Raw genomic sequence first — 72089 nt, 5'->3', positions numbered from 1 at the left:
TGGCCAGCGCAAGGAACGTTTGATGATGCACCTTCCCCACCACCCCCCCACTCCAACCTTGACATGACCGACTGCTACGAGGTTGCTTTGGCCAGACGCTGTGATCCTCAATGACTGCCCTGTTATTCTACACTCTTCCTGATGCCCATGAGGTCTAATATTCATTGAGGAGCGGTGATTATTTGGGGGTGGTGGGGGAGGAGGTGCTGAGACTTCTCATCTGTGAGCCTGCCAGCGCCAAGGCCCTGAGCTTCTGCATTAAAGATGCATCTGCAGCTTGTCCAGTCTCCAAAATGCTCTAGACCTTGTTATCACTGTGGGAAATTGTTACACTTGGAACAAGGGGTTAAAGCAAAAAGTTCCATTAGTGCCATGATTCGTCATTAATCTGGCAGGAATGTGCTTCGTTACTTCATTCTCCTGATTCCCTGCATTATCATTGAAAGGCTCCTAACATGTCTCAGGTGTCCATCCCTCCTCATTTGGGAATGTACAGTTCAGTTGGGTGCCCCTTTAATGTCCTCCCCCACCAGTGCAGTGCGCCACTCCTCCAAACGGCCCTCACCAGCCGATCTATTCCTCAGTTTAATTTTGTGCCGCACAACCGGTTCACGTTGCAAGATGATGGTGCCAAGGCCTCACTATCAGACCAGCTTGGACCCTACCCCGTGTGAGTGCCATCATCCTGGAGGTGCTTAATGTTCAAGTTTCCCTTCCTCCAATAACTCTCAACCCTTCCCCTCCAAGGCTTTATGGCATTTTGATAGTGGAGGGTATCCCTGTGTGACCCTCTGAAGGGGTTGAGGTAGATGTGCCTATGCCCCATTTTCAGATTACCCCTCCCCATTTTGAGGCCTATGGCACAGTGAGATATTGAGCCCATCCCACCCTCCCATGAACCCCGTCAAATGGTTTTACACTACCTTTCCCCCATCTACAGCCTAACCTGACTGTGAAAGCACCATTCATGGCCCATTATTGAGGTAGAAACCCCAACCCCCTTCTCTGCAAGGACTGAGGCTCCTGTTATACTGACTAAGTCCATGTGCACAACATGTTGGGCACAAATGACACTTGACTGACACACCCTCCCCCTCCCTGATCTAGGGCAAGGACAGTCTTTGCAGGCTAGCAATGTAAACTGAAGCACCCCTTCATCTTCCCAATCCGGCCCCAAATCAACATGTCCCCTCGAAGATACTCGTCCCCATTCCGGCCCTGAGGATGCTTCCAATCCGCACCCCCTCCTGCCTTCCCAGTCGGGAAACCTTCGCCACTCTTCCTCTCCCCCAGTGGAGGCCTTGCCCTGCAGCCCCTTGCATACCACCCCTGCCTTACCTCTGGTCTGGCAGGTATGGCCTTGCCTGTGAAAGGCGCCTGAGAGTGATGTGGTGCTGCCTGTGAAGCGCGGCGCAGAGTGTGAGGTGCCGCGTGTGCTGTGTGATGTAAGGCAGGCAGACAAACCTCAAGGTCATGACTGAAGGTGCACATCACCTATATCCAGATGTGAAAGAGGTCGGTCTAATTAGACGCCAACGTGTCCTGATGATGCAGCATTGGGTTGTGGGGGGTGGGGGGTGGGGGTTGATTCTGGCGAGCAGCCGTTACGAGTATACATGACATTCAAACGTATTTAAAATGAGGCTCCCGGCAGGAAACACAGGCCACCATTGAAGTCAGGCGCGGACGATCGCAACCTTTTGTCCCGCCGACGTAAAACCCATGTTCTCGCTCTCGCGGTGTTTTCCACTCCTGCCCGCCGTGATGCCCGCCGGGAATGGGGGCGGAAAATCCCGGCCAATGTGGGGCTGAGCAAAACCAGAGACCATCAATGTAGGGATGGTCACCAGGAAATCCAATAGGGAATTCAGAAGGAACTCCTTCACCCAGAGAGTGGTGAGCCACCACGTGGGGATAGTTGAGGCCAATAGAATAGATTCATTTAAGGGGGAGCTGGAGAGGTATATGAGGGAGAAAGGAAGGGAGAGTTACATTGACCGAGTTGGATGAGCAAGAACAGGAAGAGGACGTGGTCAGAGCATAAACCCCACTCTGGCCTAGCAAGCCACTCAGTTCTCAAGGGCAATTAGGGATGGGCAATAAATGCTGGCCCAGCCAGTGAAGCCCAGATTTAATAACTAAAAAAAAAAACACTGACATGGACTAATTGTGTTGTATGTCCTGTTTCTGTGCTGTAATTCTATGCAATTCTATACAAACCTTTCTGTAATTTGGATCCACCAGAGTCTGTCAAGCTGAATAATTCTCCATCGACTATACAGGCCAGACTTATTCCACCAGTACTGCAACGAGAGGAACAATGGAACAACACAGTGAACGGTTAGGACCTGGAATACGCTGTCTGAGAATGTGTTGGAGGCAGGTTCAATGGGTGATTTTGAAAAGGAAATTAGGAACATTACGTGAAAAGGAAATATTTGCAGGGTCACGTGGAAAAGGTAGGGGAGTGGGACTAGCTGAATTGCTCTTGGAGAGAGCCAGCACAGACACACGGGCTGAATGGCCTCCTCCTGTGCTGTAACCATTCGATGATTCTGCAATAATTTTTATTATATGGAAGTTTTGGTGCTGAAACTATCCCTAGGTACTTGGCAGAGAGAGGAAAGAGAGGAAAACAAATGAATACAGAAAAGGACACTGCGATAGTTGGGTGGGTGTGGGTGGGGGCTGGGGGTGGGGGCGGGGGGGGTGGGAATGGGAGTGGAGGTGCGGGTGGGGGCGGGGGTTGGGGTGGGGGTGTCGTTGGGATGGTGGCTGGGTGGGGGTGGTGGCGTAGTGGTAAATCACCGGACTAGCAGTCCAGAGGCCCTGGCCTGGGGCTCAGGCCTCACCATGGCAACTGGTGGAATTTAAATTCAATCAATAAATCTGGAATTACAAAGCTAGTCTCAGTAACGGTGACCATGACAACCATCATTGATTGTTTTAAAATCCCATCTGGTTCACTAATGTCCTTTAGGGAAGGAAATCTGCCATCCTTACCTGGTCTGGCCTACATGTGACTCCAGACCCACAGAAATATGGTTGACTCTTAACTGCCCCTCTGAAATGGCAGAGCAAACCACTCAGTCCGAGGGCAATTAGGATGGGCAACAAATGGTGGCCTTGCCAGAGGCACCTCAATCCCATGAAAGAATAAAGATTGCCATGGTGACCAAAAGCTTCATCAAAAAGATGGGTTTTGAGATGATTTTTAAAGGTGAGCTGGATAGCCGGAAGGATCCAAGGAGGGTGTGTTAAAGGCATTATGAGTGGGCACAGGCAGGGGGGGACATGAAGTCACAGGAGGTCCAGGACGGGATGTAAAAGGAAGCTGTAGGATGAGGCGAGGTGAGCCCATGGGGGGATTTGAAGAGGAGGACAAGGATTTTTAATTCAACGTCCAGGGGGAAAGGGAACCAGAGTAGGCCAGAGAGAGCAGGAATGGCCAAGCAGGACTTAGTGCTGACAGGATGCGGGTGGCTGATTATTTTTCAGCAAGAGCAGTGCTGAGTCACACACATTCTGTTAAAAAAAAATGACTATATCTGATTAGAATTTCCTGTGAGACAGCCTAGCACAGCTGAGTGACTGCCCCTCTTCCTTAGAGACGAGGGGGAGTTAAACATTACTGAATGATTCAAACACAGGCAATGTGGAAGTTTCAGCTTTTATTCACCGCAATTGACTGTCAATAAGTGGAGAACTCTTTAAACTCATAATCTTATTAAGGCCAGCAACAAAGTCACTTTGTCCTGTTTAACATGTGCAAACCACAGGTCTTGTAATGAGCTTCAAAAGAATCAAAACTATTCTAAAATACATTAATGAAGGTCAATGATCTGAGGTTCACAGTTTCAGGCACACTGTAGTCTAGGAGATGAGCAACAGGGTTTGACTATATGCTCCCATTCCTAAAGAATGCAGATGCTTGCCCATATAGACAACATCCCTATACACAATCCTGTCCATCTTGTTATTGACTTCTTCAAAAAAATCAACTAGATTAATCAGACATGGTGCACTCTTTAAACATCCATGCTAAATCTATTTGGTTAGATTATACCTGTTCAAACGTTCAGTCGCTGTATCCCTGTTGTTTGATGATTGTCATTTTTCCACTGTTCCTGCATAAGGATTTGTCATTGCCTTGTGCAAGTATCTCTGCCATAATCTACAAAGAGTTCCTTCTATTGTTTGGAGACTGTAGATACCGTGGAGGTGGGTTGAGCAGATAAAGTTCAGAGGAGCAAAGTCAAATTTCAGCCCCTGACCTTTCAGCCCCAGAATTGCTCTTAGGTTGGTGGGTAGACAGCCGTGAGGAAGCACACTTCATCCAAGTCTGGAAACTTGAAGTGCCAAAGCTTCCAATGCTCAGCACCTTCTGCTCTGATTAGTTCTGACAGGATGTTAGGATTTAGTTACTGTTAAAAAAGCAATCCATGGAAGCAAGGAGCAGAAGTTCCTGACCTTAACCATGGACCACAATATGCTTGGACACAGCACATCACAGCACATTCAAGCTTGAGTAACTATGAGTCCTCATGGAAAACAATAAAGAGTCAGCTCATAATTTTCTTCAAATTAGGGGAAGTGACTGGAACCCATCAACAGGGGCAGAGTGAATGAATGTTTGAACAGTTATAAAATGGCCAGATAGGGTAAGCATGGATGTGTTTAGAGGAGGTCACAGATGATTTATCTAGATGAATTTATTGGAGGAAGTCACTAACAAGGAGTACAGGAAATGTCTAGGGATCTTGTGGGGGTTAGATGATGGCATAGTGTTAATGTCACTGGACTTATAATCCAGGGGCCTAGGCCAATGTTCTGAGGGACAAGTGTTCAAATCCTACCATGGCAGCTGGTGGAATTTAAGTTCAGTATCTGGAATTGAAAAGCTAGTCTCTGTAGTGGTGACAATGAAGCCATTGTCAATTATACTAAAAACCCATCTGCTTCACTAATATCCTTTAGGGAAGGAAATCTGCCATTCTTACCTGGTCTGGCCAGGTGACTCCAGACCCACAGCAATGTGGTTGACTCTTAACTGCCCTATGAAATGGTGTGGCAAGCCACTCAGTTCATAGGCAACAAAAACTGGCCTTGCCAGTGACGCCCACATCCCATGAAATAATAAATTAAATAGGCATTTGACAAGATTACACACTGGTGTCTAACAAATGTGAGACACATGGAATTGCATGTAATCTTGAGACATGGATTGGTAATTGGTTGGGAGTTTGAAGTCAGAGATAAAGGAAACATACACTGATTAGTGATAAGTGTTGTTCCCCAGGGATCTATAATGAGGCCTCAGCTTTTCCCCAGATATATCGTTGACTTGGGTGAAAGAATAGGTATATCCAGGTTTGCAAAATACACTAAATTAGGAGGCACAGTAAATTGTGCAGTTGGGAGTAATAAAGAGATAGAGGCAGATTGAGTGAGTGGCAGATGGAGTTCAACATCGGGAAGTGTGAGGCTTTGGATCCAAGAAAGATGAATCAGGGTATTTTCTGAGTGATGAGAGACTGGAAACTAGAGGAGCAAAAGGATGTGTGTATCCATGTACACAAATCATTCAAAGCTATAGTACAAATGCAAAAAGTAATCAAAAAGACTAAAGGCGATTAGAACATGAATGGGTGGAAAGTATGCTTAGTTGTAAGGACCTTAGCCAGACTGCACCAATAGTACTGCATTCAGCTGAGTGAGATGAGGTGAGAGTGACTGTCCCTGTCATCAAAGCAGCATTTGATTGAGTGTGGCATCAAGGAGCCCTAGCAAAACAGGAGTCAGTGGGAATCAAGGGAAAACTATCCACTAGTTGGAGTCATACCTAGCTCAAAGGAAGATGGTTCTGGTCGTTGGAAGTCAATTGTCTCAGTTCCAGGACATCACTGCAGGAGTTCCACAGGGTAGTGTCCTAGGCCCAACTATCTTCAGCTTCTTCATTAATGACCTTCCTTCCATCATAAGGTCAAAAGTGGGGATGTTCGCTGATGATTGCACAATGTTCAGTGACATTCACGACACCTCAGATACTGAAGCCGTCCATATCCAAATGCAGGACAATATCCAGGCTTGGGATGACAAAGGGCAAGTAACATTCTCATGGCTCAAGTGCCAAGGAATGACCATCTCTAACAGAAGAGAATTTAACCATTGCCCTTTGACATTCAGTGTCATTACCATTGCTGAATCCCCCACTAACAACATCTTGCATGTTGCCATTGACCAAAAACTGAACTAGACTAGCCATATAAGTACAGTGGCTTCAAGAGCAGGTCAGAGACTAGAAATCTTGTGGTGAGTAACTCCCTTCCTGACTCCCCAAAGTCTGTCTGCCCTAACAACACTGTGGGTGTATCTACACCACATGGATTGCAGCAGTTCAAGAAAGAAGCTCACCACCACCTTCTCAAGTGCAATCAGGGATGAGCATGAAATGCTGGCCTTGCCAGTAGCACCCACATACCATGAATGAATTAAAACATTTTGGGGGTTTTTGAGGAGAAGCACCCCAGATTCACCAGAATGGTTCTGAGACTTAAAGGGTTAACCTATGAGCCAATTTGCATAAACATGGGTTGTATCCCCTTGAGTTTAGAAGGTTGAAGATCACCAAATTGAGGAGCTTAAAATGATGAAAGGATTCAATAGGGCAGATATAGAGAAACTACTTTGTCAAGGTAAGTCTAGTACAAGGGGGCAGGATTTTGAAACAAGTGAAGTGGGAACTCGATAGAACAGATAACTCTGCCACACTTTGTTAACTTAATGTTATTACAATTACAGCTCTTCTTTGAGGCTTTTCCTTATCTGGTTGATGCTCTGTAACTATAAAGCTGGAAAAAAACACCTTTTTATTAAGAGCTTGAATCTCATTGAGGGGGCCTCAGGGTCAATCCATATCCAATAATCTGCATCTTTGCATCCTGAATCAGTCCATCCTTGGGCCTGTGTACCACGTTTCATTGAAATCCCTCCATTCGTTTTTGAGATATACTGTTTAAAAACAGACTAACAAGCAGGGGCGTAGACATTACTTATACCCATCTTCAGTGGTATAGGTAATTAGAGCTAGGCATTCAGGAGTGAAATAAGGAAGCATTTTTTCACTCAAAAAGGCAATGGAGCTTGGAACTCACTCTGCGAACATCAGTAAATGCTGGAACTATTGAAATTTTCAAATCTGAGTTTTATTAAATAAGGTTATCAAGTTATATGGATCAAAGGTGAATAAATGGAGGTGAGGTACAGATGAGCCAAGATCTAATTCGAGTTGGAAGAGGCTTCAGGGGTTGAATGGTCTACCCTGTTGCTGTGTTCCTATGTACAAAACCTACGGGCCCAAACATGAAATATGGGGTCACCCAGACTGATGCACTGGATTAAGCTGCCTTTGTCAATGTAGCTAGGTTTCTCTTTCCGCCCATTTTTTTCAATAAAGGCTTCTAAAATCAGAAACAACTTTGGATAAATTAAAACTAAACTGTAAGACTCGAAACAGTATCTTTTAAAAAAAAAAGTTCTCCCCTTTCTTCTCGAGTTCTGACCCATGCTGTAGAACAGTTCCACAGAGGCCAGACAAATTTGACAATGGGGAAGGATCATTCCAACGGAGTCCTCTTCATGTGTTCACTCAACATCCACAACCTCCACCGGACAGCAGCTGGGCAGGGATCCTAGCTGCTAATGTCACTGTTTAAAAATAAGGGGTCGCCCATTTAAAGCAGAGATGAGGTGAAATTTTTTTCTCTCAGAGGGTGGTGAGTCTTTGGAACTCTCTTCTTGAAAAGGCGGTGGAAGCAGAGTCTTTGAATATATTGAATATAAGGCGGAGGTGGATAGATTCTGGGTAAGCCAGGGGGGTGATAGGTTATCAGGGGTAGGCGGGATGCAGATTTGAGGTTACTATCAGATCAGCCGTGATCTTATTAAGCGGAGGAGCAGGCTTGAGGGGCCAAATGGCCTAGGCCTGCTCCTTGTCCGTATGTTCATATGTCCCCCTTGTAGACCAATTGTGCTGAGGTCGAACATTGAATCAACTCATGAGATCAACCAAATTAGCACAGGCTGACAATCGAACGTAGGGGGCTGAATTCTCTGGCTGACATGTGGGTGGTGGAGCCCGTGTTTCAGCGCTTAAAATGTCGTGCGAGCGTCCCGCCATTAATTAAAGGTCTTGTTAAGGCCATTAAGTCACCAATCGTTGACGATTTTGAGGGGCCCGTGCGAACTTCCGGTCAGCTCACTGGCCCAACAGGCAGGCGGGTGAGTGATTTTTTTAACAAAACTCATCCACAGGCGGGATGAGGTTTGATTTCGGATTTAAAAAAGTTTAATAAAGCTTTTGTGCACTTCATTCACATGTCCCATCTCATGTGACCTTTTCACACGAGGGGGACACGGCAACGATTTTTAAATTTTTCTAGTTTTCCCCTTCCAGCAATCTCCCTGAGGCCCCACTTAGCCTCAGGGAGATGCGCACCCTTTCACGTGCATGCGAGAAAGAGCTCACTCTGGCAGATGGGGAATCCCCCCCCCCACCTCCAACCGCCCGCATAGCATTTCCCGGAGGACGTCAAGCTGGGCGGGGCCTTAATTGGCCCGCCCACTTAAAATGGCGGCAGGGCCCGTTTCGGTGGCGATCAACTGCCCACCCACCGCCTGGTCAGTCAGGCCCGCCTGCCCATCCAGGGCAAAATTCAGCCCAGGATCCTAAAACTCGATTGGTATTCTGCCAAGTCCACGTATTCACTGAGTTAGAAAGGACCTGGAGGAAGTCTGATTTTTATTTTTTAATATCCAATTAGAACTGAAGAGGTTTCTGACCCAGCCAGTGAATAAGCGTTGAGAGTTAAAAATAATGAGCTACAAAAAACAAAATCAGTAATTCACCCTGAAGACAAATCGAGGAAAAATAACAAGAAAATGAAAGGAATGTTAAGATCAATTGGGAAAAGATTTTAAAAATGAGGAACTCAAGTAAGAAAATAGCCTGTTCTCTGCTATGACGTTAGGAGTTAACAAGCTTGAGGTTTTTGAGTTAGCAGGCTATAATAATAAGTCTCAATAAAAGAACTGGACATATAATATGCTTCAAACTGAGTGGTCATGGGCTGAATCACTAAGAGCTGCAATGACTATTGCTAAACCACAGTTAAAATAGTTATTTTCAACAATGCATTACAAATGAAGAGAAGGGCCAAATAAAGCACAGAGAACCCTTTGATAGACTAAGGGACTGTCTCCAAATCACCTCCACAGCATGAAACAGAAGGGGAACTAAATACACTGGGCTAACATCCAGCTTCAGCAGAAGTGTAAAATGGGGCTTCGTTAATTTGGCCACTCGTTGTACGCTCCACCCAATTTGCTTTCGGGCGAATACGGTGGATGAGAGTGGTTTACAACAGATGATGATCTGCTTCCACCTGCTTCACACATCTACTGATGAAGAAGGTTTACCCATTGTAAGAAGCATGTGTATAATTTTAACAAATAATTGCTCTTTTTTCTCTTTGGGTTGTCCTCAGTATTTTCCTGTTTGGAAGACAACCTCGCTCATTGGGAGTGGACGGCAAATACATTCCTGGATCTAACTATAGAAGGACCCAAAGGAGGCAACTGGGTGGCATGGATTCAATTGCCCTGCATGGCATGACTGCACAGATGTGAAGAACAACTTACCCCATTAGGAGGGACTATGCACTGGATGTAATCCAGATCTGATTCTGCTATGCACCCTCTAAAGTGCTCATTCATGTGATTGCAGCATCAGACCAAACCTCAGTGTGAGCAGAAATGTCACACTTAACCTGACTTGCAAACTAGCAAGTTAGAAATAACAGACTCCGATTGGAAAAACAACCTATGTTGGATAGATGGAATAACCTTCTAGAATTAAGAGACCGTCCAGAACATAATGCAAGATCTTCATTCTGAACCAGCAGAAATGCTCCCACTTGACCTCACAAGAATAGTTAGAAGAAATTACCCAGAGTAGTTTTTACCAGCAGTCCTTGAAGGGCTTAGGTAGGAAAGTAAGTTGTGAAGAGAACATGAGGAGGCTACAAAAGGACATAGATAGGTTAAGTGAGTGGGCAAAGATTTGGCAAATGGAGTATAATGTGGGAAAATGTGAAATGTCCATTTTGGCTGGAAGAATAAAAAGGAAGCATATTATCTAAATGGTGAGAGATTGAAGAGCTGTGAGGTGCAGAGGGATTTGGATGTCCTTGTGCATGAATCACAAAAGGCAGAGAAAATAATTAGGAAAGCTAATAGAATGTTAACATTTAATGAGAGGGGAACTGTATACAAAAGTAGGGAGGTTATGCTTCAGTTGTATAGGTCATTGGTGAGACCCACATCTGGAGTACTGTGTACAGTATTGGTTTCCCTATTTAAGGAGGGATGTAAATGTGTTGGAGTTCAGAGGTTTACTAGAATAATACCTAGAAAGGGTGGATGGTCTTATGAGGATCTGCTGGAGTTTAGAAGAATAAGAGGTGACTTGATTGAAACATATAAGATCCTGAGGGAAGTTGACAGAGTGGTTGCGGAGAGGATGTTTCCTATTGTGGGAGAATCTAGAACTAGGGGTTATTGTTTAAAAATAAGGGGTCACTCATTTAAGACAGAGATGAGGAGAAATTATTTCTCTGAGGGTCGTGCATCTTTGGGACTCTTTCTCAAAAAGAGGTGGAAGCAGAGTCTTTGAATGTTTTTAAGGCATTGGCTGATAGATTTTTGATAAACAAGGGGGTGAAAGTTATTGGGGTAGCTAGGAATGTGGATTTCAGGTGACAATCAGATCAGCCTTGATCTCATTGAATAGTGGAGCAGGCTCGAGGGACTGAGTGGCCTACTCCTGCTCCTAATTTGTATATAAGTGATTTCACTTTGAGCTTGCACATCCATTGGTCTTCAGAAACCCCACTGGCGTGTGCAGCATAGGACTCTAATTGGTATTTATTAATGAGACTCCCACAGGAGTGATGACCATCTAAATCGTGGACTAGTGTAAACCGGATCAGGTGAGTTTTAAGCTCCATTTCAGCACTGACCTTTTAGTTTCTAATTGTGTCTTGCTACCCGCCCCATTTACATGGAGGAAAAAATTATATTAAGATGAAAATCACTCTCAAACTCTTTTACGAATCTCTTCAAGAGGGGTAGTTTGAGATATTTATTATATATCACTTTTTGAGTGGTAGAATTTCTTCTATATTCTTCTTATATCCCACCAAAGGACTTACATTTATATAGCACCTTTCACAGCCTCAGGACATCCCAAAGTTTGTCACTGTCAATAGAGTACAGTTGAAGTGTTGTATTGTATGAAACGTAGCAGTTTCTATGCACTAAACAAGGTCCCACAAGCCGCAAAGAGATCATCTTCATTTAGTGATTGACGTTGGTTGGGATATTGGCCAAGACTTAAGGGAGACTACAGCACCATCCCCATCCCGTCCACCATTACAACCCTCTTTTCTTCAAAACAGTGCTGTGGGATCTTTTACATACATGTGAGGGAACTCCTCTGAAAGACAGCACTTCCTACAGGGCAGTACTCTCTCAGAGTGTCAGCCTAGGCTTTATGCTCAAGTGCCTGGTGTGGAACTCGAATCCACAACTCAGCGATGACACTGCTATCAACTGAGCCACAGCTGACATTTGATTTTCAATGGAAGGCTAGCGGAGGCCTCGCAAGAATATGTCGACAGCTGTCTGTGCTGTTGCTCTGCAGGTTCCACTCATCTGCTGCTGAAGCCAGAGCAGACATCAGGAAAGTCCCTGCAGAATTTACAGAGTTCCCTTTCTTTCCTATGATCTTTTCTGATAACGGATGTGAGCTGAGTCTAATTTATCATTTTATTGATAAGGTATCTTAGTCATGCGGCTCTCTTCTGATTACTCAACTCAATAAACAGATCAAGCCACGTAACTGATAAACTTTTGCCAGTTGTTGATAGCTTTTTCATAACTGAAAGCTGAGGTCAAAATAATTGGCTTATAAATCTTTTCATTCGATAAATCATACCGTTCAGTCTGAGTTGACTTGGTATCTCCCCTCGAGATTACAGTTCGAAAGACAGTTCGAACTGATCTTGCAAGATTTTATCAAAGTCAGCTTGATACAGTGATCTGAACTGAAGTTGGAGTTATTTTTAGACTTTATGTGCAAGTGGCTGGTTATAGGCTGACAGCCACTAAGAAAAAATGCATAATTTTTGACACGATTTGTTCATTTGACGTGAGGAGGAAGCTTGAGTGGCTTCCTAACAATTTGAGCAAATTTCAGTCTTCAATGGGGTGAATTTTAAGGCCATTTTATCCATTGATAGGAATTCACATAGATTGTCAGTCAGTCACGCTTAGCTACACACTCAAAATTCTGATAACCATTCCTGTCACCTGAACCTCCACAAGACAGCACTAAGCAGCTCCAATAACACTCGAGAAGCTCGACATCATCCAGGACAAAGCAGCCCGCTAGATTGGCTCCCCTTCCACAAACGTTCACTCCCACCACCACCGACGCACAGTAGCCGCAGTGTGTGTACCATCTACAAGATGCACTGCAGGAACTCACCAAGGCTCTTTAGACAGCACCTTCCAAACCCACAACCACTACCATCTAGAAGGACAAAGGCTGCAGATATATGAGAAAGCCACCACCTAGAATTTCTTCTCTAAGCCACTCACCACCCTGACTTGGAAAAATATCGGCCGTTCCTTCACTGTCGCTGGGTCAAAATCCAGGAACTCCCTCCCTAACGGCGCTGTGGGTGTACCCACACCACATGGACTGCAGCAGTTCAAGGCGGCAGCTCCACCACCACCTTCTCATGGGCAATTAGGGATGGACAATAAATGCTGGCCCAGCCAGCAAAGCCCACATGCATTGAATGAATTTAAAAAAAAACACTAGATAGGGCAATAGTAATCTAAATGGAGTACACTGCAGTCACAGATTCACAGAAATGTTATGGTGCAGAAGCAGGCCATTCAGCTCGTGCCTGCACTGACTCTCCAAATGAGCGACTCACCTCGTTCCATTCTCCCCATAACCCTACACGTTCTTTCTTTTCAAATAACTATCTAATTCCCACTTGAACACTTCAATTGAAGCTGCCTCCAGCACAGTCTCAGGCAGTGCATTCCAGACCCTAACCACTCACTGCGTGAAGAAGCTTTTCCTCATATCACTATTGCTTTTCTCACTAATTACTTTAAATCTGTGCCCTCTCGTTCTCGATCCTCTCACGAGCGGGAACAGTTTCTCCCCATCTACACTGTCCGGACCCCTCATGTTTTTAAATACCTCGATCAAATCTCTTCTCAGCCTTCTTTTCTCTAAGGGAAACAGTCCTAACTTCTCCAATCTATCTTCAAAACTGAAGTTCCTCATCCCAGGAACCAATCTTGTCCTTTTGAGTCAGGTCTGCGGAGTCAGTGGGATGCTCCGGGTGTCTGCAGGAGCTTGTGGAGTGCTTTGTTTTTAATCAGACCAGCTAGCCTTTACATAACGAAATCAGAAAATGCTGGACATACTCAGCAGGTCTGGCAGCATCTGCTGGAGAGAGGGACAGAGTTGATTTTTCAGCTGTGACCTCTCAAAACGTACTGCCAGACCTGCTGAGTCTTCCCAGGATATTTGGTTTTTATTTCCGATTTCCAGTATTGACAGAACTTTGCTTTAACCTCTATGGTCTATTTACTAATATGTTGCACAATCATGTCTTAGGGGTCAGAGTATTAGTTGGATCTCGAGTTTTATCTCTATACTAAATGCTATAATATTCCCAAGACAAGGTGCGGTATACATTTTGTTACTGTGGGAAGCTTTTGCAGTCTAACTACACAACTGTTAAAGGAGAGCTTAGGAGCTGGCAAAATGGCAAGAAGAAAGACAAGTCACATGGTAATTGGTACGTTTAATTTGCAAGTTTGCTACACTCCGTGCCTTGAATAGGATAAAAAAAACAGAAGCAGGAACAACCCTCAACACAAGGCCAGCTCATGTCACGTCACATCATGAGGTGAAGCAAACACTATCAAGGTGGTCACGCTTTACTGGTAAAACATCCAACTTGTCAAAACACATCACGTTTCACATGGAGCAAAACATCTGTGACACCAGTGTGTCACATTTCCAGTAAACCTGTTATACATTATCCCCTGGCTGGCCGACGGAACTTAAATGATCTTGCACATAAATGTGGCCTATTAAGAAAACGTCTGTAAGTCCCAGTGAAGTGCTTCCTATGTCACCGCATGCTGCAGCTGATGACCACATCAAAGATACACAAAGTTCTCTTCTTTTAAAAAAATACACAGCAGTCCTTTGTTGAACATGTTGCAAAGCAAATAGACCTTCAGGAAACATCCTTCGCATTGGGAATCCATCTCAGCAGGAAGCGCAATTAATGAACTGGCTTATATTCCAAGTCTTCTTTCTGGGTCATATAGCAAGGGAGACTCAGTGGAGAAAGTTGTCTCTGTGCACTTTGTGGAACAAAATACAGAGGCCATTTAAAAATGGGTGTATGATTTTGGTTACATGCAGTGCGCAGAGAAAAGCTGGCTTACAGTTTGCCAGCTCTCCAGGATTGTCCAGGCATTGCCAGGAATTAAAGATTAATCTCCAGGATGACCAGGGAGAAAATCATCAGCACATTGCGAAATTTATTTTTTTTAACATTTTCTTTGAACACTTTTCTTCGTTAGTTATAAAACTTGAGTATTACTGAAAAAAGAAACACGTCAAAGCTTTTCATCTTGCACTCATCAGAACACTTTGCAAGAATACCAATATAAGGAGAAAACAACAGTTTGTACTGTGTGAGAAGAGAGTGCTAATTGGCTGGCAAGTGGATTCTCTTCTTATACAGTATAAAATGTTGTTTTCCTATTTTTTTGGCATTCTTGCAAAGCGTCCAAATGAGCTCAAGACAGAAAGATTTGACATGTCTCCTTTTTCAGCAGAACTCAAGTTATAAAGCTGTTGGAGATGGAAAAGAAATGGCTGTTTGTCTGGCCAGGTGGTCAGGTGGTCAGAGGCTAGGTGGCATCTGAATGAAACCTCCAGGGATATGTCAATCCAGAGCTGACAACTGTATCTTCAGCCCAGCTCACATTTTCATACCCCATTGGTGTCAAATATATTCTATTCCAATGTTTTATGTCAGCATCAACATAAGAAAGTGTCACTGCCTCACTACTTCCTTTTCAAATCTGTACAACCCTCAGGTCAGTACCATTTGTCCCATTTTTAGTTCAGTCTTTATTCTATCATATGCTATAAAAATGTTGAAACAGAACCATTTAAAATGTTAAAGAAATACTAAACCAATGGGAATGAAATGGAAGCTAACTCAAGGTAATTGATGGTTTTGCATGAAGACAAGTAGACATCGACATTCAAAGTCTAACGGACAGATGCCAAAGGAAGTTTGCTAGATTGGAAATCTATGTTTGGCTTCATTACTATTTCACAAATTACACTCTTGAATCCTATGGCACTTTCTGATGCCTTCCATGATTGCTTTTTGGTCATGACCCACCACTTTAGGTTTGAGAATCCTGCTGACAACAACTTTCAATGGTTATAGTGCTCTGCGTGCATGGAGACATGTCTCAAAATGCAATGCAGGGTAGAGGAAGATAGTAACTGAAAGCAGGAGGAAAAAGGAGAAAACAGAAATTGGGAAGGGGACTGAAAGCAAAGTTGAAGAGCGGTCATATTGACCGATCTTGTAAATGAAGGTGGTAAACTGTAGAGAGATCAAGAAAATTAGGTTTTAAGCAACTCCATATCCTCTCCATCACTAAGACTGCCTACTTCCATCCCCATAACATCACCCACTTCCTCTCTGCCTCAACTCACCTGCTGCTGAAAGCCTCGTCCATGTCCTGGTTACCTCCAGACGTGACAATTCAAATGCTCTCCTGGCAGGTCTCCAGTCTTATACCCTCTGTAAAATTGATCCAAAACCCTGCTGCCCATACCTGACTTCCATCAAGTCCCGTCCACCAAGTCCCCTTTGCTTGCCAACCTATGATGGCTCCTGGTTTGGTAACACTTGATTTATGGCCTCGCCCGTCCATATCCCTGAAACCTCCTCCAGTTTAGCAACCCTCTGAGATATCTGCACTCCTTCGATTCTGGCCCATTGTGCATCTGCAACTTTCTTTGCTTTATTGGTACCTGTTGTTTCAGATACCTAGATCCTAAGCTCTGAAATTCCCTCCCCAAGTATTTCTCTCTTTAAAGACACTCCCTAAAACCTACCTCCAAGACAAAACTTGAAGCACCTCTTCTAATATTTCCTCATGTAGTTTGATGTCAAATTTAGTCTGATAATTGCTCCTGTGAAGCGCCTTAGAATGTTTTACTATGTTAAAGGCACTATAGAAATGCAATTTGTTTTTATTGTTTTAGCACTTGTGGAGCAGAAGGAACAAAGAGCAGAATGGTACCAGAGAAGCTGATTGTGCATCCTGAGACCTGGCTGCAGGGTATCAGGGGTGTTGGATGTTAGAAGTAGGAGGTAAAGCCATGAACTGAAGGCACAGACTACTGAATGGCAGAACAGGCTCGAAGGGCTGAATGGCCTACTCCTGCTCCTATTTCTTATATTCTTATGACAGAGACCACAGATTTCATAGCCCGTGGCAACTTGTAGAAGTTGGAGGCAAGTGGCACAATAGTGGGGAGAGGCTGCTTTGGAGAGTGAGCTTTGATATGATAAAGGATTAGGATTTTGGCCTTATGATGTGGTGGCAGTGGACAATATTACAGAATTTGAAAAAAAAAGCAATCTGCAATGAAGCAAAACATATGTCATCCTGAAAAAGGATAAAATAAGATGAAAGAAAAATAATGTACAAAATATGGAACAATTATTAATAAAAAGTGCGTTGAAAAATTGGCAGTGCATATGTACATCAATCCTCAGATGAAGTTGGTGAAAATGCTATGATATTACATGAACAGAGATTGTAGTCCTTATAATTTCTCTATGTCAATATCTTCACATTCCATTTTCTGGGATGTTTTATAAAAACATATATGTTCTCCTCTTTGTGCATTTGGCAACAGGGCATCATCCGACTGGCCTCCAGCCTTTCCTTAAAATTACTTATTCAGGATATAAGGTTTATGATGATATGGGTTTATAATGGTGATCTTTTGTACAGCTGCTAAGTTTGATATTTACATTTCACAAATGTGAAAGGCTTCAAAGTTCCATGGAACATTGGCAGAATCCTCAGGAAAATTGCAGAGACTCGGTTTCCACTAAATCACCTCGGTTTCCAGAAGATCACAGGAGGAAACCTTGATTTGGCCCTTACAAGGCAAATGGTAACCAGGGGTTGGGAACACCGTAAACAGGGAATTCCGTCTCCTCAGACTCCAGTGGAACTGACCTATTAGTGGAGGTTGGTGTGCCCATTGAGTGAGGGGGGGCATTGGGGGATGGTTACTGATCTTCGCAAGGGCATACATAAGCCTCTATCAGTAATTCTCTGGATCCCAGCGACCTTCCTGCATAGTTCCATTCCCTTATTCAGGGGACTGATGGGACCATGGATAGGGCCAAGGATGGATATGGGCAATCTCCCATCCCAGGGGGTCTGGTGCTAGTGTTTCTTATAGTCAAGGGCACACGGGCACTGAAGATTCACCCAAACTGGGCTCACTTGACCCAGGCAAATAAATTGTGCTCCCACAAATCTCCTAAATTCAGGTCACAGTCAGTGCTGAAGGGCATCAGTTTTTCAATTCAAGGATTTTCAAAATGAAAGTCTTTTGCCTATTTTGTATTAATTGTCAAGATGAGTTAAGCATTTCCTGTTGTATTTTCTGTCACTTGGATTCATTTAACTTCAGCACATAAGCTCTGATGGGGGAAGGTTCTGAGATGCTGAAGGTGGGGGGAAGGAGGATGTCAAAATCATGCAATCAGTTAGAACTCTTCCTTATACCTGTGAGCTGACTATAGTTACTAATATTTGGTATCAATTGATCCACTTCATTAATCAAGTTCTTTTATATGTTGAGCATGGGATTAAGTAAGTAAGTCACACAAGCATAGACTCCTAGGAAAAAATTATACCCCCCCCCCGGCACCCAGTCTCAATAGGCTGTTGACAGGTTGGCAAGTAGGCAGCTGACTTGGCTGCACCCCTGCCAAACTGAAAATGGAAATGACCCAAGTGATGTCAGGAGTTCCACCCGATGCCATCCCATGTCATTTTACGTGTCGGCAAGCGGGCCCTGCCCCCGCTCACCGACCAGAAGATCCTGCCCCTAATGATATAACGTTGACTAGATAGATCACTCCTCCTTATTGGCATTAGCCTGCTATTGTTGCAGACCTTCTCGTCCTTTGGGTATAATCCCTTCAGTATGGGTGATTCCTCCCCACTCCTTATGCAATTTGTACATACTTTAGTCAAAATAGTTTGGTGACATTATACCAAAGTAATTTTAAAGAAGTTGTTCTGAAATCACATTTTCCATGTATTGGTGGAAATGCCTTTGAAAATCTCAAATCTCCAACATTGTCAATGATATCAAGAACCAACTGAAGGTGAGAAAGATCAAAAATAATCTCCTTTATCAAGATAATTCTTGTAGCTGAAAGAAATTGTAACAGAGGTGAAGCAGAATTCAATTTTCAGACTGTAGGCGAATAACTTGACGTCTTTGTGGTATTGAGTTGGTAGTGCCATGGTAGCCCAGTGTTCTAAGTTGACAACTCAATGGTGATTCCATTGGATTAGCAGCTCTACAATGACTAGATGTTAGAGGATTAGTAAATCAACAGTGGCATTTCATTAATGTGACTCAGTGATGACGTAGTGACTGTAGATTGTTAACTTGATGGTGACTTGCTGATGTCAGGCTGTTAGCTCGATGATTATTGAGTTGGTAACTTATGATAACTGTCACTGGTAACTCTTGTTTTGGCTATTAGTTTAACTATCCTACACTTTATGCAGTTTCTCTTCCGTGAATATAAAAATAATTTCTCATTCAGAGGCAATTTCTTTGCTGAAACAGTCTCTAATGATTGATGTAGTCCAGACTCCCATTGATTAATCTGTAGCAACGGAAGCAGAGAGTTACGGGGGGTCAAGTTGGGTGAAGCTTTTCAGCTCATCATCCTTGTCTGCTTCGAAACACAAACTTCGCCGATGTGTTGCCCAGTTACTGATCTTGAATAATAAAAAGCCTCTTTGTGTGCAGCAGGCATCTTACATTCTCTGTTTGTTTTTCACCACTGCCAGTTCGAGTGCTGTAATTGCTTGGGTCAAAGCCATCTTTGTTCCAGTCAGTAGCCAGTACGATGGTCACAAGCTGTTCAGGCATCAATCTACACTTTGGGGAAATTCAGGGGGATTTCCAGCTCCATTAATAACATGGGAAGAAAAGCAAACGTTGGCTGCTTCACGGAAGCTAGGTACCAACGAGGGTCATAAAACCTGTAACAAAATTGTTAAAAGTTAGTTCCAAGAGGGAATAAAGCATTAAAACTAAAACAAAAACAAAAATACCTGGAAAAACTCAGCAGGTCTGGCAGCATCTGCGGAGAAGAACACAGTTAACATTTCGAGTCCGAATGACCCTTCAACAGAATTAAGTAAAAATAGAAGAGGTGAAATATAAGCTGGTTTAAGTGGGGCGGGGGGGGGGGACAAGTAGAGCTGGATAGAGGGCCAGTGATAGGTGGAGATAACCAAAAGATGTCATAGACAAAAGGACAAAGAGGTGTTGAAGGTGGTGATATTATCTAAGGAATGTGCTAATTAAGGGTAGAAAGCAGGACAAGCAAGGTACAGATAGCCCTAGTGGGGGTGGGGTGAAGGAATCGAAAAAGGCTAAAAGGTAGAGATAAAACAATGGATGGAAATACATTTAAAAATAATGGAAATAGGTGGGAAAAGAAAAATCTATACAAATTATTGGAAAATAAAGTGGGGGTGGGATTCGGAAAGGGGGTGGGGATGGAGGAGAGAGTTCATGATCTAAAATTGTTGAACCCAATATTCGGTCTGGAAGGCTGTAAAGTGCCTAGTCGGCTTCTGTTATGCCCCCTTTTTTTCCAATAATTTATATAGATTTTTCTTTTCCCACCTATTTTCATTATTTTTAAATATATTTCCATCCATTGTTTTATCTCTACCTTTTAGCCTTTTTTGATCCCTTCACCCCACCCCACCCCCACTAGAGCTATCTGTACCTTGCTTGTCCTGCTTTCTACCCTTAATTAGCACAATCCTTTAGACAATATCACCACCTTCAACACCTCTTTGTCCTTTTGTCCAAGACATCTTTTGGTTATCTCCACCTATCACTGGCCCTCTATCCAGCTCTACCTGTCCCACCCCCACCTTAAACCAGCTTATATTTCACTCTCTTCTATTTTTACTTAGTTCTGTTGAAGAGTCACACAGACTCGAAACGTTAACTGTATTCCTCTCCGCAGATGCTGCCAGACCTGCTGAGTTTTTCCAGGTATTTTTGCTTTTGTTTTGGATTTCCAGCATCCGCAGTTTTTTGCTTTTATCTAAGCATTAAAACTAAATTAGCTGTGGCTTCATTGTTGGTTCTTCTCGACAAACTTTGAGGTAGTGCCACTGATTAAATTCTACTTTGTTAGGGAAATGGAGCTAAGCTAGATAAGTGAGGAGATGGTGGCACAGTGGTAATGTCACTAGGCTAGTAATCCAGAGGTTGAGGCTATTGATTTGGGGGCATGGATTCAAGTCCCAGCATAGCAGCTGGTGGAATGTAAAAAATCAATTAATAAATTTGGGCTATAAAGCTAGTCTTAAGGATAACCATGAAGCTATCATTGATTGATGTAAACCCATCTGCTTTGCTAATGCCCTTTCGGGAAGGAAATCTGCCATCCTCGCTCTGAACTGACTTCCAAGCCAATCAATTAAATTCAAGATATGGGTAACAAACCTACTAGGTAAAGATTGTCATAGGGTTGAAACCAGATGCAGAGGCTTCCAACACTGAGAGTTTGCACTCCACTATCTCAGTCAGGTCCTAGCATAAGAGGGACAGTGAAAGGAGATTTAATGCTAACTTTCTAAGAGAATTGAATATAAATTTGAAAAGGAAATAAAAATTGCAGGGCCTTGGGAAAGTGGGACTAATTTGTAGCTCTTTCCAAGAGCACTGTGGGTGTACCTATTACACAGGTACAGGGATTGCAGCGGTTCAAGAAGGCAGCTCATCACCACCTTCTCAAGAGCAACTAGGGATGGGCAATGATGCTGGCCCAGCCAGTGAAGCCCACTTCCTGTGAATGAATTAAAAAAGAACATGGCTTCCTTCTGTGCTGGAAGATTCTATAAGATCATATGCCACACTAAAAGGTATATTTATCCACTAAATAATTGGAAAAAAAGTGGGCTGCTTAGTACTTGAATAAGTCATTGATGGCAAGGTTGCTGTTGTAATGTAGGAAACCCAGTAACCAATCTGTGCACAACAAGCTCCCCCAAACAGCTATGCATTACTGATCAGGTAATCTGCATTGTGATGTTGGTCGAGGGATAAGTATTGGCCAGGATGTACCACAAGCTATTTTCGCTTCTTTGTAACAGTACCATGGCATCTTTTACATTCACCTGGGAGGGCAAACAGGGCCTTGATTTAAAATATCATCTAAAAGACGGTATTACATTACCAGAGCTCCTATTTCTGTTTTGTTACTGTCCGATATCACTACCACGTTAACACAGGTGCAGCACTGGTGAGAATGTGGAATACAACACTGCTGGGTTAAACAGTGTGATGGTGTGTAACAGAATGTGGATTTGTGCATGTGTAACCAACTGGGCTATTACATTAGTTGGGAAATGCTTTTTAGACTCACCGCTCTTCCACTCCGTTACAGTCCGTTAGACTTCTGTTAGCAGGAACTTTCCCTGTAATGAGAAAGTTACAGGAGATTGGTGAACAGCCTGAGCAATAAGTCAGATCAGCTGAGTGACAATTCCTAATCAATCCTAGCACATTCACTATGTGGTAACTTGCTGGGCCTCGCCCAGTGAATGTCAATCATTTACTAAACATGCTTGAGAAAGCCCAAGTGCTTAAAGTGGTAATATTAATGCTTGTGGTGTAACTGCAGAACATTCTAATTCAAAATAAACAGGTTTTTGCTTACAAACATGAGATATTGTTTATACAGGAGGATAATTGTTACTCGCTGTATATAGTCACTATTTAGATAGCAGAAAAAGTGTTACTGGCTGTGTAACTAAATGAATCATTAGTTATTCAGCAGCTGAAAACTCGTTTAGGGGATTGGTTAGCTCAGTTAGCTTGATGGCTAGCATGTTGCACAGAATGATGCCAGCAGCATGGGTTCAATCCATGTACCAGCTGTGGGAGTTCATGGACAGCAGCCTCCTTGCCTTGCCCTATGCTTGACAGAGTGGCACCCTTCAAGCTATATAAATGTTGTCTCTCTCTATCTCTCTATCTATCTAACAGGATCATGGACCATGGCTAATTACCTTACAAAATTACTTAATATGTAATTACACATAATCATTGTTTAATTATGAAGATTACTCCATAAGACTATAAGACATAGGAGCAGTGTAGGCCATTTGGCCCATCGAGTCTGCTCTGCCATTCAATGAGATCTGATAATCCTCAACTCCACTTTCCTGCCTTTTCCCCATAACCCTTGATTCCCTTACTGATTAAAAACCTGTCTATCTCAGCCTTGAATATACTTAATTATCCAGCCTCTACAGCCCTCTGTGGTAAAGAATTCCACAGATTCACTACCTGCTGAGAGCAGAAATTCCTCTTCATCTCTGTCTTAAACGGGTGACCCCTTACTCTGAGATTATGCCCTCTGGTCCTAGACTCTCCCACAAAGGGAAACAACCTCTCAGCATCTATGCTGTCAAGCCGCCTAAGAACCTTATATGTTTCAATAAGGTCGCTTTTCAGTCTTCTAAACTCCAATGAGTACAGGCCCAACCTACTGAACCTCTCCTCATAAGAAAATCTCTCCATACCTGGAATCAACCTAGTGAACCTTCTCTGGAGTGTCTCCAATGCCAGTACATCTTTTCTTAGATAAGGGGACCAAAACTGTTCACAGTATTCTAGGTGTGGTCTAACTAGTGCCTTGTATAGTTTTAGCAAGGCTTCCCTATTTTTATACTCTATTCCCTTTGAAATAAAAACCAACATTCCATTTGCCTTCCCTATTACCCTTTGAACTTGTATGTTAGCTTTTAGGGATTCATGCATGAGGACTCCCAAATCCCTCTGTGCTGCAGCTTTCTGCAGTCTTTCACCATTTAAATAATATTCAGCTCCTCTATTCTTCCTGCCAAAGTGCGTAACCTCACATTTTCCAGCATTATATTCCATCTGCCAAGTTTTTGCCGACTCACTTAACCTGTCTATGTCCCTTTGTAGACTCTTTGTATCGGCCTCACCACTTACCTTCCTATCTACTTTTGTGTCATCCGCAAACTTGGCAATAGTACATTCATTCCCTTATCTAAGTCATTAGTATATATTGTAAATTATTGTGGCCCTAGCACTGATCCCTGTGGCACTCCACTAGTTACAGGTTACCATCTTGAAAATGCTCCCCTTATGCCAACTCTCTGTCTCCTATTAGTTAGCCAATCCTCTATCCATGTTAATATACTACCCAACACCAAGGGCTCTTATCTTTTTAAGTAGCCTTATGTGTGGTACCTTATCGAATGCCTTTTGGAAATCCAAATATATTACATCTACTGGTTCCCCTTTATCTATCCTGCTTGTTGCCTCCTCAAAGAATTCTAATAAATTTGTCAGGCATGATTTCCCCTTCAAGAAGCCATGCTGACTCTGCTTGATTATATTATGCATTTTTAAATGCTCTGCTATTACATCCTTTATAATAGACGCTAATATTTTCCCAATGATGGATGTTAAGCTAACTGGTCTATAGTTAATTTTGTCCCCCTCCCTTTTTGAATAAGGGTTACATATACAGTTTTCCAATCCTCCGGGACTTTTCCAGAATCTGTGGACTCTTGGAAGATTACTACCAGTGCATCCTCTATCTCTGCAGCTATTTCCTTTAAATCCTAGGATGCAACCCATCAGGTCCAGGGGACTTATTGGCCTTTAGCCTCATTATTTTCCCTAGTACTTTTTCTCTAGTGATAGTTATTGTATTTATTTCCTCCCCCACTTTTACCCCTTGATTATTTAGTATTTTTGGAATGCTATTAGCGTCTTCTACCGTGAAGACTGATGCAAAGTATTTATTCAACTCCTCTGCCATTTCCTGATTCCCCATTATTATTTCCCCAGCCTCATTCTTTTAATGGTCTATGTTCACATTGGCCTTTCTTTTCCTTTTAACATATTTAACGAAGCTCTTACTGTCCATTTTTATATTACTTGCTCATTTACCCTCAAAATTTACTTTCTTTTTTTTTGATCAACTTATGTTGGTTTATAAAACCATTCCAATCCTCTGGCTTACCACTAATCTTTGCCACATTGTATGTTTTTTCTTTCAATTTGACACTATCCTTAACTTCCTTGGTTAACCATAGTTGGCTTATCCCCTTCCTAGAATCCTTCTTCCTCACTGGGATATATCTTTGTTGTGAGTCATGAATTACTTTCTTAAATGTCTGCCACTGTTCATCAACCACCTTTCTGCTAAACAACTCCTTTCCCAGTCCACTCCAGCCAACTCTACCCTCATTAATTTGTAATTACCCTTATTTAAGTTTAGCACAGTTGTTTCTGACCCAAGTTTCTCCCTCTAAAACTGAATGCTAAATTCTACCATGTTTTAGTCACTGTTTTCTAGGGGATCTTTTACTCTGAGATCATTTATTAAACCTGCCTCATTAAACATTACCAGATCCAAAATAGCCTGATCCCTGGTGGATCCAAAACATATCATTTTAGGAAACTGTCCCAAATACACTCTATGAATTCTTGCTTGTAGCTACCTCTGCTAATTTGATTTTCCTAATCTCTATGAAGATTCAAGTCACCCACGATCAATGTACTGGCTTTTTTACATGCCCTCATTATCTCCTGATTTATTCTCTGTCCTATAGTGTAGCTATTGTTAGGGGGCCTATAGACTACTCCCACCAGTGTCTTCTTCCCCTTGTTATTTTTTACCTCCACACATATGGATTCTACATCCTCCGATCCAAGATCATTTCTTGCTATCGCACTTATTGCATCTCGTACTAACAAAGCTACCCCACCGCCCTTTCCTTCCTCCTTGTCCTTTCAAAAAGTCACATACCCCTGAATATTTAGCTCCCAGCTTTGATCTCCTTGTAACTATGTCTCCGTAATGGCTGTAAGATCATACCCATTAACCTTTATTTGTGCCGTTAATTCATTTACTTTGTTCTGAATGCTGTGTACATTTAAGTAAAGACCCATTAATTTTTCCTTTTTATCAATTTTTTCAAAACTCTTTGACCCTATTTGCTGCTTTTTTAAATGTTTGTACACTCTGTCCCTTCCTGTCACACTCTGGATATCATTACCTAAATAGCTGCCCTGCAATGCTGCCATATCCTTTTAATTTGTAAACTTACATACCCCCCCCCTCCAGAACCCTGCCTGCACCGCCAACCCCCCCCCCCCCCCCCCCCCCCCCCCCCCCCATTTAGTTTAAAACCCTCTGTACAGTCCTAGTTATTCAATTCGCCAGGACACTGGTCCCGGCATGGTTCAAGTGAGGCCAGTCCCACCGGAACAGCTCCTTTCTACCCCAGTACTGGTGCCAGTGCCCCATGAACTGAAACCCATTCCCCCCACACCAATCTTTGAGCCATGCATTTAACTCCTTGGCTTTATTTACCCAATGCCAGTTTGCCCCTATGTAACTGTATTGGGTTAGTATTTATTTAGAAGGCATCTGTACTGAGGTCTTCTCCGTTCACTTTTACATGTGGATGGTTCAACTTCAAGAGGTTTGGCCCCTTCAGTAATAATTGTTTGCTAATTAATGAATCTAGAGAGCCTATAAGGAACAGATTCCTGATGTTCTCTGTTTAGGCTCCGTTTTTTTTATTGTTTTATGGGGTGTGAAGGCTTGGCCTGTACTTGTTGACCATCTCTAATTGCCCTTGAGAAGGTGGTGGTGAGCTGCCTTCTTGAACCACAGCGGTCCATGTGGTGTAGGTATATCCAGTGCTGTTAGGAAGGGAGCTCCAGGACTTTGACCCAGTAGCTGTGAAGGAACAGTGATATAGTTCCAAGTCAGGATGGTGTGTGGCTTGGAAGGGAGCTTGCAGGTGATGATGTTCCCATGTATCTGCTGCCCTTGTCTTTCTAGGTGGTAGAGGTTGAAGGTTTAGGAGGTGCTGTTGAAGGAGGCTTAGTGAGTTGCTGCAGTACATTTTTTTGATGATAGACACTGCCATGTGCTGATGGTGGAGGGAGTGAATGTTGAATGTGGTGGATGTGGTGCCAAACAAGCAGGTTGCTTTGTCCTGGGTGGTATTGAGCTTTTTGAGTGTTGTTGGAGCTACTCTCATCCAGGCAAGTGAAGAGTATTCCATCACACTCCTGATTTGAGCCTTGTAGATGGTGGACAGGCTCTGAGGAAGTCAGGATGTGAGTTACTCGCTGCAGGATTCCTAGCCTCTGACCTGTTCTTGTAGTCACAATATTTATATGGCTGATGCAATTCAGTTTCTGGTCAATGGTAACCCCCAGGATGTTGATATGAATTGGTGAGGCAGATGAGGACATTGGTTCTGTGCATCATTCCCAAGGATGGCTTGGTGTCTTCAGAAGGGGCAAGAAGAGTATATGGGAAACTTAGACTGTAACTTCCAGCTAGGTCTTGTTCATATTTTGCATAACTTTTCAATCATTTTTGCTCAGACAGCTGTTAAGTAAGAAAATGGCCTTCAGGTTGTCTAATGGGTTAGACTGGAGTCACTATCTCTAAGGTGAGCAGTGGAGAGAAATGGTGTCATGGCAGTAATGTCACTGAACTAGTAATCTAGAGGCCAAGCCTATTGCTCTCGGTTATGGGTTCAAATCCATGGTATGGGTTCAAATCTATGGTAGCAGCTGGTGGAATTTAAATTCAATTAATAAATCTGGAATTGAAAGCCAGTCTCAGTAATGGTGACCATGACAACTATCATTAATTGTTATAAAAACTCATCTGGTTTGCTAATGTCCTCCAGGGAAGGAAATCTGTCCTTACCCCAGTCTGGTCTACAGATCCACAGCACTGTGGTTGACTCTTATCTGCCCTCTGACATGGTCTTGCAAGACACTCAATTCAAGGGCAATTAGGGATGGGCAATAAATGCTGGCTTGTCACTGATGTTCACATCTCATGAAAGAATAAAAAGAACAGCTGCATATTGGATGAGACAGGATGACTTTTGTATCTTTCAAGGTTTACAAGGGAATCTCATGTCACAGCTTGATATTCATTTTACCTTTAAGATACATTGCATTGATTCAAATTCAATCTATTGGGCCATATGGCCTATTTCTGAACTGTAACATTCCATGTAGTACCAAATATAGCACCTGCAAACTATACATATGGAGTTGCTGCAGCGATGAAGTGTTGAAAAGCTACAGGGCTACCTACTGAAGAGTGAAGGAGTTGTTGAAGTAAAGAGAGATTACCGAAGAGCAGCATTGACACAGAAAAGTGGCAGGGTTAGTGAAGAGTGCTGTTACTGAATGGTTTTCCATTCATTGAAGAGTAGCAGTGTTACTGAAAGACAAATTGCTGAGGAGTGGTCCATTTGCTGAAGGATAGCATTGTTACTTAAAAGCACAGGGTCTATTGTAGGGTGCAGGGGTGGAATTACTACAGTCCAGATGAGTTATCATAGGGCTGAGTGGTTAAAAAAATAGCGACACTGAGAAAGTTAAAGTGGAGATGTGCTGTATATTCGATATAGTACCCAGGATAGGCACATAGGCATTCTGTTTTCCTGCAGCTTCTTTTCATTAAAACCTCTTCCCTCTCTCTATTTTATCAATGGTACTGCTGTTGTTCCTTAAAACTTGTTTGGTGTTCCTTCTATGCTTCATGTGCACCATCTCACACATTCTCCTTCCTCCCTGTGTCACAAATTACCCTCGGAACTCTTATCTGAATCATACTCTTCTGGACTTCTCTCAGACTTTACACCCTTCCACAATCTACAGGCCTTTAGAATCCAATTACTTCTGACATTTGCCTAAACAGTTAACTCTTTTCAATACCAGTGTATCTTGTGCCATGGCCTTTGACCTTTCACCTCGGTTTCTCACTAACCAGAGAACTGTTACAACTTCCGGAGAGTTTCTCCCTCGCGCACAACCCTTACACTTGATGCAGCTTCACTTCCCACATGTGGATACAATTGTCAGGCCTCAGACAGGTAGAAAACAAAAAAATGCTACCGCTTTCAATCAGGGGCTCACCAAATAAAAAAAAAACCTGATTTCACAGCTTTCCTGAAAACCCATTGACCACAACTCACTGGAGGTAATTTATAGCAAATATAATTCTTAAAAAACTTATTGATTTGACCTGTCAGAAATATCACCCTGAGCAACAATGGTCTGTCCTAGTTTACTCAGGGAGACCAAGTTGTTGTGGCAACACACACTATTTACATGCATGTTGCAAGACTCCAACATTCATCCCATCACATGACTGACCGGGGTTCTCTCCCACTCTTAATGCCTGCCATTGGCACCTATTGGAAGGACTTGTACATTAATACTCAACTGGTTTGGCTGCGTTACGAACACACCTTCCTTGACCATCAAGTCCTGGAGTGGGATTTGAACCCAGAGTTGTCTGGCTCAACAGCAGGGAGGCTACCCCATACACCACAAGACCTCCCAACACCTTAATCGTGGTGCCTTAAAATGTGGTTGCCATGGAAAGTTACAGAGTGTGGAAAATCCTCCTGCTCTCTTTAGATATGAATAGCAATAACAGGAGGGTTCAGCTGGAGATGGCTGTGCCAAAGGTGGTTGACTCATGAATTTGACTGTAGTTATTGCTGAGGGGACAGTGCCAAGGAGAGGAGCCACACCATGGATTAAAAGATGGTGCCAATGGGGAGAGGGAATAATTCCTGGACCCTATGGGCTGCCAATAGAAGGGAAAGGCAACCAGCTTACCTTTTTGTAAGCAGGAGGAGAAGGAGGCATTTGATATACTTTAAGGAAACTACAGAGGATAAACGTTTGGTAAAATTTTACCTGGTATTTTCATCATGGTCTTGCATTTCTGCTCTTCCATACCCTTGCTGCAGTCTCTGGAACAACAAACACCAGATCAGATTAAGACTAGAAATGGCATGAGTTAATTTTTTCCTGGCTTTTTCTGTCATTATTTCTCACTTTCATAATGCCATTCTAGCCAGCTGAATTCTACATATGACATGGCACTATTCTAGTTTAAGTACAGTATTCCATAAATCACCTGGTCATCAGGACCTATAGATGACTTTTATAATCACCAATCCTGTCACTAATGTCCATTCAGGTACTTTTTAAAGGTGATAATTAATGGAGCATTCACTATTTTTGATGGCGTCTATAGACATCTATACTACAGACCTACTATTGTGTGGGGGACACACTTGGGGCTGTATCTTCTCAGCCCCATCATAGTGGACTTGGAGGTGGGGAGACGAGCGATGTGGGTGGTAGGTTGGGTGGGGGCGGGGTGGGTGGTGGTTGGGCTGGGACAGGCAAAATAGGGGTAAGCTTTGTCGGGACAGTTCCCCGACATATTCCCGCCACTGCATAAGTTTCCCAGGGACAAGCTGGCATGCAGATTGCCTGCCTGCTCAATGGAGGGGGACGACCAATCAAAGTAATTAAGGAAAAAACTTGCCAGAGGTAGAGCGCACAGCAGCTCCCCCGCCCACCTCACCAACATGAGGAGGCTGCCAGCTTAATGGAAGTGGCCTCCCTGAAGCTTTCCAGGGGAACATTGGAGCTGGAGGCTCCATCTCCTATAGAGGACACACATCTGAGCAGAGACATTTAGAATCAGAAGTGCACTAACTGTTAAACATGGATCCTCTGTCCCTTCTTAGACTCCCTCTGCTGGTACATGTGTGTTTGATAGCCTCAAGTGGACAAAATGCACAATGCAATTTTCAATACCAGCTCCCTAATGCCCCCGTGGCCCCAACTTTCCAGACAAAGGTATTTCCTTTCCAATCTAAGGGGCTTAGCTCCTCCCCAACTCTTAAGTTATTATTTACTGTTTAGGCTGCAAGTGCGCCTCCTGAGGTGCTCTCGCATTATCCTACCTGACTCAGCAGCACCCACCTCTCTTGGTGGGGCTGCCAAGGCTCTAGTGCTGCTGGCCCTCTGGTTGGGCTTACAGCATCGGGGGCCAGCCCCCCATCCTTAATTGAACAACGAGCTCAGAAGCGGCTAATTAAGATGCTGCCTCAGGGAAAATCAGCAAGCTGGTCTTAATAGCAGTGGGTTCCCGAAACTGGCAGAAAAATCCTGCCCAAAATGTCCGTGGCATGGAATTTTACACCGTCAATGGAGCTTTGAACGGCTCGCCGCATCTTACGGCCCCTCCCCCACCGTGACGCCGCTGTAAAATTCAGCCCAATATTTCTAAAAGGCTGAGAAGTATTCTGAAACCACCGACCTAAATAGCACACCGTTGAGGCATTTTATGAGTACAGAATGCTGCATACAAAATATACAAGTTCTCTCATCAGGGAGCTGATGTTCTGCTTTGCCAAAGACACCACTGAGCTAAATGGTAAGTTACTGTAACAGAATTAAGCCTCTTTATTCATTCATTCGTGGGATACAGGTAACCCTGGAAAGGCCAGCATTTATTGCCCATCCCTAATTTCTCTTGAGAAGGCAGTGGTGAGCCATCTTCTTCAATACAACTGAATGGCTTGCTAGGGAGTTGGAGACAACCACATTGAGGGTCTGGAGTCATCTGTAGACTAAACCAGGTAACAACAGCAGATTTCTTTCCCAAAAGGATATTAGTGGATCAGATGGGTTTTTTAATGACAATCTATTAGTTTCATAGTTACTGCTATTGCTAGTAGCTTTCTTTTAAAAACTCAGAGTTATTTACTTCAAATTCGCCAGCTGTGGGGAGATTTGAACTCATACTTCCAGAGCATTATTCCACCTACTGAATTACTAGTGCAGTAATATTATCATGCTACCATTCCCTTTTGTCATTCAACAGTGTGTTAAAGTTGGTAGCCTAGAAAGTTGTTTTGATGTGCATAAGCAGGTACAACCTCTTCTCTTTCAATATTGTTCACATTTCAGCCTTTTTCTCTTTCTTATTGAGTAACTCTGAAATGCCTGATATGCCGTGAAAAAATGCAATACGGTACTTGTCCAATTTTAGTGAAGGAATTTTATGACTTCGTTGGCTGGGTTCAGGAAATGCTTGCCAACAATCAAGCTCTGTGTGTTTTGTCAGGGGGAATTCCAGTCTGGAGAATAGACTCCTTACAGGGAGAGGTGCAACAAATTAGAGATGGAAGTTAGAGATCTTGGGGTTGAAGGTGCAGTTGCCAATGGCAGGGTGAAGGAAATTGGGGATGGGCAAGTGGCCAGAATGGGAGGAGCACTGAGACAGCAGAGGATTGTAAAGCACCAGGAGGTTACAGAGATAGGGAGGGGCAAGGCCATGGAGGGCTTCGAAAATTTTAAGGTCAGTGAGCACAGCATCATTTGTGGTAATTTATTGCAATTTAGTTGCTATTCAGTCACCCTAGCTCAACAAGTGGGTTGCTACAGGGTGGATTGTCTGGAAGCTGTATAAGCTGTTGGTGGGGAAGGGACAAAGATTGACAGCCTTGAGATGCCCTCAGGCATAGAAACAGATGTAACCTCTGTTCCCCATCTCACTGCCTTGCTTGTTGAGACAGGCTATGCTACGTGTTTGTCATGGAAACTCTCGCAAGGTGCAGGACTTGCTGGCTGGCATAGTTTTGTGAGTTATTTACTTGTCTTTTCTTACCGGGCTTTATATTGCACTCCACCCAAACAGTAATAAAAAAGAGATCAGGTGACAGGAACCTTTTCCTATGACAACGCCACCAACTTATTTTATAACCCATAGCCCCTTCTAAATAGGGCAGATTACATTGGACCCAGAGCAAACCCTTTCAGACTTTAGGAACTGCTTGCATTATTTATGTTCCAAAGTGCACAATCAAAAAAAAATATGGATAGTGAGTCAAAGAAGGAGGCATGGCCGGACTGGCGGGTTTTAAGGATGATCTTCCAAGGGGAATAGGGAGGTGGAGAGATTGACTGGCTTAGGGAGCAAAGTCCACAGCATCTAGTCCAAGGGCACTGCTGACAATGATGTTTCGAAGGGAGGATGCATTAGAGGGTAGACTCAGGGGAGTGGAAATTCAGGTGGAGATTTTAGAACTTGAGGAGGTTGCAGAGACCAGAAGGGACAAGATCATGAGGGATTTAAAAATTAGAATGATCATCTTATATTTGAGGAGTTGGGGAAACGAGAACCAATGTAGGTCTGTGAAGGCAGGAATAAATGGGTCACTATCCTACAAAGTAGAGATTTTTAAAAAAAGGCAACATGTTAAATAACTGCCTAAGCCTATACAATCTCTTGCTCTATGATCAATTGCATACCTTTTTTACATTTTCGAGAACCCGCTTCCTGCTCTCCATACTAACTCTGGACATTTAGGATGAACAGGTGTCCATCGCCAGGGCACAAATTAAGCTGCACGACCTATTTCTGTTATTTTCCAAGCATTTGAAGATGCCTGCCCATGCTTGGCCAGACCTGTCCTATTCTCTGTCTCTTAGGCTGGGAAACCACAGAAGTGATGGAGATTAACAGGGAGCTGGTGGAGCGATTCATGAGGAATGTTTATTGTATCCTGACGGGCTGATGCTGACATAACTGCCTGAGAATCTTGGCTGGTACACCTCCACTCACAGTGGACAACACGTAGATCTTCCATCCATTTCTCCTTGGCTTCATACTGTGAAAATCTTCATCTACATGAAAGCCTACACTCCCCCAACGCCCATTCAAGCAGTGGAACATTCTCCTCCCCCAACTTAGTCTTTTACTCCACATTTTGAAATGCAAATTCGGCCACCCAATGTTACTGATTCTCTTCTCAATCACTAAATGAAACCCCAGTAGAAGCTGAAGAACAAAACATGGATACGGAAATAAGGAGAAGCGATTTCTTACCTTTAGCTTGAAGTATAAATGAACGATTGCACAGAGCGCTAAAACCAGTGCAACTAAAGTCCCTATGAATAGACACAGATAAAGCTGGGAGTTCATGTGCTGCTTGTCTTGATGTGGACTAGCAGTTCCTTCTGCTCCAGTGGGTTCACTGACAGTCTGTGATGGCGATGCAGCAGAGCTTGGTGCAGACAGTGTATCAGGCACAGTTCCACTATTGTTAACTTCTGTTTGCTTTGAGTTGCCAACAGTGTAAGGTGGGCCATTTGTTGGCCTGATCCCAACGGAAGCATTCTTGTTGGTGGCTGTATGCACACTGTTGTCTTTTGTGACTACACTGGTCACGGTGGACCTGGCTTCTGCCTTGGAAGTAAACGTGTTGCCCACTACAGTCCGTACATTATACGAAGGTTGCGTGGAAGAGTTTGTGTAAGAATTGTTTGAATATGATCCAGAATGAAGGTCAATAAGGCTGCAATTTGAAGAGCCAGTGATGTTGGAGGCTGTAGGAATAAATGAACAAGTTAATTCTTTGAAAGAAGGGTTGTTATGAGCCAAATATCAACTTTCTAAAGATCCCCCTATTGTTTGCTTTTGTCTCTTGGCATATGTTGTCCCTTTATGATATGATATCTCTTTTACAGCACAACACCCACAAAACAACATTATAATAAATTACAGGCCATGGTCAAACATCACTAGAAGGAACATGAACAGTCTCAGCTTCAACAAGCATCAACAAAAGGAAATAATGTAGGTGAGGTGGTAGCCATAAAGATCGAACAGCTGGAGGATAGCAGCATTGAATAGATAGCGAGATAAATGAAAGGAGTAAGTTGTAACTTGCACATACTATTGAAGAGGCAGAATTGGGTAGGGACATATAGGAAAATAAGGAGGCCGTTTAGCCCCTCCAGTCTGTTCTACATCTCAGTGAGATCACAGCTGATCTACAACCTAACTAAATATACCTACCTTTGTTCATATTCCATAACTTCATAAGTTAGTACAGCAAGTTATATAAGAATGGCAATGCTCTGTGCAGGAAAGCATTCCTCCTCAAGGAAGAAGAATAAAGAGATAGCCCAAAAACTAAGATAAAAGCAAAAAACTGCGGACGCTGGAAATCCAAAACAAAAACAAAAATACCTGGAAAAACTCAGCAGGTCTGGTAGCATCTGTGGAGAGGAATACAGTTAATGTTTCGAGTCTGTGACTCGAGACGCTAACTGAGTTCTTCTCCACAGATGCTGCCTGACTTGCTGAGTTTTTCCAGGTATTTTTGTCTTTGTTTTAGCCCAAAAACGAAATGGTTACACTTCAGAGGAAGTAAAGGAGCTGGCAGATATCAGATTGAGATAAACAAGCTAAAGCTTTAAAAGTAAATATATGAGGTACTAGGTTTTGTAAATAATGGCTTGGCGCACACAAGGCTTAGAGGCAAAAGGACAAAAAAATGAAAGTTACAAAAGCATGTGGAAAGGCTGCTAGGTAACTGAGACTAGAGATAGTTCTTTCGAAAGACGGTGGGCTGAATTCTCTTGTGCTGTGAAATTATGTGGAACCTCAGTTACCTTCAAGGAAGAAACGATATCCCTCTGACTGCTCGGTGGGTTGTTTTGTCAAATTACACTGATCAAATATATACTTATAGTGATTCAAGATAGCTTGAAAATAAGCAAACAGGTCACTTCTGCATGCTGTAACAACCTTCGTGGCTGGTTTCAAACATTGATGAAGAGAACTCTGCGAAACAGAACAAAAAAAAATGAAGTGTTTATTTCCTATTTTTAAAAAGTTACTCCCCACACCCCAATGTATATTTTCTAATTACATATAAACTAGTCCAATTAAACAAAATTGTGACAGCTTTATTTCAGAAAATGGCAATTGAACTGTTTGCTTAGTAATTTACACAATTCCAGCCCCAATGTCAAACGAGTCAATGATTTGAGTTTTTGTGCAACTCTGGAATTTCCAGACAGGACCAGCTGTGTGGGGAAAAGAAGGAGCAGTCATTGGATGGATTAGCCTCTCACCTCTAACCTTCAACTTCTCTCTCCATTCCATTCTTGAGTCTCTCTTTTTTGTGTAGATACAGTTTTATGAGTACTGCTCCTCTAAGTTTTCCTTCCTTGATTTTCAAAAATCTTAGCTGCGTTATTTTACATTTATTGCAATGTAGGAACTGGAGGAGGCGCCCATCAAGCCTGCTCTGCCATTCAATGAGATCATGGCTGATCTGCTCTCTAACTCCATATACCCATCTTTGCCCCATGCCCTTAATAACTTTTGTCAACAAAAATCTATCAATCTCAGGTTTAAAATTAACCACTGTCTTTATAATTTAACCTTTGGGAGTCTAGATTCATTCTGGTAAACCTACACTGCACTCCCTTCAAGAACAATCTAGCCTTCCTAAGGTGTGGGCCCCAGAACTGCTCGTGGTACTCCAGATGTGGTACTCCAGATGTGGTTTAACCAGGTACTTCAGATGTGGTTTAACCAGGTCTTTGTATAGCTGTAACATGACTCCTACCCCCATGAATTCAAATCTTTGACTCCTCACCTAGATTCCTAAATATAATAAAAACTTTCCTTGACCCTTTCTGGAACATTCACAGTTTAATCAATTTAACATTAATAACGTTAATATACAAACATGTTTGATTTCATATTTTTATTTAAGGTCCATTCCTTAAGTAACAATACAAAATCATGAACAACAATTAAACTAGTAATACCAAGTACACCAAGAAGGGGATAACAAATATTGCAGCAGTTAATGTTGATTCATTCAAACGTAAATTAGAATTTTTTTCAGAAGCAACATTTTGAGATACTTTATATGAGTAATTTGATGAATGATGTGAGGTGAGTGTGTAAAAAGAACGGGTAACTTTAGTTTTATAGTTCCCAAAGATCTCCACCAATGGTGTTTTCCTCAATTCACATCTGGGTCTGCTGTGGAGACTGACAGATTAATTGCTCTGATGAGTCAATGGCTCCATATTATTGTATCATGCGATGACAAGATTGTAGAAGGTGTCTAGCAATGTAGTAGACTGTCGATCCAGAGAAGTGGAGATCTCGTGGTGCAACGAGCAGTGCCCTTTGCCTCTGAGCCGGAAACTCTGGGTTCAAGTTCCACTTCAGCAAGAAAGGTGTGTTCATAATGTGGCCAAACAGAAATCGTATCAGAGATAAAAACAAAAAAACTGCGGATGCTGGAAATCCAAAACAAAAACAAAAACAGAATTACCTGGAAAAACTCAGCAGGTCTGGCAGCATCGGCGGAGAAGAAAAGAGTTGACGTTTCGAGTCCTCATGACCCTTCGACAGAGCTTGAGTTCGAGTCCAAGACTCAAGTTCTGTCGAAGGGTCATGAGGACTCGAAACGTCAACTCTTTTCTTCTCCACCGATGCTGCCAGACCTGCTGAGAAATCGTATCAGTCGGCGAATCCTTCCGATACAGGGCAGGTGATAAGAACGGGAGAGATGCCTGGTCAGCCCGTGTGATGTAAAGAAATTCCATCACTATTCATAGCTCACGGCTACAATGTGCATGTTGCCACAGCAACCTGGACTCCTTGGGGAGCCAGTTTTGCGGCTCAGACTGGTGCCAACAGCAAAGGGTTGACCTCTATTTTGGCTGAGGTGGATTTGGGACCTTCCTTGCCCTACCCATGGTGGAGAAAGTGACCCTATGGGTCGGACCTGCCTACGGGCAGTGAACTCAAGGAGAAGATACAGAGAAACTGTTTCCTTTGCCGGTGGAGTGCAGAGCAACAGCACTTTCGTAAAATTAAAGCTGGGTTCTAATTCAGGAGTGAAATCAAGGTCGGTGGGTGTTTGCAAGTCATAAGTTCAGTTTATGACCCCAAATTTCCATCGCCAAGAGTGCCTACATTTTCACACAACGGATAGTGGAAAGTCTCTTCCCCCAAAAGGCTGTGGCTGCAGGGTCAGTTCTAAATTTGAAGCCGGAGATCCTTGTTGGGGATATGAATCAAAGTCAGGTTCCTACTGAGGGGTGGCAGCCTGTTACCACAGCTCTTCCTCTCACTGAATGGGCACTTGGCAGTATTATAAGACTAGGTAGCAAATGACACAGCCTGCACTCTCACGAAAGACAAGCAGCGGGGAAACAAAGGTTGCATTTGGGGCACACAGTAAGGAGGTCAGCTGTCGCCCTTTCTTTGGAAAGCACTGTATATATTCACTGGCAGAATTGAATCATGAATGGCACAGGTGGGGGAAACAGCAAGGGCTTGTAGCAAAGGCAGTGAGCCTGGTGTGCTGTACTATGGGCTACAGGTCATGAAAGACCTCGCATTCTTCACACTAAAGTTCTGCTCTCAGTCTTAGTTACTTTATCTTCTTTCTCCTTCTCCTCTGCCAAAGCAGCAGGCCAATCTTCCCGGTCCGTGACTGTATGCGTCTCCCTCCTTGTCTGAAACATTATTTTACAATTCTAAGATGATTTTCAGATAATTTCTCAGGGCTATGGTGCAAGACCCTACCTGACTTGTCCTACAACAGATTATTGGCTTCCAAATGCCAATTGTATGCTACACCATGGGCAGAATTTTCCGTTTGTTGGGTGGGCGGGCCTGACCCAATCGTGGGCGGGCACGGAGCTGATCGCTGCCAGCGATTGGGGCTGCACCGCCATTTTACGTGGGCGGGCCAATTAAGGCCTGCCCAGCGTGATGTCCGGCGGGAAGCGCTATGCACTTCCTGTGCGGGCGGGGGTAGGGGGGGTTATCCCTAAAATCGAGAGTACGCTCTTTCACACATGTGCATGAAAAAGCACACATCTCCCTGAGGCTAAGTGCAGCCTCAGGGAGGTCGCCCCGATTTTTAAAAATATTAAAATTAGAGAAAAGAAAAATCGCTTACACGTCCCCCTCATGTGACAATGTGATATGAGTTGGGACATGTTCATAATTTACAGAACAACTTTATTACAATTTTTAAAACCCTACGTGAAACCTCATCCCACCGCTGGATGAGGTTTCATATTTTTTCTAGCTGCCGCCAGGGCTCCTGGCCGACTCACCAACCTTAAGGTTGGACGGGCATGTCCTTTAATTGGTTAACTGATCCTGTCAATGGCCTCAAGTGGCCGTTGACAGGTCGATGGGCCCGCAGCTGATTTTGCGGCGCCCCCGCCTTCCTGAAAATATAAATGGGGCGGGGTGACGTCGGGGGTTCTGCCTGACATCATCCTGCATCATTTTATGCGTCGGCGAGCAGGCCCTGCCCCCTGCTCGCCGACAGTAAAATTCTGCCCCATGTCTTGTATGGAGGCATCAACCTGATTGTACTTTCCATTGGCTCTGTTTGGGGGATCCTTGACTATTTTTAATTTTTAAGGAGCTACAGAGTTAGACCCCTCTCTCTAGCAACCATCTAATGGGCAGCAACAATGGTACCATGGAACAAAACAGCAGCAAAGATCAGAGAGTACAAATCATTTGTCGATGCATTAATGAAGAAATAACTGTGTGGCATGTTGAAGAGCAACTTCCCAAAATATTGTCAGTCCCAGCTTTAAGAATGGGTGTCCAGGAGCAAACCGCATTGAGCCTCCAAGTTCGCAGGGTTGACATTTAAGAATCCACAGACATTTCCATTGGACCTTTTAACATCTATCTGTATCAAGTTTGAGCACCCAATTTATGAAGCCCACAGGATAGTGATGTGGCCCCCTAGAAAAGTGCCTGACTCCATAGTCATGCCACCTACGAGAGCCTCCTTCATAACATCTATAAAAGATGATAAGACATAGGAGCAGGAAGAAGTCCAATGGCTTCTTGTGTCTGCTCCACCATTCTATAAGATCATTTGACCTCAGCCCCACCTTCTCCCTCTACCCCCAAATTGCTCGATTCCCTTTGTGTTCAAAAATCTATCAACCTCAGTCTTGGATATACTCAGTGACTGAACTTCCACAGCTCTCTGGGGTAGAGAATTCCAAAGATTCACAACCCACTGACAAAATTTCTCCTCAGCTCAATCATTGGGCTACAGGGCTATCCTATTCCAACATCACTTAATTAAAAAAAACAATAGCAAGGAAGACAAACACATACTTCATCAGAGCAATCCTTGTAAAGTTTCGCAAGGTATTTCACCATTAGCTGAGTCTGGTTGTAGGTGTATGAGTTTTCTCGAAAGTGGCTCATCAGGAGCAGAAGAGTGTTGTTGAGTTGCTTGGAGGTGATGACGATAAAACAGTGATCAGTCTGTTGGGGAGAAAATAATGGAATGATTTAAACCTTTGTACCAAGTGGAAATGAGAGCTCACATTGTGCCAGTATGGACAACAGAAATGGGCTCAGGAAGCCAGGTTCTTTTGAGAGTAAAGCACTTGGACCAGAGATGTGCAGACTTGAAGGCATCAGTTCGCAAACTGTACTGAGTTAGCAGAAAACAGAGCAACACAACTGACCTCACAACCGCTGAGTTAGACAGGGGAAAATAAACCTAGGTTCCCACATTTGAACAATAACTTGTGAGTCCACTGTCCACTTGATTGAAAATATGAATACATATAGACTCTAAATCAGTACAGGTTTGGCCAAAGTCTAATGGCCACTATCAAATAACTTGCTGACGATCACTAAGGTCATGTGTGGAGAATAACCATTGAAATAAGGTTACAGAAAGCTACTGTGGAACCATAGAACAGCAAAAGTCGCTCTCAGGACAAGAGAGGAAGGGATTGGAGGGTGGCAGAATCTATTAAAATGGTGTCAAGAGAAGATGGCACATGTGTCACCTTGGCTCAGTATTAACACTCCCAATTCTGAATCCAAAGATCAAGGGTTCAAATCCCCCTTCAGAGACCTGAGCATATCATCTAGGCTGACACTCCAATGCAGTGCTGAGGGAATGCTGCACAGTTGGAGGTGCCGTTGGATGAGGATCCTCCCATGCACAAAATGATTGCCAAATCTGTCTGCATATTAAGAGTGCCTAAACTTGTGAAATGATTTATTGGTTCTGAAGCACTTTGAGCCAAAAATGTGAATGACATTTTATATTCTTTTTTGGAGTCATCTTTGCTGTAAACAAAATTATTTGTTTCAATCTTACCAGAAAAAATAGGACGTTTAGCCACCAACTTTGTTTTCTTAGTATGAGGATAGAATTCTGGAACAGATTATCACTTCAACTGCTCACTGAGGTAGCGAGTTCCACATTCTCAACACTCTCTGGGTTAAAGTCTCTTCTGAATTCCCTATTGGCTTTCTTGAATGACTATCTTATTTTATTATTTACATTTATAGTAATTAGCAACTTTAATCTGTAAGTCTTGGACAAAGTTCTTTGCAAGTTACACAAGTATATGCACCTGGTACAAATTAATGGTCATTCACAAATTTATGTTTCACTTGGCATGGACCTCTCCTGCCAATCATTAAATCCTGATAGCAGCAGGCTAAGGCCCATAAGTGGGAATCAACTGTCCACGTAAGGGCATCAGTTAGCCTAACGGCAGGCAGGCCACCTGATCCTTCCCCCTCGCCACTGGTATAATTGTAATGGGAGCAGGGATGGAGAGATGGGGGTGGGGCGTGGCAGAGAGGCTGCCTGCTGGTTTTAACGTGGCCTCCCCCACCTTCAAAGCTGCCAATGGGTGAGAGCTAAATCCAGCCCAATGTCTAATTATTCTGCTGTAACATTTCATCAAAATAAACATCACTTACCAGTTCAGCAGAGTTCACATTCGTAAAGATGCTGTATTTTACCATGCTTGGGAGCAGATTATCATTCTAGGAAAGAGAGATTCAGTTAGATTCTTAGAACTATCATATCTGAGGCCAATTAGTATTAATTGGCACTGAATTATACCGAGGAGTGCGGGCCAATTAGGAAGTATTGTACTGAGCAGTGAAAGGTATGTCAACGTCAGTAACACTGACATGAGGGGCTATGAGTGCAGATTCTAAATCACACCAAAGTGAGAGCGCCAAATTAATGACAGGAAATGTCTGAGGTAATGACACAGTGAAGGCTGTGCATTGTTCTGCTTAATTTCTCTAACCAGATTGTTGATCTCATCCTGAAGCTCTTCTGTTAGCCATTTGAAGTTATTTGGGTTGTTGCACCATTTTCCTGTTGCAGCAACAGGCAGTAATAACGCAAGACACAAGCAGCAGAGTGCCTGGAATAAAACACAGAAACAGTTATGACCAACTGCGCACATCAATCAGTTACATAGTCAGCATGCAGACATAGAGTTATATTGATCTTTGTAGCACAGGAACAGACCATTCAGCCCAACATGTTTATGCTGGTGTTCACACTCCACACAAGCCCCCTCCCACCCCACCATTATCCCTTCAATCAACATATCCTTCCAACATGTTCTCCTACATGTGCTTAGCCTGCAGGAACTGGGGTGTTTTATCGACCCCTTTAATCACATTTTGGTTTAATGTTTGTAAGTTTCCTTTAAACTTTGTCCTTAGTTTTACAGCTGACCTGAATTAGGGGCTGTGCTTGATTTATCCCTTATTTTGTTAATTTAGTTTAATTGTTTTAACTCCAAAAGAGTTACGTGTGCTTAGCTCGCCTCCCCTTAAATGATTCTAAGGTGATTGTTTCAACCATTCCATGTGGTAGTGAGTGTCACGTTCTCACCATTTTTGTGTGTGTCTATGACTTTTGCTTTTTTTTAACCTTTTTGTGAGTTTTGTCTTCATCAAGGTGTGCTGGACAATGCTGGTACCAATCAATTCCTGGTCAGGAACAGCAAAATAAGATGCACAGTAAAGCTTCCTCCACTCTTTGTCAACAATGCACCTCTACCCCGACCTCACAAAGTTGTACCATACCAGCCATCCTGAGAGAGTTTATTAATTTAGTGACAATTATTGTCAAATTCTGGGCTCACGTCCATTAGAAACCCTACGCCATTCAAACATATTTCATGTGGGATCCTCAATGAGATATAGAGGGCAGGATTTTCCCGTTGGTGAGTGGGGGGGGGTGGGGGGTGGGTGGGGCCAGCTCACCAATGCGTAAATTGATGCGCGGTAATGTCGGGCGGAACTCCCGATGTCACCGTGCCCCATTTAAATTTTCCGGTATGTGGGGGTGAAGCAAAATCAGCTGTGTGCCCGCCGACCTTTCAATGGCCAATTGAGGCCATTGACAGAGTCATTTAGCTAATTAATGGATCTACCTGTCCGACCTTAAGGTTGGCGGGCAGGCCAGGAGCCCTGGCGGGCATTAGAAAAAGCATGAAGCCTCGTCCACGGGCGGGATGAGGTTTCATGTAGGTTTTAAAAAATTTTATTAAAGTTTTTGTAAAAATTATGGACACGTCCCAACTCATGGGACAGTGTCACATGAGGGGACATTGTCGGGAATTTTTAAAAATCTATTTTTAATATTTGTCACAGAACAGATCTCCCTGAGGCTGCACTTAGCCTCAGGGAGATGAATGCGCTCTTTCGTGCACGTGCGCAAAAGAGCGCACTCTTGGGTTTAGGGATTCCCCCCTCCACCCGCACAGGGAGCGCACAGCGCTTTTGTGCAGACGTTGCACTGGGCGGGCCTTAATTGGCCCGACCAAGTAAAATGGTGCCACGTCAAAATTGCTTTCAATTGACTTCTTAATGGGCTTAATTGCCTGTTTAATTGGCGGCGGGCGTGCTTCTGACTGCCACCCCCACCCGCTGAGCGAAATATCATGCGGGTGCGCGATGACGTTGGGACAAGCACCTGATGTCTTCTTGCGTGACTTCATGCGCTGTCAGGTTGGGCACGCGCCTGCCCAAGTGATGTGAAGAGCTGGTCCTGGAGATGGAGATTGAAATGGAATTTATAGTCCACTGTCAAATCCAATTTCTTTTTGTTGTCAGGTTGAGAAACTCTTAGGCATGGGAATGTGTTTCTCCATGTGTTAGATGTTCCCTCGGCCAAGAGAAGGATGGATGTCTCCAAGACAGATCTGCCTTATACTGGCACTTACCCAAATATGGCACACGGTGAGATGAAAGGGAAGTGTGGTGCTGGTGTCATAGGGAGTGGTGGCAGATTTCAGTGCACCTCCTTCATAAGACAGTGATGCACACACACACATAGTTCCTCACTGAGGCTGAGGCAAGAGGATTTTTCCTTGAAGGCTCTGAGTCAATAAGGCCTCCTGCTGAGAGCCCCTTTTCCCCTCTCCTCCCTATGCGAGAAGCTTGTCCTCCTCTGTCTTGTCTCTGCTGAATTTCCCTGTCTTACTTCAGACTAAGGGAGATGGAAACTGTAGCATCCATGACCTGGAGTGGTCTGACCAGAATCTTTGTGATGTAATAACCAAGGCGGTTGCCACGCGCAACGTTAATCAGTGCAGACTTCACCAATTTTAAACAGCATTAGAAAACTCGCAGCACAAACTCAGGTAGAGCCGGCAAGAATGAATCTGCAACTAGCCTGAAAGTGGTTGATGATCCCTTTAAAAGCCCTGGTGGGGGTGGGGTGAGGGGTCCTTCCTGCCTCTGAATGCATGCTCAGCCAAGCATGTTTAGGCGTTGACATTGGCTGGAGGTGGAAATTGGCGGCGCTGGTGTCAAATCAGCATTCTTCTTAGGCAGACCCTCGGGATCCAGGATGACTTGTTTCCACTCCGGATCGATAGGTTCTGGGATGGCTGATAAGTCCAGTGCACAATCTGCAGACTCTGCCCCATGTGGGGGCAGGTGGTGCTTGAAGCGTTGGGTAGATGGGTTGTTTGGAGATTTGGAAGCCTCTGCACGTTCCCGACCAAGTCTCTCAATGTGTTCGGGGACTTCCCGAATGAACCTTCTCCAGTCTGGTCGGTCAGAAGCCAGAGAGTCCCAAGAGTCGGTGAGGACGTTTGATCTCTTCAGGGATGCAATCAGCATTACACCCTGACTGATGCCACAATCCACCTACTCTACACACTTCCGGCACATGGACCTATTGCCGGCATTAACGCCCTCATCAGAATGGCATCTGATGCCGTTCTTGTTGCAAGAGTGCGCATGCAGTGGGGACACCATTCTGGTACCAAAATGACATCCATAATACTGCACCTATGGGTGTTATAGGGATGAGTTTTGCAGCCCATGATATAATGGGCTTTATATAAAACACTTTATGTGGACAGCAGTGATATATAATACATAATATTTTATATCATTGCTATGGTGAAGTTTAGAACATTTCAAAGCTACAAAGAACTTTATAGATGACCACAGAATCTTTTGAATACAAGGCATCCTGCCTATTTTGCTCTGCATTGTAAATGATCTGGACAGGGAGAAGCCGAACTTGGTACATCTATGCAAGCATGCTCAGAGGGAGCTCCTTTGTTATTGAGCTGAATAAGTTCTAGTGCCAGCAGTATAACTTGGGTCTGTCAGATTGAGACTAGTATCCACAGTATGATGGCACGCTTAACCTGATTGCTCTGAATTTCTAGGATGGATTTTAGAGAAGTTAGAAAAAGCCCATGTTAGAAAACTCTGTACTAAATAGTGTTAATTCGAAAAGCTTCCTAACATATCTAATATCCATAGCGGGAGAACTCCCTTTGGAATTATGGAAATGCCCTTCTTTATGTCAGGTAGTTACAATAAGCAAAGATGTTGTGGAGAACTTGAAATGGTCCCAGAGAAATCAAAACGGAACCTGAAAAATTTTTTTGATCAGAGCAGCAGAGAAAGAGAGGTTGTAGCTGGGAACCTCTTTTCTAGACAGTAGGATGTAGAATTTCACTATGTATTCTGTGGCCAAACATATCCTCTTATAACTCTCCTTTTGTTTTCACTTGAGGCACATTACTGGTAAAATCTGCCCCAAGTCATTTCCTACTGAGTGCCAGCTTTGGCTCACTCCCGGTCCTGAATCAAGAGGTTGTAGGTTCAAGTCCCACCCCAGAAACTTGAGCATATAACCAAGGATGGCACCTCACTGAGGCTCTAAGGGAATGTTGCACAGTCTGTGGTGCAGTCTTTTGGATGAGGCGTTAAACTGGGATCAATCACCCGTATGCTCTCTGAGGTGGATGTCAAAATTCCCATTGCACAATTCCAGGAAGAGCAGGGAGTTCTCCTCAATATTCTGGCTGAAATTTGTATCGTAACACAACATGGAAAACATATGGTCTGGTCATTTATTACAATGCTGTTTGCGTGAGCATGTTGCACCCAAAATCGCTGCCACATTTCCTACACTACAACAGTGACTACGCTACCAAAGTGCTTCAGTGGTTGTAATGTGCTTTGGGACATCCTGAGGTCAAGAAAGGAGTTATATTACAGAATCACAGAATCTTTACACTACAGGAGGAGGCCACTCAGTCCAGTGAGTCTGCACTGACTCTTATAAATTCAACTTCTTCCTTTATTTTTGATCATGATTTGAAAACCTGGTTACTTCTACCCATGGTTCTTTAGCTCTGATTTGAAATCTGACCATATAGGAATATTAGGAGGCCACTCAACCCCTCGGGCTTGTTCAGCCATTCAATTACATCATGGCTGATCTGTATCTTAACTCTATTTACTCACGTTGGTTCTGTATCCCTTTATGCCTCATACCTAACAAAGATATTGATCTCACTGTTGGAATTTTCAATTGACTTTACCTCCCCAGAATGCTGTTAAGGCTAAGAGTTCCAGATTTCCACTCCCTTCGTATGAAGAAGTGCTTCTTTGCTATACCCTGAATGGTCGCACAATAATTTTAAGGTTATGCTCTCTCGCACTGTTCTTCTCCATCAAATGAAACAGTTTCTCTCTACCCTATCAACTCCTTTCATCATCTTAAACACCGCAATTAGATCATCCCTTAATCTTCTACCCTGAAAGAGATACAAGCCTCGTTGATGTGCCCTTAATAATGGATTCTAGTCACTTCACTATGGCTTGTAGCTTCCTGCTTTGTGTCCGCCTCCTTTCTTGAATAAAGGTGTAACATTTGCTAATTTACGAGCCACTGGGACCCTTCTAGAATTTAAGGGATTTTGGAAGATTATAGCGAGAAATTGAAAGAAGGTTCCACTATATGAACAGCTAGTAGTCATAGCTTGCTGGCAAAAAAGATCAATTATTGAGTGTGGTTGACACAGACTTTGACTGTGTTCGGAATTTTAAGATTTGACCTTCTGTAAACTGAAAAAATGAAGCAATCGTTTGGAATCCACCAAGTTTATACTTTTCAACATATATTGTAGCCAAATAATGTGACAGTAACATTTGTAATCTTAATGAGATGAACATGCATTGCATAAAATTATAAAGAGACTCATTAACATGCTTCTAGGAAATAACTATCTGCTATTTCAAAGGTGTTAACTCTTGGAAATAACCATGTTAATGCTTTAGTTAAGATAGCGAACAATAGAGTTTCATGTGTTGAACCACTTGATGTTAAATCTTCACCCTGTTACAAATCACAGACATGCTCAAGTACCGTTGTCACCATCGCCATCTACTAACTCGTCATTAGAGTCTTGCCTGATTGCTGCAGGTTTTCAACTTGCACCATTGGTAAGCTTCAAGCCATCAGTAAGAGAGACACAGCCTGGTAACTGGCAAGTGCTTATATACTTGCGCGGAAAAAAAATGCATGAACTACTCATTGGGAAGGGTTGTTAAAGTCTGAATTTAATTTATGTACTAAGGCAGTTAGCTTGCAGACTGGTAATCAGAACCTGATGTTCCTTACATTAGTTTTCGGCACCATGCAATCAGGATCCAAGGATCTAGGGCTTTGGAACTACCCTGTGACCATGAAGGAAGCCCAGTCAGAACTTTGCACTGTACATTGCCCAGAGCACACAAACTAACTTAATTCGTTACTTGGGGCAGGTATGAACTTCCAACTTAGATGTTTAAGATCCTCATACTCCCGGACCACAGTCTTTAATGGGAACAATGCAGGCAGATCCTTAATCTTAATGCTATCAAGACAAAAATCGACTTATTTCCAAATGCACATTGAAAGAAAACAATGAGATGCAGCAGATGTTTACACATTCAAGTCCATGCTGTAATATGCCTTTAAGGGATAGCAGGATGTCTTCACTCAAAGTGTGCCATGTGATTCAACCTGTTTCATTTTTGCCTGTGAGCAAATCACAGCAAACTCTGACTTCTTTAAGCTTCCTATCCACGTGTATATAGTATATATATAGATGTCCTCGTATGCCTAGTCTCAATAAATGAACACACAATGTGTTTACCCAATCCATTATTAGTGATTGGTGCCTTTATATCATTCTAACAACTCGACAGTCCAGGATTCAGAGTACAGTGACACGCTGGTCAATATCAGCAGAAAGCAAACCAGTAGTTAACTAATGGTATCTCTCAAATTATCTTACTGAGTGAAAATAGAACAGTCTAGTACAGGTTCACAGAACACAAAGTTCTTTCAGATGTCGGCAGGTTTGTTTGATTCAAACCATTCAGATTGGATAATGATTGGTAAACTGAAGTGAAGGAAATACCATAACTGCTGTAAAACAGAGAGGTCACTCCAGTAGCTGCCTCAGATCAGCAGAGGCAACCAACCTTGCTTCACACCTTGGCTTTAATTTCCCCCTTCTCCAGCACTGTGGCTGTTCCTACACCACATGGACTGCAGTGGTTCAAGATGCAGCTCACCACCACCTTCTCAAGAGAAATTATGGTTGGGCAATAAGTGCTGACCTAGACAGTGATGGCCACATCCCATGAATGAATAAAAATATATATATATAGTTATCGACTCAATAGCGACCAAGAAAACCTGGAATGGGAAAAAGGATATTTGGCTCTACCAAGTTTATTCCCTTCCCAGGCTATTCGCTCTCCTGAGACTATTGGGTAGCTATAAAAATTTCCAAAAAGGTAAGATCCTGTAAAACTTCTAGCTAATTCATGAAAGCTTCTGGGTATGATTGCAATCTTCTGACTCATACTATTTAACTCCCACCAGTTACATTCCACGCTCATGATGTCACCAGCACTGGAAAAATTCTATTCCACTGGGTGACTCTTTCTATTGTGTACTCATAGGATCTGGGCAATGCCAGAGAGATGGCATTCATTGCTCACTATCTCTGTCTATCTTTGTTATTATCAGCTTTAGTTTTCATTAGAACAAATATTCATCCATCTGTGGAAGCATCTTCATCACAAGGGCAGCAGCAAGAAGTCTCACCACCAACTTCTCAAGGTCAACTGGGGCTGGACAATAAGTGATGGGCCTGCTTGTGATGCTCATATCCAAAAGTGAATTAAAAGAAAATTCTTCCTTAAATTTACTAATTGACCGGATATTAAATTAATTTGCTGGATTCCAATATTCATTACAGCAATGGGTTTTCAAATTCTTTTGACTTTAGGATCCTATACAAGTATCAACTGACTCCCAGAAAGCTTGCACTACATTCACTCTTTCTCAGAGGCTCCAATATTCAAAACGGGTGTCAACCATCCGATAGAAGGCAACCCACGGGGCTACCATTGCGAAACATGTTTTGAATTAATACGAGACGAGTCTTCATTTTCATTTTAAAACCCCCATTTGGCGGAAACAAGGACATGTTGGGGAGGGATGGGGGCAGTTAAAATGGAGAGGGGAGGTTTATCCACGCCCTCCTTCTGCTATCTGGCTGACGGCAGTTTTAAGTTCAGATGGACGAGGGTGCCAGCCTTTAGCTGGTGGCCCTCTTTAAATATGCAGATGATGTTACTGGGTCGTATGGCCTACCTTTCAAGAATCATATATTCATAGAAGGGTTACAGCACAGAAGAAAGCTATTCGGCCCATCTAACCCATTACAGCTCTCTGCAAGAGCAACTTAGCTAGTCCCTCCCTTGCCAGCGATGCCCACATCTCACGGAAGAATAAATTTTTTAAAAGTCTGCAGCCAAGAGAGGAAGAGAAACCCTGATGTTAAGGAGACCCTGGTTCCACTGCACAGACAACAGAGAGTCTGCAGACATAGGGCAGAAACCTGTACGTTATTCTGTTGGAAAGAAGATCTGATACCCACGAGACTTATTATTTGAAACTGTGCTCTGTGGGCAGCCTATGATTGGGGTTTAAGTTGGCATAGCTGCAACCCAGGATTGACCCCCCAAGAACATAACAAATAGGCGCAGGAGTGGATCATACAGCCCGTCGAGCCTGCTCTGCCCATTCAGTATGATCATGGCTGATCTTTGGCTTCAACTCTACTTTCCTGATTGCACCCCACATCCTTTGTTTCTCTAAGAAACAAAAAATCTGCTTATCCCAGCCTAAAATATATTCAATGATGGAGCATCCACAACCCTCAGGGGTACAGAATTCCGAAGATTCACAATCCTTTAAGTGAAGAAATTTCTCCTCATCTCAGTCCTAAATGATCAGCCCCTTATCCTGAGACTGTGCCCCTGTGTTCTAATTTGCAGAAGCAACCTCTCAGTATCTACCCTCCCAAGTCCCTTCAGAATCTTGCATGAGGAGTGGTGGCATAGTGGTATTGTCACTGGACTAGTATTCTCTGGGGATGTGGGTTCCAAAGCCACCACAGCAGATTCAATAAAAATCTGGAATTTGAAGTCTGCTGATGATCATGAAACCATTGCTGATTGTCGTAAAAGCCCATCTGGTTCACTAATGTCCTTTAGGGAAGGAAACCTGCTTGTCCTTACCTGGTCTGGCCTGCATGTGACTCCAGACCCACAGCAATGGGGTTGACTCTTAACTGCCCTCTGAACAAGGGTGGATGGGCAATAAATGCTGGCCCAAACAGTGACGCCTACATCCCATGAATGAATAAAATTTTTCATTCTTCTAAACTCCAGAGAATGTAGGTCCAACTTACTCAGCCTCTCAACATAGGACAACCCTCCCATCCCAGGGACTAATATAATGACCCTTTGCTCTACTGCCTCCAATGCAAGTATATGTTTCATACATACATCTAAGGGGCCCTTCAGCCTTGATCAACAAGCATAGGACAGTTTTAACTGTATAAAATAGATAGCTATTCACAGATAAAACTGAAAGTCTTCTGCAGCTGCCCTGCTGGGGCAAAGGGCAGCAGCATAAAGGAGGGCCAACCAGCTGGTGTACTGAAGTTTATAAGGCACTCAAACTGAACACTGATGATTATGTTCTTAGCCCACATTTAGCTTATTTGTTTGGCCGTAGTTATTGGACAGATGATGCAGAGGCAATGCTGGGAATTAATAACGGACTGTCATACTATACCACTGGGTATTGAAAATTCCTGCTGATAGCCAGAACCAACTAAACACCCATCAATAATAATGAAAATAAAGCATTTGTTCTTCATCTCGCTATGAATTAGCTCCAAGGTTTGCTTACAGCAGTGTCCAGGGAGATTAATCTGCAATTCCTGGAGATGCCAAGGCAATCCTGGAGACTTAGCAACCCTAGTCACCTTGTGGATGTAACTAAGCAAGAGGTATGCGACCATTTCTAGTGGATCGTCTCACATGTTTTGGAGTCTGCGAAATGTACAGTGAAAATTGCATCAGTAGCACTGTGGTTTAGGTGAGCTTTCCCGCCCAGTTTGCTACTGATACTTCTCAAGGACAAGGATCTGCCTTCGTTTTTGTCATCAAAGCATCCCTCAGGTTTCTCCTGTAGTAGGTGAACCATGCCCTGAATTGCCACTGTGCTTCCTTCTAAAATCCTCAAGCGTGTTCCTCATGTGTGCCTACTGGAGTAGTGGGTAACCCTGGGGGGTATATTTCCAGGTGTGGCGTCACAATTGAGAAACGAGGGTGCCCTCAGCAGACACACCTTTCCATTGGACTCACTGGATAGTGGTCAAGGCTGATTATTACCATCCCCGTGCCCCATATTCCAGATTGGGGACCCCAGCATCAATTCCATTGCCCCCCAACACCACCCTCTCTGGCTGAGATCGGCTCACTTAGTGAACTGAACCAGGGTCTTCCCGATTTGCGTGTCTCAACAAGACACCATTCACACTGAACTATAGGGAGGTTTATTTTAAAAGTTCCATCTTTGGATTTCTGTGCACTAGACAATGCTCTGTGATTAACAGATTTATCAATTCTCATCCCCTTCCTGCTGTAGTTACAGAACAGCAGGGATAAGGTTGCTCTCCCTCTGAACATTCCTCCCTTTCCCTGTGGAGAATGTATTAGTTTTAACAGATGATTATGTTCTGTGTTACTTTGCTTGAGTATCATGCTCTGTCACATGCCTGAATGACTGCAGGAAGATGTGGGAGAGAAGAAAAGCCTTGTCAAGTGTTACTGAAGAGGAGTCATACGGGCTTGAAATGTTAACTCTGTCTTTCTCTCCACAGATGCTGTTAGGCCTGCTGAGTTTTTCCAGCATTTTCTGATTTTGCTTTTATCTTGTCAGGTATTCACAGTTTCTCTTTCAAAGAATGTTGGAATTTCCAAATTGGGTAAAACACTCTCTGGTGGTGACATGGATGAAATAACAGGCACAGCATGTTTGAAACCCCCAGTTTTACGAGAAGTACTGCTTTTAAACTCTGGAGCATAAAACTACATAGAATTACTCAAACCAGAGGCCCATCTGCAATTGTGCCCATGGATAACATGCATACTTTTTAAACAAGTGGTTTTGTTAAGCCAAAAGAGCTGAGAGAGAGAGAGAGACAGAGAGAGAGAGAGTGAGTGAGAGGGAGAGAGAACACACATGCTCACTAAATTCTCTCCTCTCCTCTTCCCCCCCTTACAGTATGAAACCACAAATCTCACCTCTCTCCAGGTACCGCACAGTTCCATCTCATCACTTACTGTGCGTCCAGAGCATTGGCCATAACATGAAAACAACAATGGAAAGTCCCACAAGAAACTGTTAGACCTTCCACACACGAGATGGCACAGTGGTGAGAATGGTGTCCGTTCTATGCAAATCAAGCAGTTTTACCAACAAAAAAAGTTCAGCTCTAGTGACGCACAGCTTCAAAGAATTGTGTTGTGGCTTTAAGATGCAGTAACCACATTGGGCATGATGTGTGGTTTCAATCACCAGCTTGCAGCATTCCTCTTGCGTGCTGATAAAAGTGGTTAAAATAAACTCTTACAATCTGTCTCGTTTGCTGGATGGCCTTTACTTGTCCCTACTTTTCAAAGCTTTTAGAATAAAGACTTGAAAGAAAGACGTGCATTTATATAGTGCCTTTCAGATCTCCTTGGATCACAGGGTAATAGTCTGGGGACCTGGGTTTGAATCTTGCCATGGCAGCTGGTGGAATTTGAGTTTAATAAAAAAAAAAATCTGGAATTAAAAATCTACTGATGACCATGAATCAATTGTCGTAAAAACCCATCTGTCCTTTAGGGAAGGAAATCTGCCATCCTTACCTGGTCTGGCCTACATGTGACTCGAGACCCACAGCAATGTGGTTGACTCTTAACTGCCCTCTAAACCAGGGCAGTTAGAGATGGGCAATAAATGCTGGCCTATCTACCAATGCCCATGTCCTATGAATAAAAAAATGTGCATCACAACCAATGAGTTATTTCTTAAAATACAACCACTGTTGGATTGGCAAGCCTGGCTGCAGGATTCATTGATGAGATAAATGACCACATAATATGCTTTGGTTAAAGGATGAAAGTTTTCCAAGGCATATGCAGAGCAGCTCTTCAAAAAGGAGTGCCATGGGATCTTTTGCGTCCACTCGAGAGGGCGTACCGAGGTCTCCGTTTAATGTCTCATCTGCAAGATGAAACCTCTGAATGTGCAGCATTCCCTTAGTATTGCACTGAAGTGCCAGCCAAATTATTCACTCAAAACCACACCGTGGAGGACCTCACTTTTTCTGAGGGCAGGTAGGAAGCTGCATGTATCAGGAAACTGCTCCATGAATGACAAACAATCACAGGCATCCCACAGGCAATTTCCCAGCACTTGTGGGTGAGGCCCAAACCAGTCCTCTGGTCAGAACTACCCCTAAACAACAAAATGTATCCATCGTCTCAAAACCAGAACAGAAGAGTTAAGCAGTGCACTAAGCCGAACCTAAGCTGAATGGAGCAACTCTGTCCAATTTCATTGACAGCGTTGTTTGAGACTTTTCTTCTCATTAAGAATCTGCAATTAAAATTCCCTTCCATGTAATGTTTTCTCAAGCAATTTCCTTAAATGTGAGTTCACAAAAGCCTCAAATCCTCTAATATCTGGTTCCAGTTAGGATTAATTATGTTGCAGAATGGCTACAATAGGGATCACTTATCTTGTGAGAAAGCTACAGTGGCACCGGAGATGCGTGACGTTGGTGGGAGAAGGGAGAAGGGTTAGCACTGGCTAGAAGGCCTGAATGATCTTTCCGAATGTTCTCGTCTGGCCCAAATGGATGGGATTTTCCAGACCTGCCCGTCACAAGACCGGAAAATCCCACTTTACTTCAGGCAACAGATGTCTGAACATATATCTTTTTAAAATAAAAACAAAAAAAGCTGCGGATGCTGGAAATCCAAAACAAAAACAGAATTACCTGGAAAAACTCAGCAGGTCTGGCAGCATCGGCGGAGAAGAAAAGAGTTGACGTTTCGAATCCTCATGACCCTTCGACAGAGTTCTCTCTATTCGGCCTGTTGCTCAATATTCTCAGCATGTGTGTTCTTCCTTCTCTCAATCACCCAACACAGTGCAAGTGTTCCAAAATATGGAATGCAAACACGGGTGTCAGTGGATTGGTCCATTGCAATTAATGTTAAAAATATTAGAATATTGAAATTACAGACTTATCACTGACATGATGAAGCAACTGCAACAGTGACAACCTCATAAATAGTCAATTACTCATGAGGAAATTAACTTGTAGGAAAACCCAAGGGTTTGTCTAAGCCTTTTAGAAGTTTAGAAAACAAAAATTTCACTCTAACTGGAGGAGGGGACCATAGAAATTTGTAACATAAAGAGAGGCTGTTTAACATCCTGAGGTCAAATTTAATTCCCCCAGCCCAGAGGAGATTGTAATAACCTACTGAGCCTCCGCTGGGTGGTATAAAGGAAGAAGCTGTGCAGAAATTCCAGGCAATAGCATTTCCCTATTTGGCCCATCAAGACCCTTCATAATTAAAACAACCTGTATTAAATCTCCTCTTAGCCTTCCCTACGTCACTGGAAATAGTCCAAACATCATGAGTCTAGTACCCATTCCCTGACATGATTCATAAGAGTTTCAATCTGCTTCCTTCCTGAATCTGCTCCTCCACTGACACCAGATTTTACAGGGGAATGGAGGGGGTGGGGGGGGGGGGGGGGCATGGAATGACACGGTAATAGCATCCCTACCTCTGGGCCAGAAACTCTGGGTTAAAGTCCAACTCTGGGTCTAGATGGCCACATAAGGCATCTTCATAATGTGGCCAAACAGGTTGATTATCAGCTTGTAAATACTTCTAACATGCTTGATGGCAGGCTGTAAAAGCAGGAATTTTTCTGGTCAGCCCTACTGCAGAAGGCAAGGGCAAGCCACTGCAGTGCTTTGCCAAGCACGTTCATGGAGCATTCCAATGGAAGTCCATGGCTGCTAACACCACCTTAAGGTGTGGTACCTGGAGTAGGATGCCCTTAATTATTTCCCTAGAAATGTGGAGATAAGAATCTAAAAATGAGAAAAGTCCAATCAACCCATCCATCTTTCTCTGTCATCGATCCCATAGTGGAAGCAAGATGTTGCATGTTAAGGAACTTCATTTTAACACAGAAATGTGGATTTACACTGGGCTCCAAAGGTGGCTTTCACTGATGGCAGCTATTCTGTCCTAAGGTTTTGCCATTAATCCCTGATCTATTGGACAAAGCGGATACTATCAATCACCATTGCTCTCCCATGGGACAGAGTGTGCGTTAATGAACATTATTCTAAACCCTATGCACTAACCTCATGGGATGCAATGATGATTGCTTTTAGCTCCATCCCTAAAAGTGGCGATGACAACTATTGTTATGCTAATTGTGCCACATTAAATTTCTTTCTCAATAAACCCTCATGAATCGATAAATATTGAAGTTACCTACTGGAATAGTAAAAAATCAACAGCATCTCCCGCAAGGAAGGCTCAATGTATGGACAGCTACCTGCCCCTATTGGCTGTCTCACCGATTAAGGACAATGAATTATCTCATACATAAACCCTGCACTGACCAGTCACGACCAATCTGATTATGTATACAATACATAAACTAGTCTGAGCTGTTAAAGAATATGATTTGAAGAATAAAAAAGAAAAAGTTTTGAATTCGCATAATGCCTCTCATAGCCACTGAACATCCCAAAGTGCTTTACAGCCAATGACCTGATAATCTCTTTTTCTTTGTGATGTTGATTGAGGCCCATTTATTGCCCAGGTATCTAGGTTTTAGCACTGCCGCTCTTCTTTGAAATAGTGCTATTGAATATTTTACATCCACTTGACAGGGCAGATGGGGCCTTGGTTTAACGTCTCATCCAAAAGACAGTACCTCAGACAGTCCAGTAGTCCTGTACTGCATTAGAGTGTCATCTTTGACTTCACAAGTCCTGAGGTAGGACTTGAACCTGGAACCTTCTAACTCAGAGACTCAGCTTCACTGAGTCATGGCTAGCTGTTACAAAGGGGTCAGAGTCAGGTTTTGCTGTGTAATTCTGGAAAAGCTAAGAAGACAGTGTGAGCATGTTACGTGACAGGAGGGAGCACAGTTGTGGGTTTCCAATCTCTTCTGGGGAGATATCTTATTTAGCACTGATAAGAAAGCACCAGACTGGAAGCAGAGGGAAGGAAACAAGATCAAAGAACTTAGACAACATTGCTTTAGGAATCAGCAGACCCACCAAAATTAATATCTGTTTACAACAGAGGAGAAGGCCATTCACATCATCACATCTGTGCTGGCTCTTTGCTGCAGCAATCCAAAAATAGCCTCACTGACCCTTGCACAGAGAGTAGTATCTTTTTCTTCTTCAAACTTTTATCCAATTTATCATTAACAGTGCAATAATCTCAGCCTCAACTATTTTATGTAGCACAGCATTACATGCTTCAATAACCTCCATGTAAAGAAATGTCTTCCAACCACCATCCTCACTCTGTCAGTGAGTGAATTGATGACTCCTTAACACTGATTCCCTAACCAAAGGAAATCACGTTCATTTCTCTCGTCACTCTATCAAATGTATAATTAACAACCTCTATTAAGTCTACTTTTAGTCTCTCTGCTGCAATGGAAATAGTCCCAGTATCTCAAAGGCTCATTTTATACTAAAGCTACCCACCCTGAGCATCACCTTGGTGAATGCTACACACTCCTTATGACTTTGCTGTCCTCTTTACAGTGAGATGCCCCAAACTGCAAAGTACTCAAACTGTAGCTTAAACCGATGTTTTGTGTAAGTCTATTGCTGTGTTTTTATTCCTGTATTCTCTGTCCTATTTACCAAGTTCTAATATGTATTAGCCTTTTATATGGCTTCACCTGCAATAGATTTTTTAAGTGCATTTTGTATTTTACTCCCTAGATCTCTCTGTTCACCCAAACCCTTCACTACTTTCTCATTAATGTAAACATCCAATCTTTGCATTTTCTTCCAAAGCACATGGGCAGGTTTAATTGTTGCATACTGCCCTCAGAGCGTATTAGTGAGGCATGGGTGCAGGTGTGAGGAACCACAACTTCTGGATCTTAAGATGACCCATCTGGTGGTAGGCATGTGCAGGTGCAGTTGCGACTGCATTTCCCAGAACCATAATGCATTAATAACACATGCATTACATGCGTTATTAGATATTATTAGTTGATTGTCTGTGGGGTTTCGAGTTAAGACTGAGAGTGGACATCGGGAGAAGTAGGGATAGAGGACAGGAATATTTACCTGAAATAGATGGTCTGGCCATTTCTTTTCCTGCTGTTTGTGGGAGCTTGCTGTGCGCATATTGGTTGCCTCCAATATGTTCATTACAACAGCGCATACACTTCAAAAATATTTCAATAATTGCAAAGCACTTTGTGATTTTTTTTAATGGGATGTGGGTGTCACTGGATGGGCCGTCATTTATTGCCCATCCCTAATTGCCCTAGAGAAAGCGATGGTGAGCTGCCTTCTTGAACCGCTGCATTTCATGTGGTGCAGGTACACCCACAGTGCTGTGAATCCATGAAACACACTATGCAAATCCAACTTAGTTTTTTTCTTTCTGACCTTCTTCTTTCCCTTTCTTCTATTGAACCAGGGGCTGTAAAACATATTTTCTCTGAGCACAGTTATATTGGAGCTGACCCTGTAAACTTGTCCTGCTGTAATTACATCATCCTGCTAGCAGTGGTGCTACAAATGTTTAATTGGATGTGGCAATGGTTTGGGGGGGGGGGGGTGGTGGTGGTGGTGGCGTGGGGGGGAGCGGAGAGGTATATTTGATGCCCATCTGTAGTTTACAATTACACTTGTATTACTTTATAGTGGAGTGGTTTGCTTGAATAATTTACAGAGTATCATAAATCAACAAGATATTATCAAGGAAATGGGAATGTATGTTGGAAAAATTGGCAGCGAATGTGTACTGAGCAAAACTTTTGATGTATTATTACAAACTGAACTTTAAAGAAAAGCTGTTACATTTTGATAAAATTATGATTTTGAGATGAGGTCTAGCATTCCTCTGCTTATCAAGCCAGCAGATTGCCAGAAAGTGGGTGAAGATAAGAATTGCTGGATGCCAAAAGGCCAAGATCCCTATCATTTACCATCCACCATCTTGCTATTTGCATGATACAACAATCATGTCGTTTGTGACAATTCATCTATATCAATGAGTCTACAACACACTCAGACGTGAGGTAAGGAAAACCCCCAGTGATGGAGAGCTTTGGGAACCATAGGCCCAAAGGCACTTGTTCTGCCCAAACTTGCTACACTCACCACATGTGTCCAAAATTACTTTAAAACAGTATCTCAGAATATTATTTTCTGGAAAATATCTATTTAAATGGACAAACTCCAGCCCCATCATGCTGCCAACACAGGAGATCCAAATGGACAAAGGCCAGTAATGGAGTGAACAGGGCACAAGTCCATTCTCGCCACATGACCCGCACGAGAGACATGGGCCAGAATTTTGAGGTCATTGGGCGGGCCCGGGAGTGACCGGGAAATGGTCTGCCACCTGCAATCGGGCTCCAATGACTACTTCACGCTGGTGGGCCAATTAAGGCCCACCCAGCATGAAACGCGGTTCTTCATTGGTCAGGAAGGGCCGAGCTGGGGAAGGGGCCTGTCGGTCGCCGGGTCCAAAGGCGACCTGGTGGCCGGTTTAAAAGTGACCCAGGCAGCCCCTGGAAGGCTGTCGCGGAAGGACATCCCCTGCACATTCACTATGGATTCATTGCGGGCGGACAAGGCAGGTGGGAGGTCAGGTCGGGCGGGCACTCTGCGCCCCCCCACCCCCCCTTTTTCTGATGAGTGCCTCACTGTCCTCCCAGAGGAGGTGGCAGCCTGGAGGGACACCCTTGTCCCCAGGGGTGGGAGAAGGAGGCCACCACATCTCACCAAGAGGGCGTGAGAGGAGGTGGCAGCAATGGTGAGCAGCCATGATGTGATATGGCACAACTGGGTCCAGTGCTGGAAGTGCTTCAACGACCTGTTGTGCTTAGGAAGGGTGAGTACCGTGATGGCATGGGTCAGTGTGTAGAAGTGTTAAGGTGGACCTCAGGGGTGTTAGAGCCTGAGTGCCAACTGTCAGTGACACCGGAGCTGACCAAGGGGGTGAGCCCTGGCTGCTCGGACTGAGTGTCTTGCGGCTCAAGGGCCATAACTCGGCTGAGCCCTGCGAGGTGTTCCTCAGGTGGGGTTGTCCAGGCTGCAATGGTGCTGCAGGTAGAGAGGAGACTGATCAGTGCTCCTCTGCTGTTTCAGGAGAAGAAGATCTACAACAATATTGAAAGCTCGTGGACCTCCTAATGCTGTCCAGATACGAACAAGATGCTCTGGAGCTTGAGAGCCAGTGTACACCCTGTGCAAACAGGTGTGGAGGAGTGGAGGTGCCAGACGAAGGCAGTGCACAGAGGTGAGACTTTTGGTTTACGCAACCAATGAGTCTCCTCATTGATGTGAGCCTAGAACCTGGATCCCCATGGATCATTGGAAGACGAGGGCACCATGATGTCCATGGTCTCACCAGGGTGTCTGGCATGCACAGTGACAGTGTGCTGACTTTAACTAATGATATGTCCTTGTTCTCCCTTTCAGGTATGCCAGCAGGCATGCGCTCTGCAGACCCCGAAGGGCCACCCCTGACACTGGAGGACCTCTGAGCTTCTGTTGCATCTGCGCCCACACCCGTTCTCTGAAGCAGGCGCCAGCATAGATACCAGCACCTCGGCGGGCATTAGATCGGTGACTAGTATGCATATTAGTGACGGGCACATCCCACCTGTTTGAGGTGCAGGCAGAGGCAGGGAGTGCCCAGGGCGCCGGCAGTCAGAGGTCGGCTGGGGGCCAGGACGATGCTCAGTCGAAGGCTGATGATGAGCAATTAGGCGGCAGATGCTGGATGTCCAGCGAGATGTGCGGGAGGATCTGGTGGAGTTCCATGAGGGTCTACGTGCCATGGTCACCGTGATGGAGGAGTCCATGTGGAGCATGAGCACTGCATTGACCGTCATGGCCGAGTGCACTGCCTCCTCCACTGAGAGGATGGCGACTCTCACGGAGAAGGAGTGCCGGAGGCAGAATCACGGGTTCGTGCGGTTGCACTCAGACCTGCAAGCCCACACACAGGCACTGACTTCGGCTGGTCAGGGTCCATGTGGGAGATGGATGAAGCACCCAGTATCCCTGATACTTGCCCATTCATCAATGATAAGCAGGGAGATCCAGAGTGAACTATTGTTGGCGCACAAGCTGCCTGCTGGCTTCTCTCAGGGTACCCTGGATGACAGTAGCAGTTCTTCCAACCCTCTGCCAGTGACCATGGCATCTGATGAGGCTGCAGTGACAGGGGTGATGCCAATTTTGGCACTGGCTGCTCCCTCCCAGGCGGGGCCAGCACAGGCTCCATTGGCCAGAGGATGACCGCCAAGGTCATCAAGGCCAACAGCACTGCAGGCTCAGCAGATTGTCTCCAATGCCGGTGCCAGTGAGGAAGGAGCACCAAGACCTAGCACTTGCAAATGTAAGTTAAAGGCACCATGAGCACAAGAAGGACAAGTCACGGGATATTTTATGTTCATTTATGTTGACTTTATGTAAACTGGTCTAATGTTGAAGACCAGAAATGTTTATGTAAATACTATTGAACTGTCAGAATGAGATAAATTGTGTTGTTGTCGTCATGGCCTGAGTATGCTTCACCTTTTCATTTTATTAGTGTGGGGAACGCCAGTGTGTAATGCTGGACATAGGTGGCTCTGAACCTTATTGCACAGGCACTGAATGCTCTTTATGTGAAATGAAAGGGTCCTTTCAGACATCTGAGATGGATGCAGCAGCCCTGGTGTGTGGTTGAAGCTGATCTTTGGCAGCCTAGCTGAAGGAGTGTTGGATCAAAGTGTCCCTGGTGTCCCTGCCTCCCTGCATGTTAACGAGGTCTGCCTCCATGCCCTCAGCGTTCTCCTCACCATGCTCATCATTGGACTCACTACTGGACTCATCATCTGTGGCCTGTGCAGCAGTGTCAAGATCCTCTTTCTCCAGTGGGTCCACTCTTACGAGTGCCAGATTGTGGAGAGCACAGCATGCAACCACTATCAGTGCCACCCACTCTGAGGGATATTGTAGTGCTCCCCCTGAACAGTCCAGGCATCGAAAGTGCATCTTGAGAAGATCTATGGTCGTCTCTACCACCACTTTTGTGGAGCCATGACTCATATTGTAACACTTCTCTGCCTCTGTTTTTGGGTGGTGGAGAGGCGTCATGAGCCACCTCGTCAACGGATAGCCCTTGTCACCCAGCAGCCATCCATCTATTTGGGCTGGAGTACTGAAGAGCCCCGGCACCTGGGAGTGTCTGAGGATGTAGGCAACGTGGGAGCTGCCTGGGTACCTTGCACAGACTTGTAGAATCAGCATCCTGTGATCAGACACTATCTGCACGTTCATGGAGTGGAAGCCCTTCCTGCTGACGAAGGTACCGGGCTCACCTGCTGGCGCCTTGATGGCCACATGTGTACAGTCTATAGCACCCTGGACATGGGAGATCCCAACAATCACTGCAAAGCCTCTGGCTCACTCTGCCTGGCTGGCTTCACTCACCAGCTTGACGCAACTGCGGACAGCTGATTGGGAGACTCCACACAGATCCCCCACTGGCCACTGGAAAAAACTGGAGGCATAGGAATTGAGGCCAATGTGACCTTCAGAGCCTTTGGCTTGGGGTGTCCACCCACATAGCCAGAACTGATCTCAGGCCCAATCATCTGGCAAATGGAAGTCACAGTCTCCCTTGAGAGGCAGAGCCTCCTTAGGCATTACACCTCAGACATATTGAGGTAGCTGCTTCGCTGCCTGTTAACCCTGGCAGCAGGAGAGTGGTGTTTTCTGTGGTCCCTTCCACCTTGGACACCCTGCTGACCCTGCGTCCCTTGAGCCTCCGCCTCTCCTCCCAAGGGTCCCTCTCCTGGAAGCTGCATTGGGATACCTGGCCTCCTCTCCCTCTTGCCCCTCTCTGTCTCCTCAGAGGAGGTGCCTCTAGCAAGACCATAATCCCCATTACCAGAGGAACGGAAGGCTGCCTGATACCTGGAAGGGTCCACATGGTCTGTATCCTCCGGGGGGCCTTACAGACACCAATAAGTCCTGAAATTAAGCCTGGAAATGCTACGAATGCAGCCCCAAACAGAGATAAGGCCGCCAAGTACCAACAAGCAACCAGCAGTAAATGATCTCCAAAGCTCCTTACTAGTCACGGTGGCAATGCCACTGACCCTTTTCATCCCACCCGTGGATGGGGTTTTTGAAAAGCTTGACTAGCTGCCTGCCCATTTTGCCCTGGTGACAAACACGAAATCACACGGGCAACGAAAAATCACCATCAATCGGACCGTTAAGGGGCTTAAGTGGCCTGTTAATTAACGGCGGGCATGGCTCCGGTGCCTGCGCACGCCCCCGCCGATCGAAATATCGAGCGAGTGCACGATGACGTTGGATGAACGTCCCAATGTCATCGCGCGCAATTTTACACCCGATCGGGTCGGACACACGCCTGCCCCTGGGATGTAAAACTCTGCCTATGGGCTCCAATTTGGCCTTTCCACGCACAGCCCAGGGCTGTAAAATGCGGTGAGCCATTCTAAAGTCCATTGACTTTGGCAGGACCGTAAAATCCCACTGGCATAAAATTCTGCCAATGGTGAGCAAGTGGACACAATCCTGATTTTGCCACGCTATGGGATAACAATATTCAATGGAATGTTGCAATGCACTAATAGGCAGAAAAAAAATTCCATTGGGATACAACTTTATCCAAAGCACATAACAGGCCAATTCAAAGTAAAAAGCTTTCATAGAACATGACTTCAAATAGTGTAGTGCCCTGACAAACAGGTTGTTAATCTCAACTGATATGTGTTCTGGCTGAGGTACAATAGCATTGTTTTATGGGGAAACCCCCTTCTTGTCTAAATTACGTAAATTATGCTTTGGCAGCCAAGAATTGAATGGGAATTTTGGACGTTTCAAATGTAATTATGGCAAAACCAAACTGACATTCTCCTCCCTATCCCACTGTGAACTGGGTGCTGTCAAATCAGTGCCTCATCACGTCCCATCCAAATCACCGTTAGATGAAGGATTTGTTAAACTTGGCTATGTGGTAAAAGTGAAGCTGAATGTTTTAGGAATCATTTTATAAATAAAAAAAGATAACTAACCCTTTATAATTAATTTTTAAAAATTAAGGAAATTATCCTTTGAATTTTGCTTCCAATCTGTTGAGCATGTTTGATGCACTGAGGGGAGATAGAACAGAAAGGATAATGATAAAGATAGTTCTGCTGCCGAGTCTGCGGAGAATCACTGTTGTGCAATATATAATGTAGTACAGCACACTCTTATTTAGAGAAAGGGTAAAATCATGTCAGAGAGTAATATTAACCATGTTGGAGTCCATGCCCCTGTCCCCATCTCTATTATCTCCTATATCCCACCATCAAACACCCTGTTCTTCTGACACCAACCTCTTGGCATCAATCCTCTTATTCTTTCATTAATCTTTGGCTGCCTGGGTTCCAATCCCTACAATTCCCTGCTAAACCTCTCCATTCATCTCTTAAAAAAAAATCCTGAACATCCATCTCTTCAAATGAGCTTTTAACCTCTAATGTCCTGGCTTGGTGCCTATTTTCCCAATACTTATGCTTTGTGAAGCGCTTTGGGGAATTTATTTACACCAAAGGCATTGTATAAATCGGAGCCAATCTGAGATGATGCAGCTATTACTGGGATTCTGTATTTGTTCAAGTAGAGATCAAACTATATGTTTATTTCCCAATGTTGCTCAGAATTTCTCCCTTCTCTATTTCCCTCCTTTCCTCCAACTACAAAGTCAGGAACTGAAGTGAAAGGTTGTTGTGTGTGGGGACACGGGAGGTGGCAGGGGAGGGGGAGAGTGGGATTGTAAGTATCTTTGATTTTATAAGGACAGTAAATTGGGACTTTTGGAATTGAAGTTTGACTGCAGCCAAGTACAAAATTGCTTGGGAATGAACTAGTCTTTTTCTTTTGCTATTCCTCCCATGAAGGTCTTGAGTCCATATTGGTGAATAGTCTTACAGACATCAAGTGCCCTTGACCAACCTCGCAAAATGTTAATTGGAATGGTGGATAAACTTGCTGAGTCATCGGGAACACTAAACAGCATCCCAATAAATATGTATCAGCTGGTCTCAGTAGTAGCAGTCTTGTTCTCTGAATTCAAAGGTTGTGGGTTCATGTCCCACATCATCTAAACGTATGCTTTACTGCAGCATTGAGAGAATGCTGCATTGTCAGAGGTTCTGATTTCTGGCTGCAATGTTTCACAAAGGCACTGGGTTCCTGTGTCGGTAGATGTAAAATATCCCATTTGAAGGAAATGGTGAAATTTCTTAGTGACCTTGGTCAACATTTATCTCTCAATTTACAAGAGCATATTAGTTTAAGGTCATTTCTTCCATTGCTGTCTGTGGCTGTGCTTATCTATAAGTTAACGGTGGCTACACTGCAAAAGTAACTAACCGGGTGTGGAGTGATTTGGGATGTCCTAAGGATGTGTTATAAAAATGCAAGCTCCTTTATTCCAAACTATAATGATGAACACCAGGATAGAGCACTTCAGAATATTATGCTTCTTATGAAGGATTACTTGCGATATAACCCAATAAATTGCGCCATAAAGGAATTGTGCAATACTAGATATTATTGCAACAGCAACATCATTGTAATCTGTTGATTCCAGTTGTTGTTGCATTTTTCTTTGCTGTTAGGTGAACTGGGACAGTAGAGAAACCACATCACAACTACTATCATTGATGGGCCGTAGGTCACAGCCAGCTTGGGGTTTCTGATGTAGGTCATTCCATAACAATGCGCGGACTGATCTCTATCTGAAGATTTCAACAACTCCTCTTTAAGGTAGTGCTGCTGCTCCTCTAACCTGTCTCTTTTTTATCATTTGCTTCGTTAGAAGAGCTGCAAAAGGGTAGAATAGGTTATGAAAGGGTTTGACAGGACAGACATGGGGAAAATGTTTCCACTTGTGGGGGAGATCAAAACTAGGGGCATTTAAGGGGAAGCTAGATAAGCACATGAGAAAATAGAAGACTATGTCAATAGGGATAGATGAAGAGGGTCAGGAGGAGGCTCAAGTAGAATATAAACATGTGGAGGCCTATATGCATCATGACTAATTGGACTGCATGGCCTGTTTCTGCGTTATACTTTTTATGTAATTCTATAAAAGCAAGAATTCAGGGGACAAGTCAAGAATTGTTGTTCTCTTTAGATTTGGCATTCTTGCAAATCTGTCCTGATGAGTGCAAGATGAAAAGCTTCAGCAGCATGTCCCTTTTTTCAGCAATGTTCAACTTCTGTACTACCAAGCGACTACAAGTCAAGAATCAAATATCTTTATTGAAATAAGTAGCATATAAGTCTCTCCTTCATACATATTATTAAACATAGGGGGATGACGCTCGTGAGTGTGATCAGTTATAGGATTAGAAATCACTTTTGCTTTTCATTTGCTTAATGAGGAAAAACATTAGTGTTTAAAATGTAACACTTTTGGGCAATCAACTTTAATTATAAACCACACCCGGATCAGCCTTAGCATGTCCAGATGACCGAGAAAGCTTTCTCTAATCTACCACTAAATCACACCTTAGCTGCAACCTCAGTATAAGATCCCTGCCACGCCTATCTTAAATCTTCCATTTCCAGTACCAGTTTTCCCTGGGTGAGACTGATAATTTTGTGTCAAATGGTGGGTGGTTTGTACTTGTGCCCACACATCACTAGAAGCTGCGGTGAGACCGTTCAAACCCATTTCAATTAGTAAACCTACAGCTTGCAGAAATAGGATACTAGCAGGCCTGAACCCAGGTTCCAGGGATTAAAACACAGGGTAGCCACGGTCTCATTAGGAAGTGAAGTCTAATGAATAAACTTTATATTTTACTGCTCCAAAAAAAATCTTTAGCCTCAAACTTTGAATAAAAAAAAAATTGCTATTTCAGGCTGTGAACACTCATGCATCTTTGTCACACTTCAACTAAATTAAAACACTTGATATCACACAGAAGCTAAGGAATTTTTTTAGAGAAGTGACGGATGACACGTCCTCTCTGGGGTAATGAACATTTATTGCTAGAGGATGCAAATGTGCTCAAAGCAGTTCAGAGAAGGTTTACCAGACTAATACCTGGAATGGGCAGGTTATCATATGAGGACAGGTTGGACAGTCTAGGCTTGTATCCATTGGCATTTAGAAGAGTAAGAGGTGACTTGATTGAAACATGTAAGATCCTGAGGGGTCTTGACAGGGTGGATATGGAGAGGATAAAAACAAAAAACTGCGGATGCTGGAAATCCAAAACAAAAACAGAATTACCTGGAAAAACTCAGCGGGTCTGGCAGCATCGGCGGAGAAGAAAAGAGTTGACGTTTCGAGTCCTCATGGCCCTTCCACAGAACTGAACAAAGGGTCACGAGAACTCGAAACGTCAACTCTTTTCTTTTCCGCCGATGCTGCCAGACCTGCTGAGTTTTTCCAGGTAATTCTGTTTTTGTTTTGGATATGGAGAGGATGTTTCCTATTGTGGGAGAACCTAGAAGTAGGGGTCACTGTTTTATACTAAGGGGTTGCTCATTTAAAACTTCTACATTGCATACCACATTAAGGAAAGATGATTCTTGACTTATCTCCTGAATTCTTGTGTTCATAGAATTATATTACATGGAGTGTTCAGCACTGAAACAGGTCAATCAACCCAATTGGTCCATGGTGGTGTTTATGTTCCACACAAGCCCCCTCCTACTCCTCTTCTTGTAACCGAATCAAGGTATTCTTCTATTCCTCTCTCCTTTGTGTGATTCTCTAGCTTCATCTTAAATGCTTCAATGCGATTTGTCTCAACTAACCTCTACGATAGTGAGTTTCACTTTCTCATCATTCTCTCAGTAAAAAAAGTTGCTCCTGAATTCCCTATTGGATTTATTAGTGACTATCTTTTTTTTACATTTGCTTGTTTTGGTTTATCCATATATCTTTTCATCTCCTCTATCAAATCATTTCATAATCTTAAAGATCTTTAGCACCCCTTAACCTTTTCTTTTCTGGAGAAAAGAGCCATAGCCAGTTTAACTTTTCCTGATAGTTAATCTGGCAGAGCAAAATGCACAGCCTTTCTAGAACCTTCCTGATTTTCCATCCATTAAAATGACCATCTTCTTAAATCCCTCGGCCCCTGTCACTTCCACACTCACCTCCAACAACAAATACGAGGAATTGCTAAGACTGAGACCATTCGACCAGCTGTCTCTGCCACTTTCCTATTGCCCCTTTGCCGACTGAACTAAACCTCCCCCAATGTTCACCCTATGCCCCAGCCCTGAACTCACGTCTTTCTCTAGTGCTGAGCTCATCGTGAGACCCACCTCAAACTCCCTCCACCCTATTCCCACCACATTACTGACCATCAAACTCCTTTCCTTTCTTCCTGTTTCACCTTTTCCCACGTTACTTGGGGTCCCCACAACGCTGGTTGATCACTCAACATTTTACTGCATTAAAGGTGTTATATAAGTACAAGTTGTTGTGGTAATGTATGATCTGCCATCCCACATGTTCAAGATAAAAAAATGATCACATTCACTTTCGCACACAGACTCCTTGATTAGAAGTGGGGCTCATCAGCTGACTTGTTTGTTTCCCTATCCTGGGAACAACTGAGGTCCCTAAGCAGCCAGCAGCAGAAGACTGGATCTTAAATTTCCAATTGTAGACAGGAAAGCTGAGAGGCCTCCCCGAATGAATTGGGGGAGGGGAGAAAAGTTTTAAAGCTGAGGTCTGATCAACATCACTAACAGCCCATTCCAGATGAAAGGTCCAGGAACATGTTAGCCAGCTCCAGTCCACACTCTCAGGAGGCAACGGCAGTCAAAAGAAACTCTCACCTGGAGTGAGCCCTTAAGCTAAAACCAAATATTGTTGCGTTTGACAGGAAACTGGGTAAGTACATGAGGGAGAAAGGAACAGAAGGAAGTGTCGTTATGGTGAGACAAGCAAAATGAGAAAAGGCTTGTGTGGAGCATAAACACCAGCATGGACCAGTTGACCTGAATTGCCTGTGTCTCCTCCCTATTCATTTCAAGATTGCAACATCACTGGTATTAAACAAAAGAAATGTTAGTAGGCCTCACACCTACAGCCGGGTTGAAAGAAAAATGATAGAATGATGCACTGAAGGAGACCATTGTGTTGGTTCTTTATAATAGCTATCCAATTAAGTGTAGGGGCAGAAAGTAGCAGAGTGGTAATGTTACTGAATTCATAATCCCAAAGCCCAGGTTAATCTTCTGGGGACAAATCTGGAATGAAAGTCAGTCTCAGTAATAGTGACCATGAAACCATCATCAGTTGTCATAAAATCCCATCTGATTCACTAATGTCCTCTATGGAAGGAAATCTGTCATCCTTATGTGTAAGTCTAAACCCATAGCAAAGTGGTTGACTCTTAACTGCCCTCCGAACAAGGACAACTAGGGATGGGCAACAAATGCTGGCATTGCCAGTGGTGCCCACATCCCATGAAGTAATAAGTTAAACCAAATCCCAATTGCTCTGGACTTTCCCCATAGCCCAGCAGATGTTTCCTTTTTGAGTGTCAGGAAAGATTGAATAGGCTGAAATTCTTTTCTCTAGAAGCGAGAAGGCTGAGGGATGATCATTAAAATTATGAAGGGGTTTGATAGGACAGACACACAGATGCCTCCACTTGTGGGGGTGTCCAAATCTACGGGCGATAAATAAAAGGCAGCCACACTAAATCCAACAGGGAATTCAGAGAGAAACTTCTCTAGCCAGGTATCTGAGTTTGTTGCCACATGGGGTGGTTGGGGTAACGATGCCTTGAAAGGGAAGCATGAGGGATAGAGAGTTTTAAAAAATGTGCAGATAGGGGTGGGAGGAGTGGAGCTTAAACACCAACATAGATCAGGTGAGCTGAAAGGAATAGTCCCATGCTGTAAATTCCATGCAATTTCATGTATATATCCAATGCCCTTTTGAAAGTTAATATTGAATCTTTTTCTCATACTGATCTAGGCAGAGCATTCCAGATCATAGCAACTCATAGAACATGCAGAAAAAAAGATCCTTATCTCTCCCTTGCTTTGGATGAGAGAAGGGGGGGCGGGGGGTGGAGGGGCAAGAAAACAAAATAAAAACAGGAAATGCTCAGCTGGTTGGGCAGTATCTGTGCAGAGAGATACAGAGTTCACGTTTCAGGTCAACAACCTTTCATCAGAACCCAGGAAGGGTCATCAACAATGACTAATTCTGTTTCTCTCTCCAAAAATGCTGGCTGACCTGCTGATTATTTACAGCATTTCCTGTTCTTATCCCAGAAGGGGGTGGGGTGGGGGGAAACCCAGTTTGGGCCAGTATTCTTATTTCCCAGTTTTTACTGGTGTTCCATTTTAAAGTATACAAGACCAGTTCAGACCAGTATTCTTACTTCCAGGTTTTTACTGCTCTTTCTTTCCCTCTGGGATTTCAGATTTCCAGCGTTTGCAGTACATTGGATTGAAGAAAACAATATTTACTTGAAAATATAAAGGATAACATATATTGATGAGTTTATATTGTACATGAAGGATACATGTTGCCATTTTCACAGCAATGCAAGTACAACCCATGCTTTCCCCCTTCAGGTCGGAAATGCTAGGATTGGAGATAAGGTGAGAGAGTGCTCTGCACCAGCCACTTCACAATAATGGGCAAAATATGGATCAGCATAAAGCCTCCCATGAGGCGGTTTGAACTTTTAACACTTTCCCTTTCCTTCTGCCAGCCCTTTACATACCACAACCACTCTCTGCTAGGTGATTTCTGACAAGCCATTTGTTTCCCAGTGCTTTTTCCTACAGTCACTCAGGAGACCAAACTTGGAGGGTAAGGTTCAGGGCAGCGGAGTACAGGCGGGTCTCCCTCGCTAACCTGTCCGGTGAAAACACACTGCCTCCCTACCACCAGACCGTGACTCACATGCCAAAGTCTCACCTGGATGTTACCTCGCGGCCGCAGGTAAACGAGAAGGGGCAATGAAATGCGCTCAGGTGCTGGGAAACCGAAGAAACGCCGAAATTTAAAACATTAGCGTTTTAAAACGCTAGATCACCCCCCCCCCCCCCACCACCCAAATGCTGGAGCCGATCTAGCTAAAGTTATGTGGAAAAAAAAGACCCCAAACACTCAGGCAAGAGAGAAACAGACCAGCGACGCTCGCAATCATGAGGAAAAGTGAAAGTAGCATTGAAACATGGACACAGACACACACGCTCATTTATTTTGCAAAGGGGTATTCCAAATCGGAGAGTGAGCTGACATCTGCTCAGGGGGACACAGTCTCAACATAATCCATGATCTGCCCGAAGTGGGGTTTGCTTTTGACATGACGTTTAACAACTCATTTTTCCCTCTCTGGCTTTTTTTTTTAAAAAAAAATAAATAAAAATCCGCACCGGGATCTTGCAGGGCGGGTTTACCTGTGGTTTCCAGAAAGAAGCTGACTTCTTCATAGGGAGCAGATGTCGGTCGTTAACTCCGGGGCTTTAAAGGTCTTGATCTCAAGGACAACGCACATCGCTCGGCGGCTGCTGATAATACATGTCCTCTGAGCGCTCTCACACAGAGACACACACACACACCACACACACACACTGGCTTGTGTGACAGTGAAAGAAAGGAACCCACCCCCTCACACATGTGATTTCCCAGCAGCTCTGCAACTTCAGTTGTTGCTGCTGCGAACCCGGTGTCTGTGTGAGCTGCCGTGGGAGGCGGGGGGGGGGGGGGGGGGGAGGTTGCTGATTCACTCCGCACATCAGCCGCAAATCTCCCGAGTTTGCAGCTGGTGCAGGACGAGTCACAGCCGCCCGGATACAGTCAAATCCCGAACTCTGTTCAGGACAACACCCCCCCCCCCCCCGCCAAATACATCGCTGCGCGTAACATTCGGTCTCATGACTCCAAGTGACACACTCCCAAACACAGTGTCCATCAAATTCTCCCAAGTACATTGCCCAGTACCCTCCCTACTAAATTCGGTGTCCAGGAGAAGGGTCATAGAGTCTCCAACCTCTTGTTTCTCTCTCTCTCTCTCTCTCTCTCCACAGATGTTCTCAGACCTGTTGAGTTTTTCCAGCATTTCCTGTTTTTATTTCAGATGTCTAGCACCCGCTGTATTTTGCTTTTAACCCAATAGGATCCTCCTCACCGCGGTTGTATAGGAAAACTGCTATCGCAAGCGCTCAATACAGTATTCAGACCAATTCCTTGGGTGTTCTGTACTGTTCCCAGTGCAGAGCAGCGCTCTGCCCCCGGTACAATACCTAGTACAGTGTTCAATAGCAGTAAATTAGCTAATAGCTTGAACCTGGCTTCTCTAGCTCCAGTTCAGTTTAGGTTCTTTAGTGCAGAAAAGGCAAACTAGTGCAACTTTGGAACTGAGTGCATACCTGGGAGTTTGGCGAGTGAGGAGTTTAAAGTGTTAACCTTGTTCTTGAAAGACCTAGTCCAGTCTGTAAGAGGCGACTTGACTAAAACATACACGATTCTGAAGGGTCTTGACAGGGTCGATGCGGAGAGAATATTTGTGGGGGATGTGGGGGAAGCTAGTAACAGGGGCCACTGTTCAAAAATAAGGGGTCGCCCCTTTAGCACAGAGATGAGGAGAACATTTCTCCTCTCAGAGGGTTGTGAACATATGAAATAGGAGCAGAAATTAGGCCATTCCGCCCATCGAGTCTGCTCTGCCATTCAATCATGGCTGATAAGTTTCTCAACCCCATTCTCCCACCTTCTCCCCGTAACCCTTGATCCCCTTACCAATCAAGAACCTATCTACCTTGGTCTTAAATACACTCAATGACCTGGCCTTCACAGCCTTCTGTGGCAATGAATTCCATAGATTCACCACTCTCTGGCTCAAGAAGTTTCTCCTCATCTCTGTTCTAAAAGGTCTTCCCTTTACTCTGAGGCTGTGCCCTCAGGTCCTAGTCTCTCCTACTAATGGAAACATCTTCCCCACGTCCACTCTATCCAGGCCTTTCAGTATTCTGTAAGTTTCAA

General features: G+C 43.8%; 1 protein-coding gene across 1 annotated transcript; it reads right to left on the bottom strand.

Annotated features, from left to right (window-relative positions):
• Window positions 1–13935: 13935 nt before the first annotated feature.
• On the bottom strand, window positions 13936–70727 carry LOC121282075. The gene is made up of 9 exons (XM_041195506.1): window positions 70505–70727; window positions 41345–41464; window positions 41007–41072; window positions 39387–39539; window positions 34862–35033; window positions 33291–33790; window positions 29297–29352; window positions 21921–21972; window positions 13936–19509 (listed from the first exon to the last, which is right to left on the bottom strand). Exons 1-8 carry the CDS (start codon window positions 70535–70537, stop codon window positions 21957–21959), a joined length of 1116 nt encoding a protein of 371 aa, XP_041051440.1. The 5' UTR covers window positions 70538–70727; the 3' UTR covers window positions 13936–19509; window positions 21921–21956.
• Between the last annotated feature and the right edge of the window lie 1362 nt (window positions 70728–72089).

Source organism: Carcharodon carcharias, chromosome 9, assembly GCF_017639515.1.
Source record: "Carcharodon carcharias isolate sCarCar2 chromosome 9, sCarCar2.pri, whole genome shotgun sequence".
Taxonomy (NCBI): Eukaryota; Metazoa; Chordata; class Chondrichthyes; order Lamniformes; family Lamnidae; genus Carcharodon; species Carcharodon carcharias.
This window is presented reverse-complemented; position numbering and strand designations above follow the sequence as displayed.

Excerpts from the sequence above, each read along its gene's own strand:
- LOC121282075 (XM_041195506.1), bottom strand. The coding sequence starts at position 70,537 with ATGAAGAAGTCAGCTTCTTTCTGGAAACCACAG. Across the intron at positions 41,465-70,504 it reads CTTCTTTCTGGAAACCACAG|GCACTCTGCTGCTTGTGTCT; the intron begins GTAAACCCGCCC and ends GTTTTATTCCAG. Across the intron at positions 33,791-34,861 it reads ATATCGTTTCTTCCTTGAAG|CCTCCAACATCACTGGCTCT; the intron begins GTAACTGAGGTT and ends TTATTCCTACAG.